The sequence below is a fragment of the Conger conger genome, chromosome 8 (assembly GCF_963514075.1).
Source record: "Conger conger chromosome 8, fConCon1.1, whole genome shotgun sequence".
NCBI lineage: Eukaryota > Metazoa > Chordata > Actinopteri > Anguilliformes > Congridae > Conger > Conger conger.
In genome coordinates, this window is record NC_083767.1 from 31,287,403 (window position 1) to 31,359,491 (window position 72,089).

Here is a 72,089-nt window from a genome sequence, read left to right on the forward strand (position 1 = left end):
ACACAGACATGTATACATATATACATGTATATATGTCTATGGGATATGGTGGCAATTTGCGGGTTTATTGCTGCAAGGTTTATTGCCCTTAATTTAACAAACTAAACTGGGTTGGGAGGCGTGTTCAAAGCAATAAACGGGGTTCATCTGACTGCTCTCATACTCAGCTAGTATCTGCTCGTTCTAGCACAGAAAATGTCCACTCGCTTAATACCTCCACAAAATAACTGCCAATCACAGAGCTGCCCTCGGCCATATGAGCTTGAAACTTCCCAGACAGAACTCGTACTCCTAGACATATATACGTTATAGTGCTTTTTATCCAGAAAGACCGCAACTTCCCCGTTTACTTGTATGTGTCTACAGGACAGTCTTGCCCGGACCAATATGGCGGACGGTTCTCGCATCGCAGCAACGGGCGGACTCGGTCGAGCGGCGTCTATGTATATTTGTCTATGGCTGAAACTGCGGCGGTGTCACAACAAATTCTATCCCCCCTGCAAGAACTCCTCCGGGGTCTGAAACCGGAAACATGAACCCGGAGGGGATAGTTTTTGCAGGGGGGATAGTATTTGTTGTGACACCGCTACCGTTTGCTGTTTTTATATTTTGCTTCAGCGTAGGGTAAGTGGGACAACATTTGTGTAATAATAATTCGTGCAATAGTTTCCCTAAATATGTCAATGAACTCAACATAAACACAGTTAGCGTTATGGAAATTGTGCAACTGTCCGGTGTATTATATAAGCCACATATAAGCGTAAGCGAAGCTAGCTAGTCTACCGAACTATCTTTACCAACTAACGGTAACTGACACTAGCTTTTCCTTGCTAGCTAGCCAACGTTGTTTTAACGTTGATATGTCGCGTTTCATTCTAGCTTGGTCGCTCTCTCTTTAGCGAGTCCACTGTTGGTTGAGATCAACACCTGATATAGCAATCTATTAAATATTACACGACTATTAATACAGAGTAGCCAGTTTACTCACTATAGTTGAAGGTAAACATTGATGGGGCTAACTAGCTAAGTTAGCCAGTCTTCAACTCTTTTAATATAGCTGACTAGTAAACTAGTAACTTAACGTTACGTGGAAACGTAAACTATTTGGGGTCTATTTACCTGACAGATTAACGCTGGCTAACGGTCTAGCTGCATGTTTTTGTAATGCGTCTGGCTAGCTGATGGTCATCAGTCAATCTATACACTGTTTGCAATGTGCGTGAATTTTCAGTCCCGTCCTCAGTCAAAGTTGTCCATTAAAATACTCTTCTCATTTAGCGCAACATTAAAATACCGAGCGACTCAACAATGGCTGAAGTGGAACCACAGGTCCAGTTTAAGGTAAGATTAAACAACACCAAGTTAGCTCACCATGTTCTGAACAGTGCAACTTTCATGACGAGTAACAAAAAATACTTACACATCAGCTTTGTTTTTTGTGCGTGTATGTCAATTCAAATTCATTCCGTTTTCATTAAAAAACGTGTTACGAGTCACATCCCACTCACTCACTCACACTCACTCACACTCACTCACTCACTCATTTCAGCATAGTGACATACATGGTTGTGGTGCTCCATGGTGTCATTGTGGTGGGGACAATGTCTTCACAACACAGGGACGTTGTGCAGTGATTTCTCGTTTTCTGTATAATTATTGGTCGAATTCCAGTGAAAGTGGTTTTGTCAATAAGCAACCATGCTCATAAACCACAAATATATCACAAGAGCCAACTACTGCAAATTAAAACGTAGCCTATAGCCTGATTTGTGCATAAGTGATCAATCCCTGCTGTCACACCACTGTCTAGCTCGCAGCTGATGTCAGAGCGGAATCCCACTCTAAATTTAGGTAGAGAAATGTCCCCACTTTCCTCCATTCTGTCTCAATGTTTTCCTTTTGCAGCTTCAACTGCGGCTCATAGAAAATGTATGGCGCTAGGTGCTGATAATGAAAAATTTCCGTATGCATGGTGGTAACAAGTCCTAGCTACACTACCGCTTTAGTTGGCTGTCATTCAGAAAAATGTTTGCATTGATTTTCCTGGCATTAATTTTGACTTTGCCTTTTTCCATCTCCATCGTGGCCAAAGAAAATAGAAGCCCAAACAAGTGCTGGGCAGCAGACAGTCCCTGGCTTTGTTAAAAACAATGAGCAATGTGTTTGTTTACTGCTGAGTAAAAAAAAAAAATTTTGTAGGTCTCTGCGCAATGCTGTCATTAGCCATCTTCATTTTTATTGGAAGGGAGAGTAGAGAAAATATTTAAACCTTGTAGCCTTCATTGAACAGTTATTGTATGAATAAATAAAATTATTTTTAGAGAGGGGGATCACTTCACTTTGATCAGCCAGCTCCACAGACCGCAATAGGTCAGTCAGTCTCAGATGTGCATCCTCAGAGGCTGCATCTCATAAGATGATGTAGGCCTATAGACATAGGCCGCACAGCTAGTAAAATCATATCTTCAGCTGAAAACTTTTAGCTCCACACACTGTTAATTGAGTTGACTGGGACATCTGTAGCCTTGTGGTTAAGGTACATGACTGGGACCTGGAAAGTTGGTGGATCAAGCCTTGGTGTAGCCACAAGATCTGCACAGCTGTTGAGCCCTTGAGCAAAGCCCTTAATCCCATATTGCTCCTGGGGGGATTTTTCCCTGGTTAGTCTAATCAACTGTAAATTTCTTTGGATTATAATTTTATTCCATGCAATGATGTGTAATGTGCAATTAGACAATCAGAAAGACAAAATGGAAGGTAGACATCCATTAATGAAACACTCTGATTCTGTACGGGCCCAGATTCAGACCAAGACCACGAGATCGAGACTCCAGCTCTGCCATAGGTAGAGCCGAAGCCGGATGCATTATAGAAACATCTACTATGATAATGAACGTCTTAACATTTTAAATAAAAATAAAAAGGGGGCGGGGGGGGGTGGCTGATTATGGAAATAGTTTTTCACTTATCACCTAGAGGCCTATAAGGCCAAACTCAGAATACACATTGGCTACACGTGACTTCCTTTATTCCATTTTGAATGAGAAGAACATGAAGGATATGATAGATGTTTAACACCTGACAAAGTCCAGACTGGTGGAAACATGGTCTTGCTCACTTTCATAAATATATTACCTGGGAACATTGACAGTAGTTCTTTCTAAAAACTCTGTGAATTTTGAAATCTAATGCAGAAAGTTTGATGTCCATGTAATGGCTGAACATAAAAATAGCAATTTTTAACATTTACATTGACATTATTTTTTAAAATCTTTTTAAACCTAGCACCTGCGCTAAATGGATTGGACGTGCGCTTGCCTCTATTACATTAACGTTACACACACAGAACAGAAAATCTATTTACTCTTGCGTTTAGCTCAGCAGGTTAGATAGCTACATTTTATCTGCATGTTGTTACTGGGAGGGTCCATAAGTGAACCCAATACGTTTGTAGAGCACCAAATATAATTTTCTGGAAAATTCAACCGCACATGCTAATTTAATAGCATAGACTATGTCTGAACGTGGCTAACTTATGTACACTTCCATCCAAAAGTATTGTAATACAATGCCAATTCCATTGTTTTTGTAATACACTGAATACATTTGGGCTTGAAGAACAAAAATGAAGACAAGACACAAGCTCAGAATTTCAGCTTTTATTTCCTGGTATTTTCACCTAGATGTGTTAAATTACTTAGAACATAGCACCTTTGGTATCACATGACCCACTATTTAGGTAAGCAAAAGTATTGGAACAGAGAGTATTTAAGTAAATGACAGTAAATAGCACGCAATATTTGGTAGCATATCCCTTGCTTGCAATCACTGCATCAAGACCGCAACCCATTGACATCACCAAACTGTTGCATTCTTCTTTTGTGATGCTTTTACTGCAGCCTTTCAGTTGTTTTTCTCCTCTTCAGGAGGTGAAATGCATGCTCAATTGGGTTAAGGTCTGGTGATTGACTTGGCTAGTCTAAAACCTTCCAGGTTTTCTCCGTAATGAAGTCCTTTGTTGTATTGGCAGAGTGTTTTGGGTCATTGTCTTGCTGCATGTTGGCCTTTCTATCACTTTGGCAGAGGCTAATCTTGGTCTCATCAGTCCATAAAACTTCATTCCAGAACTTTTGTGGCTCATGCCTGTACATCTGTAATCTTGTCTTCCGATTCTTACTACTTGCATCTTGTGGTATAGCCTCTACACTGCTGCTTTCTAAGACTGAATGGTTGATTGAGATGCCTTCACCCCTGCCCTGTGGATATTGTTTGATATCACAGACTTGTGTTTTTGGGGTATTTCACAATGTTTCTATCATCAACGGCTGTTAGACCTTAGACGACCTGTTCAAAGTCTGTTTGTATGTTCCTTCGTCTGTTACGACAGCAGTTGCATTCCTTTTCAGCACTTTCCAAGTTGTACAAGCTGTCCCCAATGCTTGTGTAAAGGCTCTGGTTGATTTACCCTCATTTCTAAGCTTCAAAATGGCTTGCTTTTCTGGTTTTCATGTTGGTTTATCTTTTATAACACACATGAAGGCAAACCCCAAAGATAAAACCAAGTGTAGACATTCAGAACTGTTTGGGCAATTCCAGCATTATGGATGTGACATTTGGACTCAAAATGACAAATCCCTCAGAAAGATGTGTCTTCTTACATGGATAAAAAAAAAATTTAAATCATATTTTCATACCACCCACTTGGCTGAGCGGAAGGACCAAAAAGATAATTTAAGAAATATTAAGCCAGAATAAAAGTGACTAATGACTTGTGTTATGGATGTGACGCAAAAAGACAGGTTTTTAGGGAGACCATACACTTTCTAAAAACTCTGTGAATTTAAAAGTCTAATGCCGAAAGTTTGATGTCCGTGTAATGTACGAGGCTAGGCTGAACATAAAAATAGCCATTTTTAACATTTATATTTTTGTGAGGGGATGCCAGCATTATGGATCACGTCTGAGATGCACATTGTTTGACAGTCTACTTCCCAAACAAATTTTGTCATAACACATTTGTTGTCATCTGAAATGGTTAGTTAGCCGCAAAAACAGGATGGCCAGGTTAGTTTGCAAAGTACAAAGAAGGGTTCTAGAAATGTTTACTTGTATCAGAGTAATGGCAAGAGCAAACAGACTAAAAGGAACTGCCCAATAGGGTTGGGCGGTTTCACTGTATTATGGTATCATGCGATAATATAAAATCTTGACTGTCTCCACGTCAATACCATTTAAAGAATTATGCCACATTTGCCGCGTGTTACGTTCAAAACTCCTGTATTTCATCATTATGTTCTAAGTAGGTATTTTTCAAAAAAGGAACAGACTAATTTTTTACAATGTAGCAAATTGTAAGTTAAATTATCTTTATCACTGCTCTGGTTCGTTCTAATGATATCACTATAGATGAGGTTAGCTAATTTGACCAGAGGTGTGTTCAAATTCAGTGAACAGCTGAAAATGTTTGCCGCAAACTTTTCTATTTTAAACCGTGGAAGTTGAGTGGTTTTAATAAAAATACTGAAATGTTTAATAGCTTGTTAGGCTATACATTTCTTCAGTGAATTCAGGAACTAACGTTACTTTACAAACACGTTTATTTGTTTATCACTTTGCTTTGTAGTAGGCTAACTGAATGGTGCGCTTATAGTTTTGATGAATTCTCACTCGCTCAAGTGATACATTGTTGATTTGCTCGATCGCACGAATTGACACATTTTGTTGATGTTGTTCGCAGGGCCTCGATCCTAACCACATACTGTTGTGGCAAATATAACTGCAAACACCCCCTTATCTTATGTGTGATAATGCATGTTTTGGATCTTGAAATGTATTCTCTTTTCTCTTCTCTAATTATCTGGCCGAACAAAATTCGATTGCAGAGGCGTCAGCCTGCATTTCTTTGGTGAACTAAGAAACTAACATTACTTTGCAAACACTCGCATTTTCACCATTATAACTAGGGATGTGACAAATCATTTAAAATTTTTTTTTTTTTTTATAAACTTTATTTCGTACAATTAAAATAAAAAACAAAACAAAAAATAAAGAACAAAGTAACAATGATAATAAGTCCGAAATGGAATAGGAAGAAGCAAAGCTTATCCAGTCCTATCCCAATCTTAACACTTAATAATTACAATTGTAGAAAAAAACAAACCAGTTTTTAGGTTTGTAAATTCATCAATTTCAGTCCTGTGGTATAATCAAACAAAAATGTTTATTGCTTTATACATTATTTGTGCGGTCTTGAATTCTACCAGATCTCTGAACTTTAAGGCATGCACTTTTAAAAACAGTATATTGGCGTGATCACGATATCCTACATTGTTAACTATCCGTATGGCTCTTTTTTGTAGTATGCATATTGATTGTGTATTGGTTTTGTAGGTGTTGCCCCATACTTCTACACAGTAATTCAGATATGGCAAAACAAGTGAACAATACAAAGTATACAATGCTCTCTCATTAAAAATGTGTCTTGCTTTTCCCAACACTCCAATGCTCCGTGCCACTTTTGCTTTCACATATTTGATATGGGGTTTCCAGCAGATTTTGTGGTCTAGAATCACACCCAGAAATTTATTTTCATACACTCGTTCTATATTTATATTATTGATCATCACTTTTACTTGTGTGTTTATTTTACGGTGTCCAAACAACATAAGTTTGGTTTTGTTCAGATTTAATGATAATTTATTCAAGTCAAACCAAGTTTTTAGTTTACTCATTTCTACTGTGACCACCTCCAAAAGCTGCTGCAGATTTTCCCCAGAACAGAAAATATTGGTGTCATCCGCAAATAATACAAATTTTAAGATTCTTGACACCTTACATATGTCATTTATGTATAATATAAATAATTTGGGACCCAATACTAACCCTGTGGCACTCCACAAATAAAAAATGTTGATTTCTTGTCGTCGATCTGTACAAATTGATGTCTGTTACCTATGTAGCTTTTCATCCAGTTGAGTACAACCCCTCTGATACCATACTTTTCCAGTTTATTGATTAATAAGGGATGATCTATTGTATCAATCAGCTAACAATTTATGCTTCTCGATGAAATTATCCAACCTGCTAGCAAAGAGTTTTTCCAATATTTTAGAGAACTGAGAGAGTAAAGCCTGTAATTAGTGAATTGATTTCTGTTTCCATCTTTGTATAGTGGAATAACTTTAGCAGTTTTCATTTTACCTGGAAACACACCTGTTTTGAAAGACAAATTACAAATATAAGTGAAGGGTTTTGCAATGGCTTCAATTACTTTCTTGATTACAGCCATATCAATGTTATTCCAGTCTGTAGACCTTTTATTCTTACATTTGCTAACAGTGTCAATAATCTCCTTTTCAGTAACAGCTTTCAAAAACATTGAGCTTGGATTGCTATCTAAGAAATCCTCAACCTTTCCCCCTCCCTCTTCTGGCTGTGGATTTTTGATTTCTTCTGCCAGTTTCGGTCCCACACTTACAAAAAAGTTGTTGAACCCTGTAGCCACATCATTCCGATCGCTTAGTCTTATCATTATCCCTAAAATATTGAGGGTAACTTATATTTGTTGATTTATTCCTAATAATATTATTTAAAACATTCCACATGCCCTTAATATTATTTTTATTACTATCTAATATTGTATTATAATAATCCTTCTTAGATATCCTCATAATATTAGTTAACTTATTTTTATATAATTTGTATTTATTTTCTGCTTCTATAGTTCTAGATTTTATGAATTCTCTATATAAGGTATTCTTTTTTTTTCCATGCATTATGTAGGCCCTTTGTCATCCATGGCCTGTCTATATATTTTTGCTTCTTGTTATATTCTTTTAAAAGACAGTGTTTATCATATAATGATTTAAACATCAGGAATGTTTCATAAGCTTTATCAGTATCATTTTCTTCATACACATTTTTCCAGTTTTGTGTTAGTAATTCATTTCTAAAATTATTTATAGATTCTTCTGTTCTTGCTCTCCTATATCTAATCATGTTATCATCACTATTTCACACCATCACAATCATACATTACAAAAACTGGCAAATGATCACTGATGTCATTCAATAGTAATCCGCTCATTATGCTATTGTCCATAATGTTTGTGAATATGTTGTCTATTAGAGTGGCGCAGTGAGATGTTATTCTGCTTGGTTTGGTGATTACTGGAACTAAACTCATACTGAACATTACATCGATAAATTCATCAGTCAGTTTGTGGTTGTTGGGATTTAAGAGATCTAAATTAAAATCTCCACAAATAAACATAATCTTCAGATTTTTCAGTTCAAACATTCTTTCCATACTATTCTTAAATATTTCAATGATAGAACCAGGTGATCTGTATACACAACTTACAATTACATTTTTCTTTTTTCCAAGCAGATTTCTACAGTAATACACCATCACATCATCAATCATCATCCAGTTTTCCACTACTTTATAATTTAATCTTCCATCAACATACAGGGCCACCCCTCCTCCTTTTTTGTTCTCCCTATTTATGTAGTTCAGTTCATATCCATTCAAGTCAAAATCCACACCTTTTTCAGCACTGATCCAGGTCTCAGATATGGCTATCACACTGAATGTTTTGTTTAGATGAGTTAAATATTCTTTGATGTTGTGAAAGTTTGCATATAAACTTCTGCTATTAAAATGAATAATTGACATTCCATGATCTGATTTTATGTTCATGTTATATTGACCTTCTGAATAATAACCACAGTTATTGTTTAGATTGTTAAAGAAATTATTTTCAGGGTGAATATCTTGTTCAAAATCATTCCACTTATGTTCAGTGAATTTAAATGTTTTAAAGTTCAAGCCATCACAATCATTTTTGTCCATCTCATTTCCAGCTGTTATCCAGTTTAAGCAATCAGTCTCTTCATGAGAATCCATAATCATTAGTTCAGACTATCACAGTTCAAAGTCAGTCACACTGAAGCCACAGTTTTTTCATTACCTTAATGCGTTTGCTCAGGAGTCACTGGTACTTTTCCAATTCCTCGATGTCTTATACTCCGCACTCTCGCCTCCTCCGGTGACCCGTTCAGCTTTATGAACACCTTGCAATTAGTCGTCCATTTATTAATTTATTAATGGATAACCCCTAGAGATGAGCCATCTCGTTTTCGAGGGGGTCCAACACAAAACAATACAATAGTACAGTACAACAAACACAGTCACGTACATCATACATACACAGAGGCTCTCATTTACCGATCCAGCCCGCGCATCGTTCCCATAAACCCGCAATACCCACACAAAATAAGTAGGAGGTAGGTACAACAGAATGTGTTGATGACAATGACAGTAGTAGTAATAATAATAATAATAATGGTAATAATGATGATAATAATAATAGTAACAAAATAACCAACAAGCAAATACAGTGATGCAATGGTAAAGGAGCAGGAAGACAGTAGCATTAGAAGCAGCAACATGACGTTTTAAGAAAGGGTAATAATGAGTTCTTAAATATACTTAGTGAGATAATTGTTCTGATGTTGACGGGTAGATTGTTCCAGTCGGAGGGAGCTTTGAATTTGAAGGCGCGTCTGCCAATTTCTTTCTTGGTTTTGGGAACAGAGAAGAAAGGTTGCTGTATATGTCTAAGAGAGTATGAGGATATGTGTGGTACTAGATAATGCTTTAGGTAAGAGGGATAGTTAAAGTGGATGCATTTGAAAATGCATTGGAGCCAATGGTAATGTCTTTGAGCATTGAGGGGTAACCAGTTCAGAGTTTCATACATAGAGCAATGATGAGTTTGCTAGGGACACCTTAGAATAAATCGACAGAGGCTATTGTAAATAACATTAAGGGGTTGAAGATGTGTTTCGAAGGTGTTCTGATAAACAATGTCAGCATAATCCAATATTGGCAAGAACAACTGTGTAATGATTATTTTTCTCATCTGAAAAGTAAAGCAATTTATGGAGCGATACAGTATGCCCAAATTGCGACTTAGTTTGTTAGTGATAGTCTCAATATGTTGTTTAAAAGAAAGCACTGGGTCGATCCAAAGTCCAAGGTATTTATAAGAAGTCACATGTTCAAGAGTTGATCCATCATTAAAAGAAATAGTCAGGTCTGAGGCATCACTCAGACCGTGTCTGGTACCAAGCAACATACTACATGACTTCCTTTTGTTGAGCAGTAGTTTGTTGAGTGAGAACCACTTCTGAACAGAGGCAAACTCACGTTGCAAGGATCTCTCAATTGCAGATCTGTTAGTGCTAGATTACATTATTGGCATTTGGCAGACGCTCTTATCCAGAGCGACGTACAACAAAGTGCATACCCATAACCAGGGATAAGTTCGCTGAAAGACCCTAGAGGGAAGTACAATTTCAACTGCTACCTGTACAACAAAGATAAGGACGAGGGCCAATATTTTATTTATTTATGTATTTTTTTGAGAACAAACAAACTAACAAACAGAGCAAAAGTGACCAAAGTTAATTATCCAAACACTGCTTACCTAGCCAACTAAAAATACCAATACACAAAGCAAGTCACAGAGACAACAATTAAGGTTCACAGGGAGGTAGGGAGGGATGGGGGGAGGTGCTGCTTGAAGAGGTGTGTCTTCAGCTTGCGCTTGAAGGTGGGGAGAGATTCTACAGTTCTGACCTCAACGGGGAGTTCGTTCCACCACCGTGGAGCCAGAACAGACGGTAGTCGTGAGCGTGAGGTGGAGGTTCGGAGAGGGGGAGGTGCCAAGTGGCCTGGTGAGGCTGAACGAAGAGGTCTGGCAGGGGTGTAGGGTCTGATGATTTTTTGTAGATAAGCTTGGGAAGACCCTTTAACTGCTTGGAAGGCTAGCACCAATGTTTTGAATTTGATGCGAGCCATGACAGGCGGCCACTGGAGGGAAGTAAGCAGGGGGGTGACGTGTGAGTATTTGGGAAGGTTGAAGACCAGACGAGCTGCTGCATTCTGGATGAGTTGGAGGGGTCTGATGGTGGACGGTGGGAGGCCAGCCAAGAGGGAATTGCAGTAGTCCAGGGGGGACAGAACCATCGCTTGGACCAGGAGCTGGGTCGAGTAGGGGGTGAGAAAGGGGCGGATTCTCCGTATGTTGTATAGGAAGAACCTGCAAGACCGGGTCACCGCTGCAATGTTCTCGGAGAGGGACAGTCTGGTGTCCATCACCACGCCGAGGTTCCTTGCACTGGGTGACGGCGTGAGTGTGGTATCCCCGAGGGAAATGGAGAGATCCAGATGGGGAGAGGTTTTAGCAGGGATGAATATCGTTTCAGTCTTGCCTGGGTTGAGCTTTAGATGGTGGTTGTCCATCCAGCTCTGGATGTCCCTCAGGCAAGCAGAGATACGGGCTGAAACCTGCTTATCAGACGGCGGGAACGAGACGAAGAGTTGGGTATCGTCCGCCTAGCAGTGGTAGGATAGCCCATGTGCAGTGAAAACAGGGCCAAGGGAGCGAGTGTAACGAGAAAAAAGAAGCGGGCCTAGGACTGAGCCCTGGGGAACTCCTGTGGCCGAGGTGTCGATACCGAACCAGCCCAGGCAACCTGGAAGGAGCGACCAGAGAGGTAGGACTCAATCCAGTCCAGGGCTGTGCCTCAAATGCCTGTTGCTGACAGGGCGGACAGGAGGATGGAGTGATCCACAGTGTCGAAGGCAGCAGAGAGTTCTAGAAGAATGAGGACAGAGGAGAGGGAGGCTGCTCGTGCGGCATGGAGCGACTCACTGACGGAGAGGAGCGCAGTCTCTGTCGAGTGGCCCGATCTGAAGCCAGACTGATGGGGGTCTAGCAGGTTGTTGTTAGAAAAGAAGGAAGAAAGTTGAGTAGAAGCGGCTCGTTCTATAGTTTTAGAAAGGAAAGGAAGAAGAGATACCGGGCGGTAGTTCTGGATGATGGAGGGATTCAGGGTAGGCTTTTTTAGCAGCGGAGTGATGTGGGCCCTCTTGGAGGATGCCGGAAAACAGCCGGAAGACAGGGAGGAGTTGACAAGGGAGGTGACAAATGGGAGAATGTCAGGTGTGATAGTTTGGAGAAGAGAAGAGGGGATAGGGTCAAGGGCACAGGTTGTAGGGCGGTGGCAGAGCAGGAGTTAAGAAACATCAGAGTCTGTAAGGGGGGAGAAAGTGGAAAAGGAAGGGATGGGCCTAGAGGGGGGGAAGGGCACAGTGAGGGGGGCGGTGGTTGTAAAGGATCTGCGGATGACTGACCTTCTCATCGAAGAAATCAGCAAAGTCATCAGCAGCGAAGGAGGACTGAGGAGGAGGAGGCGGTGCGTTGAGGAGAGAGGAGAAAATGGAGAACAGTTTCCGGGGGTTAGAAGCGGAGTTCTGAATTTGTGTTTGATAGTATTTTGCTTTGGCGGCAGTGACATCGGAAGAGAATGCCGCCAGGAGAGACTGGTAAGTCGTGAGGTCTGAAGCGTCTCTGGATTTCCCCCACTTCCTCTCAGCTGCGCGGAGGCTGGCCGTGGAGGTACGGAGGGTGTCAGATATCCAAGGACTGGGAGGGGATGTGCGAGGCGGCTTTGAGACAGGGGGACAGAGAGAGTCAAAGGCGGAGGAGAGAGATGAAAGGAGGGTGGCAGATGCAGAGTCAGCGGGGAGTTTGGAGAAGGATTCGAGAGGGGGGAGTGAGGCGGTGACGGTGCTGGCAAAGGAAGAGGGTGAGAGGGAGCGGAGGTTACGGCGGGCTGAGGAAGTGTGGGTGGGAGGAGGGGGAGGAGGATGGGGAGGAAGAGGGAGGGAGAATGAGATGAAGTGGTGATCAGATGTATGCAGAGGGGTAACCGTGAAATCGGAGCATGAGCAGTTCCTCACAAAGACAAGATCTAGGACATTGCCCACCTTGTGGGTTGGAGGAGAGTGTTGCAGGGAGAGGTGGAAGGGGTGGATTAGCGGTAGGAAGGCAGCAGCCTGGGAGGCTTCTAGGTGGATGTTGAAGTCTCCAAGGAGAATCAGTGGGGTGCCATCCTCAGGGAAGGAGCTGAGAAGGGTGTCTAGCTCATCAAGGAAGTTTCCCAGGGGCCCTGGAGGATGGTAGATAACTGCAATGAAAAGGTTAGTAGGGTAGGATACTGCAACAGAATGGAATTCAAAAGTGGATATGGACAGTTCAGAGAGGGGGAGAACAGAGAATTTCCACGAGGGGGAAATTAAAAGACCAGTACCACTGCCATGGCCGGAAGGCCGGGGAGTGTGCGAGAAGGAGGATGAGAGGGCAGCGGGAGTGGCGGTGTTGTCAGGTGTGATCCAGGTCTCTGTGAGGGCAAGGAATTGTAGGGACTGGAGGGAGGCATACGCAGGGAGTCTAATATGCGCTAGCGTCGCTCTGACACGCCTATTTAAATCGCCTACAATTGCTCACAAGCAATATCAAATCAAAGCTAATCTACTGATAAATTCCACAGCTATTTAAGCTATTTAAGACAAACGTTCAATCACTCTACAGGTATGCAACTAGTAGAAGTGATTAACAAGTAATATACAAACAAACTGGCTCAAGCCCTAACCCTTGCTGTTCAAATGAGCAATTTAAAAATCAACGTTACCGCGTCTAGAGGAAAGTCCGCAGCGATACTAAACACCTGGTCAGAATGATGCACTTACTAACTAAGGACAACTTTCGCGAGTCTAATATACGCTAGCGTCGCTCTGACACGCCTATTTAAATCGCCTACAATTGCTCACAAGCAATATCAAATCAATGCTAATCTACTGATAAATTCCACAGCTATTTAAGCTATTTAAGACAAATGTTCAATCACTCTACAGGTATGCAACCAGTAGAAGTGATTAACAGGTAATATACAAACAAACTGGCTCAAGCCCTAACCCTTGCTGTTCAAATGAGCAATTTAAAAATCAACGTTACTGCGTCTAGAGGAAAGTCCGCAGCGATACTAAACACCTGGTCAGAATGATGCACTTACTAACTAAGGACAACTTTCGCGAGTCTAATATACGCTAGCGTCGCTCTGACACGCCTATTTAAATCGCCTACAATTGCTCACAAGCAATATCAAATCAATGCTAATCTACTGATAAATTCCACAGCTATTTAATTTTATTTTATTTACTGTGTAAATTGCAGTGTAAATGTGTATGTGTAAATTGCAGTGTCGTCGGCATATAGTTGTACTTGACAGTCAGAGCAGATTTTAGGAAGGAAAAGGAGTGGACCTAATGATGAGCCTTGTGGTACTCCCTTCTCGACAATTAAGTAATCGGATTGACTTCCACTGAGAGTGACACACTGGCGTCTATTGTGAAGATATGAGTTAAACCATAGTAGAGGAGTCTGGGAGACACCAATGGAATACAGTTCATGAAGTGGAGTAACTATGGCACATTTCCAGGTGGAAGGGAGGGCATAGGTTGATAATGAGAGGTTAAATAAGTCACAGAGTGGATAGTCTCAATACCATCTGGTCCAGTTCCACAGTCATCTTTTAGTGCATTGATTGCACATTGGACTTCGACAGGTAGAATCTTTCGAAAGGAAAATGAACTTGTACAGGTAGAGCTACTAGAAGAATCACATGCCATGGGTGGATCAAATACACAAGAGCTACCTATAGAGGAAAAATGCTGATTAAAAACATTTGAGATAGTGGAGGGATCGTGGATAATGTTGTTGTTGAACCGAATCTGGGTGCTGGTATTTTTGTTTGATTTATTGAGAATATTGTTCATAGTTTTCCAGAACCGTTTAGGGTTATGCATATCATCATCATTTTGTAGAAGTCTGATTTAGCATTGTGTGTTTTTGTTGTACATATGTTCCTTAGAGATCTATATTTGTCCCAGTCAGCAGGATCCTTGGTTTCTCTGGAGATCCTCCAAGCTTTATCCCGCTGTTTAAAGAGACTAATCAGGTCAGAGCTGATCCAGGGTAAGTGTTTACCCTTGACCCTGATTTCCCTCCAGGGGGCATGTTTATCAATGACTCTAGCGAGTTCAGAATGTAAATAATTCCAGGCATCTTCAACATAAGGTATAAGTGAAAACCTGTCCCAGTTTATTGAAATCAAATCATGTGTGAAATTATCGAAGTGAATGTTTTTGCATTGCCTAACTCTAATGCATTTTGGAGGAAGACTGAGAGATTTAATCTTCCATACACAGAAGATAGCTGAGTGATCACTAAAGCAGTCAGATAAAACACCAGAGTTTTTAATTCTGTCAGGATGCGTAACAAGGATCCAGTCTAATAAAGACTTAGATCTGGTGTGGACTCTGGTAGGCTCATTGATCAACTGGGTCAGGTTTACACTTTTGAACAGGGTTTTATCATTTGATGAAGAGCGGTCAAGCCAGTTGCTGTTGAAGTCGCCCATGATAATCGTTTCACCTGGATGTTCAAGTGAGGTGAGGGTAGATAATATACATTTAGTTGAGTTGGGTTGGACAGGTGGAGGTCTATAGATGCTACCAATGGTGAGATGTTTATTTTCATGGAGTTTTAACTTAACAAAAAGACATTCAAAAAATGACGGGATTACTTGGAATGGTAAGTTCAGATACAAAGTGCAGGGAAACATATATAGTCACACCTCCTCCTCTTGTACCCCTGTCTGTTCTAAATAACATATAATTATCAAGTTTGATCTCATTGTCACATATCTTGCTGTGCAACCATATTTCTGAAAAAGTAAGTACATCAGGTTTGTGCTGAGCAACCCAGACTCGAATTAAGGCTCCTTATATTCAAGTGCATGATTTTTAGACCTTTAGCTGTATCAATTATCGATCAAGGGGGTTGAGTGATAGCGGATGGGGGAAGGGAAGGGTCTGGGAGAGGAAGGCAGAAGGGCCATAGCACGCACCACATACACACACACACACACACACAGGACAAAAAAGGACAGAACAAATCAAGTGGCAACATAAGAACAAACAGCTCAGTCTGCATAGCTCATGAACAAAAAGGGTCCAAGACCTTTGAGAGATAATATAGGCCAAAGGAAATAGATAAATTATGAATTAAATAAGATAATAATAATAATAATAATAATAATAGAACATGGCCTGTGCATCCATCATCCAGAACATTCCAGGATAAACTTCGGATGCCTTCATATTTTTATATTATTCTGACAAGTTTTAATATTTGAGTCTTCATAACTAAGATAAATTAACAGCTACTCATTATTTTTCTTTACATTTACATTTTAGTCATTTGGCAGACGCTTTTAATCCAAAGCGACTTACAAGTGCATAGGTTCTACCATAAGTCCAAGCATCACATCCAGAAACTAGCAAAATACACATGAAATGCTGTTCTAAACATAGTTGTCATCATAAGTGCATTTTTTTTTTTTTTTTTTTTTGGGGGGGTTAGACAAGGATAGGGATATCAGAAAGGAGGGGCAGGGGAAATCAGGAGGGAGGACTAAGGTAGAGTTTGAAAAGGTGGGTTTTGAGTCTGCGTCGAAATAGGGGGAGGGATTCTGCTGTTCTGACAGTGGTAGGCAAGTCATTCCACCACTGAGGAACCAGAACGGAAAACAAGCGTGAACGTGCAGCTCGACCGCCAGGTGCACGTAGAGAGGGAACCGTAAGGCGACCAGAGCTGGCAGACCGGAGTGGTCTAGCTGGGGAGTAGGGAGTGATCAGGGATTGTATGTAAGGTGGGGCAGTCCCCTTAGCAGCCTGAAATGCCAACACTAGGGCCATGAAACGGATGCGTGCGGCAATAGGAAGGCCACTGGCTTCTTCACTTCCCCATTTGTTTTTACTTCAGTCCTTTTACATTAAGCCTACGTTTTGCGGCAGCTGCAACTGCTTTATGGCAAACAAACAGGCTCCATGTGCAGGCTCGGTATAGTAGCTATGGCAGCAAAAGTTAACCGGCCTGTGATCAACAACATGCAACATAGACTATTACAAGTTGTTTGTAGTTCTTGGCATTACAAGGAGGAGCAGTCGAAATTTCAGTCAATCCAAAAAGTACAAATGAGACGAGAGAAGACAAGGGTAGGAAGAGAAAAGAGAGAGAGAGAGAGAGAGAAAAAATAATATTGTCAGTATCGGTAGGCTATAGCACTACATGGATATTATGGAGAATCAACGGAGAACTCGGCTAGAAAAACCTCAACCTCTTCAGGGGAGCGAAACAGTTTGGTCTTACCGTCGCGGACCACTTTCAGCGTGCAGGGAAAGATCATTGCGTAAGTACAATCCAGGGGCCTCATTTATAAAACTGTGCTTAGGATTCACGTCAAAAAGTTGCGTAAGCATGAAACCTAGGACGTGCGTACGCAAAAAAATATTCTGATTTATAAAACAGTGCATACGCACGTCCCACGCCAGTTTTCCTTTATAAATCACAATCAACTCTAAATTATTATTATTAATAATAATAATAATAATAATAATAATACACGTTATTTGTCTAGCACCATTGAAAACACAGTTACAAAATTAAGAGATAAAACGAACAAAAATTTATAACAATAAACGCATTATAAAACATAATATATGAATATGATAACAATATATGAAACTGCTCGTATCTGCCCGACAGACGCATTGTAAACGGCATCAGTGCAGCGCAATTTGTCCGACTGTTCACCATATTATTTATGAGAATACATTTAATAACATGAAGTATTGTTTAACAATTCGTCTACATATTTGAGGGATTATATATTATATATCTCCGTTTATATTTATCATCCTAAATCATATTTTTTGGGCACTCCAGGGAGCATCAATCAAACAGCTGTTTGTTTATTCGTTGTAAGAGAGGCTTTTGTCCGTTTTTGCAAATTAACTCTTCGTATATGATACGTGAGAGATAATATTTCATTACATTGCATTACATTACATTACATTGCATGGCATTTAGCAGACGCTCTTATCCAGAGCGACGTACAAAGTGCAAATTAAACACAAGAACAAGTGCAAAGAGGACCTGAGAGGACAGTATAGTTCCGAGTCCTAGTGTAAACATGCAGAAAATTAGAACCCTTTAAGAGTACAATCAACAACAATCAATTTCGATTTATTTTACACAGTGGTATCTGTTCTGTATCATTTTCGACTTCTCTCGTCGCCAAACGTTGTGTTGCACTTAGGAAGGGAGAGAACCCGTATAGCGAGATTCAACAATACAACACTTTAATAAGTATAACAGGGACGACGCACATCCTTACAGCAGCCATACCCAGCCACAACTCCCGGCAAATCTTTATACCTTTTTACATCCTGTTTCACTTCCCGTTTTCCTGGTCTTACGTCATGAGCATTAAAGGCACGGTTTCTCATTTCTCCAGTTAATGTGCGTACGCATGGGTCAGAGTTTCCGTGGAGGACCGCACATTTTTCCGTCAAGTTCGTTTTTTATAAATGCCAAAGTTTGCTTAGAAAGTGGCGTACGCATTCTTTTGTGCCTACGCAACGTTTATAAATGAGGCCCCAGGTATCGTAGCCTCTTAAGTGGGTCAAACTGTCGGCGTTTCTGGACTAGTCCTGCGCTGAAGTCCAGGTAGATGTGGACTCGTGTTCCGTTGTACACAAGCTCCTTCTTTTCCCGGGAGAGCTTCATGATCTTCAACTTCTCCTGGAAATGGAGAAACTTCACCAGAATTGGTGTTGGTCCGGCTTTGTAGTTTTGCTTGAGGAAGGTTGGAGAACGATGGCAACGCTCAATGACCGGAGGAGTAGGGAAATTCACCTCGCCCAGGAGCTGCGGGATCAGACGCTTCATGAAGCCGAGGGTATCCTTACCCTCGGACTTCTCGGGGACAGAGATAAAGTGTAGGTTGGAGGCCCGGCTTCTGTTCTCAGCGTCCTCGGCTCGTTCTTTCAGGTGAGCATTGTCTTTTTCAAGCTGTTTAATGCGTTGCGTCAGGTCCTGTAGATTATCCTCATAAGAACCAACTCTCTGCTCAAGTTCATCGACATGCTCACCCAGTGTGGCAAGAGAACCCTCAATTTTATTGAGGCTGGCCTTGATGGTATCGTGTTTTAAGTCCATATGGGAAATCATTTCGATTTTCATTTGGTGCATCCCATTTCAGCTTTTATTTCCTGGTATTTTCACCTAGATGTGTTAAATTACTTAGAACATAGCACCTTTGGTATCACATGACCCACTATTTAGGTAAGCAAAAGTATTGGAACAGAGAGTATTTAAGTAAATGACAGTAAATAGCACGCAATATTTGGTAGCATATCCCTTGCTTGCAATCACTGCATCAAGACCGCAACCCATTGACATCACCAAACTGTTGCATTCTTCTTTTGTGATGCTTTTACTGCAGCCTTTCAGTTGTTTTTCTCCTCTTCAGGAGGTGAAATGCATGCTCAATTGGGTTAAGGTCTGGTGATTGACTTGGCTAGTCTAAAACCTTCCAGGTTTTCTCCGTAATGAAGTCCTTTGTTGTATTGGCAGAGTGTTTTGGGTCATTGTCTTGCTGCATGTTGGCCTTTCTATCACTTTGGCAGAGGCTAATCTTGGTCTCATCAGTCCATAAAACTTCATTCCAGAACTTTTGTGGCTCATGCCTGTACATCTGTAATCTTGTCTTCCGATTCTTACTACTTGCATCTTGTGGTATAGCCTCTACACTGCTGCTTTCTAAGACTGAATGGTTGATTGAGATGCCTTCACCCCTGCCCTGTGGATATTGTTTGATATCACAGACTTGTGTTTTTGGGGTATTTCACAATGTTTCTATCATCAACGGCTGTTAGACCTTAGACGACCTGTTCAAAGTCTGTTTGTATGTTCCTTCGTCTGTTACGACAGCAGTTGCATTCCTTTTCAGCACTTTCCAAGTTGTACAAGCTGTCCCCAATGCTTGTGTAAAGGCTCTGGTTGATTTACCCTCATTTCTAAGCTTCAAAATGGCTTGCTTTTCTGGTTTTCATGTTGGTTTATCTTTTATAACACACATGAAGGCAAACCCCAAAGATAAAACCAAGTGTAGACATTCAGAACTGTTTGGGCAATTCCAGCATTATGGATGTGACATTTGGACTCAAAATGACAAATCCCTCAGAAAGATGTGTCTTCTTACATGGATAAAAAAAAAATTTAAATCATATTTTCATACCACCCACTTGGCTGAGCGGAAGGACCAAAAAGATAATTTAAGAAATATTAAGCCAGAATAAAAGTGACTAATGACTTGTGTTATGGATGTGACGCAAAAAGACAGGTTTTTAGGGAGACCATACACTTTCTAAAAACTCTGTGAATTTAAAAGTCTAATGCCGAAAGTTTGATGTCCGTGTAATGTACGAGGCTAGGCTGAACATAAAAATAGCCATTTTTAACATTTATATTTTTGTGAGGGGATGCCAGCATTATGGATCACGTCTGAGATGCACATTGTTTGACAGTCTACTTCCCAAACAAATTTTGTCATAACACATTTGTTGTCATCTGAAATGGTTAGTTAGCCGCAAAAACAGGATGGCCAGGTTAGTTTGCAAAGTACAAAGAAGGGTTCTAGAAATGTTTACTTGTATCAGAGTAATGGCAAGAGCAAACAGACTAAAAGGAACTGCCCAATAGGGTTGGGCGGTTTCACTGTATTATGGTATCATGCGATAATATAAAATCTTGACTGTCTCCACGTCAATACCATTTAAAGAATTATGCCACATTTGCCGCGTGTTACGTTCAAAACTCCTGTATTTCATCATTATGTTCTAAGTAGGTATTTTTCAAAAAAGGAACAGACTAATTTTTTACAATGTAGCAAATTGTAAGTTAAATTATCTTTATCACTGCTCTGGTTCGTTCTAATGATATCACTATAGATGAGGTTAGCTAATTTGACCAGAGGTGTGTTCAAATTCAGTGAACAGCTGAAAATGTTTGCCGCAAACTTTTCTATTTTAAACCGTGGAAGTTGAGTGGTTTTAATAAAAATACTGAAATGTTTAATAGCTTGTTAGGCTATACATTTCTTCAGTGAATTCAGGAACTAACGTTACTTTACAAACACGTTTATTTGTTTATCACTTTGCTTTGTAGTAGGCTAACTGAATGGTGCGCTTATAGTTTTGATGAATTCTCACTCGCTCAAGTGATACATTGTTGATTTGCTCGATCGCACGAATTGACACATTTTGTTGATGTTGTTCGCAGGGCCTCGATCCTAACCACATACTGTTGTGGCAAATATAACTGCAAACACCCCCTTATCTTATGTGTGATAATGCATGTTTTGGATCTTGAAATGTATTCTCTTTTCTCTTCTCTAATTATCTGGCCGAACAAAATTCGATTGCAGAGGCGTCAGCCTGCATTTCTTTGGTGAACTAAGAAACTAACATTACTTTGCAAACACTCGCATTTTCACCATTATAACTAGGGATGTGACAAATCATTTAAAATTTTTTTTTTTTTTTATAAACTTTATTTCGTACAATTAAAATAAAAAACAAAACAAAAAATAAAGAACAAAGTAACAATGATAATAAGTCCGAAATGGAATAGGAAGAAGCAAAGCTTATCCAGTCCTATCCCAATCTTAACACTTAATAATTACAATTGTAGAAAAAAACAAACCAGTTTTTAGGTTTGTAAATTCATCAATTTCAGTCCTGTGGTATAATCAAACAAAAATGTTTATTGCTTTATACATTATTTGTGCGGTCTTGAATTCTACCAGATCTCTGAACTTTAAGGCATGCACTTTTAAAAACAGTATATTGGCGTGATCACGATATCCTACATTGTTAACTATCCGTATGGCTCTTTTTTGTAGTATGCATATTGATTGTGTATTGGTTTTGTAGGTGTTGCCCCATACTTCTACACAGTAATTCAGATATGGCAAAACAAGTGAACAATACAAAGTATACAATGCTCTCTCATTAAAAATGTGTCTTGCTTTTCCCAACACTCCAATGCTCCGTGCCACTTTTGCTTTCACATATTTGATATGGGGTTTCCAGCAGATTTTGTGGTCTAGAATCACACCCAGAAATTTATTTTCATACACTCGTTCTATATTTATATTATTGATCATCACTTTTACTTGTGTGTTTATTTTACGGTGTCCAAACAACATAAGTTTGGTTTTGTTCAGATTTAATGATAATTTATTCAAGTCAAACCAAGTTTTTAGTTTACTCATTTCTACTGTGACCACCTCCAAAAGCTGCTGCAGATTTTCCCCAGAACAGAAAATATTGGTGTCATCCGCAAATAATACAAATTTTAAGATTCTTGACACCTTACATATGTCATTTATGTATAATATAAATAATTTGGGACCCAATACTAACCCTGTGGCACTCCACAAATAAAAAATGTTGATTTCTTGTCGTCGATCTGTACAAATTGATGTCTGTTACCTATGTAGCTTTTCATCCAGTTGAGTACAACCCCTCTGATACCATACTTTTCCAGTTTATTGATTAATAAGGGATGATCTATTGTATCAATCAGCTAACAATTTATGCTTCTCGATGAAATTATCCAACCTGCTAGCAAAGAGTTTTTCCAATATTTTAGAGAACTGAGAGAGTAAAGCCTGTAATTAGTGAATTGATTTCTGTTTCCATCTTTGTATAGTGGAATAACTTTAGCAGTTTTCATTTTACCTGGAAACACACCTGTTTTGAAAGACAAATTACAAATATAAGTGAAGGGTTTTGCAATGGCTTCAATTACTTTCTTGATTACAGCCATATCAATGTTATTCCAGTCTGTAGACCTTTTATTCTTACATTTGCTAACAGTGTCAATAATCTCCTTTTCAGTAACAGCTTTCAAAAACATTGAGCTTGGATTGCTATCTAAGAAATCCTCAACCTTTCCCCCTCCCTCTTCTGGCTGTGGATTTTTGATTTCTTCTGCCAGTTTCGGTCCCACACTTACAAAAAAGTTGTTGAACCCTGTAGCCACATCATTCCGATCGCTTAGTCTTATCATTATCCCTAAAATATTGAGGGTAACTTATATTTGTTGATTTATTCCTAATAATATTATTTAAAACATTCCACATGCCCTTAATATTATTTTTATTACTATCTAATATTGTATTATAATAATCCTTCTTAGATATCCTCATAATATTAGTTAACTTATTTTTATATAATTTGTATTTATTTTCTGCTTCTATAGTTCTAGATTTTATGAATTCTCTATATAAGGTATTCTTTTTTTTTCCATGCATTATGTAGGCCCTTTGTCATCCATGGCCTGTCTATATATTTTTGCTTCTTGTTATATTCTTTTAAAAGACAGTGTTTATCATATAATGATTTAAACATCAGGAATGTTTCATAAGCTTTATCAGTATCATTTTCTTCATACACATTTTTCCAGTTTTGTGTTAGTAATTCATTTCTAAAATTATTTATAGATTCTTCTGTTCTTGCTCTCCTATATCTAATCATGTTATCATCACTATTTCACACCATCACAATCATACATTACAAAAACTGGCAAATGATCACTGATGTCATTCAATAGTAATCCGCTCATTATGCTATTGTCCATAATGTTTGTGAATATGTTGTCTATTAGAGTGGCGCAGTGAGATGTTATTCTGCTTGGTTTGGTGATTACTGGAACTAAACTCATACTGAACATTACATCGATAAATTCATCAGTCAGTTTGTGGTTGTTGGGATTTAAGAGATCTAAATTAAAATCTCCACAAATAAACATAATCTTCAGATTTTTCAGTTCAAACATTCTTTCCATACTATTCTTAAATATTTCAATGATAGAACCAGGTGATCTGTATACACAACTTACAATTACATTTTTCTTTTTTCCAAGCAGATTTCTACAGTAATACACCATCACATCATCAATCATCATCCAGTTTTCCACTACTTTATAATTTAATCTTCCATCAACATACAGGGCCACCCCTCCTCCTTTTTTGTTCTCCCTATTTATGTAGTTCAGTTCATATCCATTCAAGTCAAAATCCACACCTTTTTCAGCACTGATCCAGGTCTCAGATATGGCTATCACACTGAATGTTTTGTTTAGATGAGTTAAATATTCTTTGATGTTGTGAAAGTTTGCATATAAACTTCTGCTATTAAAATGAATAATTGACATTCCATGATCTGATTTTATGTTCATGTTATATTGACCTTCTGAATAATAACCACAGTTATTGTTTAGATTGTTAAAGAAATTATTTTCAGGGTGAATATCTTGTTCAAAATCATTCCACTTATGTTCAGTGAATTTAAATGTTTTAAAGTTCAAGCCATCACAATCATTTTTGTCCATCTCATTTCCAGCTGTTATCCAGTTTAAGCAATCAGTCTCTTCATGAGAATCCATAATCATTAGTTCAGACTATCACAGTTCAAAGTCAGTCACACTGAAGCCACAGTTTTTTCATTACCTTAATGCGTTTGCTCAGGAGTCACTGGTACTTTTCCAATTCCTCGATGTCTTATACTCCGCACTCTCGCCTCCTCCGGTGACCCGTTCAGCTTTATGAACACCTTGCAATTAGTCGTCCATTTATTAATTTATTAATGGATAACCCCTAGAGATGAGCCATCTCGTTTTCGAGGGGGTCCAACACAAAACAATACAATAGTACAGTACAACAAACACAGTCACGTACATCATACATACACAGAGGCTCTCATTTACCGATCCAGCCCGCGCATCGTTCCCATAAACCCGCAATACCCACACAAAATAAGTAGGAGGTAGGTACAACAGAATGTGTTGATGACAATGACAGTAGTAGTAATAATAATAATAATAATGGTAATAATGATGATAATAATAATAGTAACAAAATAACCAACAAGCAAATACAGTGATGCAATGGTAAAGGAGCAGGAAGACAGTAGCATTAGAAGCAGCAACATGACGTTTTAAGAAAGGGTAATAATGAGTTCTTAAATATACTTAGTGAGATAATTGTTCTGATGTTGACGGGTAGATTGTTCCAGTCGGAGGGAGCTTTGAATTTGAAGGCGCGTCTGCCAATTTCTTTCTTGGTTTTGGGAACAGAGAAGAAAGGTTGCTGTATATGTCTAAGAGAGTATGAGGATATGTGTGGTACTAGATAATGCTTTAGGTAAGAGGGATAGTTAAAGTGGATGCATTTGAAAATGCATTGGAGCCAATGGTAATGTCTTTGAGCATTGAGGGGTAACCAGTTCAGAGTTTCATACATAGAGCAATGATGAGTTTGCTAGGGACACCTTAGAATAAATCGACAGAGGCTATTGTAAATAACATTAAGGGGTTGAAGATGTGTTTCGAAGGTGTTCTGATAAACAATGTCAGCATAATCCAATATTGGCAAGAACAACTGTGTAATGATTATTTTTCTCATCTGAAAAGTAAAGCAATTTATGGAGCGATACAGTATGCCCAAATTGCGACTTAGTTTGTTAGTGATAGTCTCAATATGTTGTTTAAAAGAAAGCACTGGGTCGATCCAAAGTCCAAGGTATTTATAAGAAGTCACATGTTCAAGAGTTGATCCATCATTAAAAGAAATAGTCAGGTCTGAGGCATCACTCAGACCGTGTCTGGTACCAAGCAACATACTACATGACTTCCTTTTGTTGAGCAGTAGTTTGTTGAGTGAGAACCACTTCTGAACAGAGGCAAACTCACGTTGCAAGGATCTCTCAATTGCAGATCTGTTAGTGCTAGATTACATTATTGGCATTTGGCAGACGCTCTTATCCAGAGCGACGTACAACAAAGTGCATACCCATAACCAGGGATAAGTTCGCTGAAAGACCCTAGAGGGAAGTACAATTTCAACTGCTACCTGTACAACAAAGATAAGGACGAGGGCCAATATTTTATTTATTTATGTATTTTTTTGAGAACAAACAAACTAACAAACAGAGCAAAAGTGACCAAAGTTAATTATCCAAACACTGCTTACCTAGCCAACTAAAAATACCAATACACAAAGCAAGTCACAGAGACAACAATTAAGGTTCACAGGGAGGTAGGGAGGGATGGGGGGAGGTGCTGCTTGAAGAGGTGTGTCTTCAGCTTGCGCTTGAAGGTGGGGAGAGATTCTACAGTTCTGACCTCAACGGGGAGTTCGTTCCACCACCGTGGAGCCAGAACAGACGGTAGTCGTGAGCGTGAGGTGGAGGTTCGGAGAGGGGGAGGTGCCAAGTGGCCTGGTGAGGCTGAACGAAGAGGTCTGGCAGGGGTGTAGGGTCTGATGATTTTTTGTAGATAAGCTTGGGAAGACCCTTTAACTGCTTGGAAGGCTAGCACCAATGTTTTGAATTTGATGCGAGCCATGACAGGCGGCCACTGGAGGGAAGTAAGCAGGGGGGTGACGTGTGAGTATTTGGGAAGGTTGAAGACCAGACGAGCTGCTGCATTCTGGATGAGTTGGAGGGGTCTGATGGTGGACGGTGGGAGGCCAGCCAAGAGGGAATTGCAGTAGTCCAGGGGGGACAGAACCATCGCTTGGACCAGGAGCTGGGTCGAGTAGGGGGTGAGAAAGGGGCGGATTCTCCGTATGTTGTATAGGAAGAACCTGCAAGACCGGGTCACCGCTGCAATGTTCTCGGAGAGGGACAGTCTGGTGTCCATCACCACGCCGAGGTTCCTTGCACTGGGTGACGGCGTGAGTGTGGTATCCCCGAGGGAAATGGAGAGATCCAGATGGGGAGAGGTTTTAGCAGGGATGAATATCGTTTCAGTCTTGCCTGGGTTGAGCTTTAGATGGTGGTTGTCCATCCAGCTCTGGATGTCCCTCAGGCAAGCAGAGATACGGGCTGAAACCTGCTTATCAGACGGCGGGAACGAGACGAAGAGTTGGGTATCGTCCGCCTAGCAGTGGTAGGATAGCCCATGTGCAGTGAAAACAGGGCCAAGGGAGCGAGTGTAACGAGAAAAAAGAAGCGGGCCTAGGACTGAGCCCTGGGGAACTCCTGTGGCCGAGGTGTCGATACCGAACCAGCCCAGGCAACCTGGAAGGAGCGACCAGAGAGGTAGGACTCAATCCAGTCCAGGGCTGTGCCTCAAATGCCTGTTGCTGACAGGGCGGACAGGAGGATGGAGTGATCCACAGTGTCGAAGGCAGCAGAGAGTTCTAGAAGAATGAGGACAGAGGAGAGGGAGGCTGCTCGTGCGGCATGGAGCGACTCACTGACGGAGAGGAGCGCAGTCTCTGTCGAGTGGCCCGATCTGAAGCCAGACTGATGGGGGTCTAGCAGGTTGTTGTTAGAAAAGAAGGAAGAAAGTTGAGTAGAAGCGGCTCGTTCTATAGTTTTAGAAAGGAAAGGAAGAAGAGATACCGGGCGGTAGTTCTGGATGATGGAGGGATTCAGGGTAGGCTTTTTTAGCAGCGGAGTGATGTGGGCCCTCTTGGAGGATGCCGGAAAACAGCCGGAAGACAGGGAGGAGTTGACAAGGGAGGTGACAAATGGGAGAATGTCAGGTGTGATAGTTTGGAGAAGAGAAGAGGGGATAGGGTCAAGGGCACAGGTTGTAGGGCGGTGGCAGAGCAGGAGTTAAGAAACATCAGAGTCTGTAAGGGGGGAGAAAGTGGAAAAGGAAGGGATGGGCCTAGAGGGGGGGAAGGGCACAGTGAGGGGGGCGGTGGTTGTAAAGGATCTGCGGATGACTGACCTTCTCATCGAAGAAATCAGCAAAGTCATCAGCAGCGAAGGAGGACTGAGGAGGAGGAGGCGGTGCGTTGAGGAGAGAGGAGAAAATGGAGAACAGTTTCCGGGGGTTAGAAGCGGAGTTCTGAATTTGTGTTTGATAGTATTTTGCTTTGGCGGCAGTGACATCGGAAGAGAATGCCGCCAGGAGAGACTGGTAAGTCGTGAGGTCTGAAGCGTCTCTGGATTTCCCCCACTTCCTCTCAGCTGCGCGGAGGCTGGCCGTGGAGGTACGGAGGGTGTCAGATATCCAAGGACTGGGAGGGGATGTGCGAGGCGGCTTTGAGACAGGGGGACAGAGAGAGTCAAAGGCGGAGGAGAGAGATGAAAGGAGGGTGGCAGATGCAGAGTCAGCGGGGAGTTTGGAGAAGGATTCGAGAGGGGGGAGTGAGGCGGTGACGGTGCTGGCAAAGGAAGAGGGTGAGAGGGAGCGGAGGTTACGGCGGGCTGAGGAAGTGTGGGTGGGAGGAGGGGGAGGAGGATGGGGAGGAAGAGGGAGGGAGAATGAGATGAAGTGGTGATCAGATGTATGCAGAGGGGTAACCGTGAAATCGGAGCATGAGCAGTTCCTCACAAAGACAAGATCTAGGACATTGCCCACCTTGTGGGTTGGAGGAGAGTGTTGCAGGGAGAGGTGGAAGGGGTGGATTAGCGGTAGGAAGGCAGCAGCCTGGGAGGCTTCTAGGTGGATGTTGAAGTCTCCAAGGAGAATCAGTGGGGTGCCATCCTCAGGGAAGGAGCTGAGAAGGGTGTCTAGCTCATCAAGGAAGTTTCCCAGGGGCCCTGGAGGATGGTAGATAACTGCAATGAAAAGGTTAGTAGGGTAGGATACTGCAACAGAATGGAATTCAAAAGTGGATATGGACAGTTCAGAGAGGGGGAGAACAGAGAATTTCCACGAGGGGGAAATTAAAAGACCAGTACCACTGCCATGGCCGGAAGGCCGGGGAGTGTGCGAGAAGGAGGATGAGAGGGCAGCGGGAGTGGCGGTGTTGTCAGGTGTGATCCAGGTCTCTGTGAGGGCAAGGAATTGTAGGGACTGGAGGGAGGCATACGCAGGGAGTCTAATATGCGCTAGCGTCGCTCTGACACGCCTATTTAAATCGCCTACAATTGCTCACAAGCAATATCAAATCAAAGCTAATCTACTGATAAATTCCACAGCTATTTAAGCTATTTAAGACAAACGTTCAATCACTCTACAGGTATGCAACTAGTAGAAGTGATTAACAAGTAATATACAAACAAACTGGCTCAAGCCCTAACCCTTGCTGTTCAAATGAGCAATTTAAAAATCAACGTTACCGCGTCTAGAGGAAAGTCCGCAGCGATACTAAACACCTGGTCAGAATGATGCACTTACTAACTAAGGACAACTTTCGCGAGTCTAATATACGCTAGCGTCGCTCTGACACGCCTATTTAAATCGCCTACAATTGCTCACAAGCAATATCAAATCAATGCTAATCTACTGATAAATTCCACAGCTATTTAAGCTATTTAAGACAAATGTTCAATCACTCTACAGGTATGCAACCAGTAGAAGTGATTAACAGGTAATATACAAACAAACTGGCTCAAGCCCTAACCCTTGCTGTTCAAATGAGCAATTTAAAAATCAACGTTACTGCGTCTAGAGGAAAGTCCGCAGCGATACTAAACACCTGGTCAGAATGATGCACTTACTAACTAAGGACAACTTTCGCGAGTCTAATATACGCTAGCGTCGCTCTGACACGCCTATTTAAATCGCCTACAATTGCTCACAAGCAATATCAAATCAATGCTAATCTACTGATAAATTCCACAGCTATTTAATTTTATTTTATTTACTGTGTAAATTGCAGTGTAAATGTGTATGTGTAAATTGCAGTGTCGTCGGCATATAGTTGTACTTGACAGTCAGAGCAGATTTTAGGAAGGAAAAGGAGTGGACCTAATGATGAGCCTTGTGGTACTCCCTTCTCGACAATTAAGTAATCGGATTGACTTCCACTGAGAGTGACACACTGGCGTCTATTGTGAAGATATGAGTTAAACCATAGTAGAGGAGTCTGGGAGACACCAATGGAATACAGTTCATGAAGTGGAGTAACTATGGCACATTTCCAGGTGGAAGGGAGGGCATAGGTTGATAATGAGAGGTTAAATAAGTCACAGAGTGGATAGTCTCAATACCATCTGGTCCAGTTCCACAGTCATCTTTTAGTGCATTGATTGCACATTGGACTTCGACAGGTAGAATCTTTCGAAAGGAAAATGAACTTGTACAGGTAGAGCTACTAGAAGAATCACATGCCATGGGTGGATCAAATACACAAGAGCTACCTATAGAGGAAAAATGCTGATTAAAAACATTTGAGATAGTGGAGGGATCGTGGATAATGTTGTTGTTGAACCGAATCTGGGTGCTGGTATTTTTGTTTGATTTATTGAGAATATTGTTCATAGTTTTCCAGAACCGTTTAGGGTTATGCATATCATCATCATTTTGTAGAAGTCTGATTTAGCATTGTGTGTTTTTGTTGTACATATGTTCCTTAGAGATCTATATTTGTCCCAGTCAGCAGGATCCTTGGTTTCTCTGGAGATCCTCCAAGCTTTATCCCGCTGTTTAAAGAGACTAATCAGGTCAGAGCTGATCCAGGGTAAGTGTTTACCCTTGACCCTGATTTCCCTCCAGGGGGCATGTTTATCAATGACTCTAGCGAGTTCAGAATGTAAATAATTCCAGGCATCTTCAACATAAGGTATAAGTGAAAACCTGTCCCAGTTTATTGAAATCAAATCATGTGTGAAATTATCGAAGTGAATGTTTTTGCATTGCCTAACTCTAATGCATTTTGGAGGAAGACTGAGAGATTTAATCTTCCATACACAGAAGATAGCTGAGTGATCACTAAAGCAGTCAGATAAAACACCAGAGTTTTTAATTCTGTCAGGATGCGTAACAAGGATCCAGTCTAATAAAGACTTAGATCTGGTGTGGACTCTGGTAGGCTCATTGATCAACTGGGTCAGGTTTACACTTTTGAACAGGGTTTTATCATTTGATGAAGAGCGGTCAAGCCAGTTGCTGTTGAAGTCGCCCATGATAATCGTTTCACCTGGATGTTCAAGTGAGGTGAGGGTAGATAATATACATTTAGTTGAGTTGGGTTGGACAGGTGGAGGTCTATAGATGCTACCAATGGTGAGATGTTTATTTTCATGGAGTTTTAACTTAACAAAAAGACATTCAAAAAATGACGGGATTACTTGGAATGGTAAGTTCAGATACAAAGTGCAGGGAAACATATATAGTCACACCTCCTCCTCTTGTACCCCTGTCTGTTCTAAATAACATATAATTATCAAGTTTGATCTCATTGTCACATATCTTGCTGTGCAACCATATTTCTGAAAAAGTAAGTACATCAGGTTTGTGCTGAGCAACCCAGACTCGAATTAAGGCTCCTTATATTCAAGTGCATGATTTTTAGACCTTTAGCTGTATCAATTATCGATCAAGGGGGTTGAGTGATAGCGGATGGGGGAAGGGAAGGGTCTGGGAGAGGAAGGCAGAAGGGCCATAGCACGCACCACATACACACACACACACACACACAGGACAAAAAAGGACAGAACAAATCAAGTGGCAACATAAGAACAAACAGCTCAGTCTGCATAGCTCATGAACAAAAAGGGTCCAAGACCTTTGAGAGATAATATAGGCCAAAGGAAATAGATAAATTATGAATTAAATAAGATAATAATAATAATAATAATAATAATAGAACATGGCCTGTGCATCCATCATCCAGAACATTCCAGGATAAACTTCGGATGCCTTCATATTTTTATATTATTCTGACAAGTTTTAATATTTGAGTCTTCATAACTAAGATAAATTAACAGCTACTCATTATTTTTCTTTACATTTACATTTTAGTCATTTGGCAGACGCTTTTAATCCAAAGCGACTTACAAGTGCATAGGTTCTACCATAAGTCCAAGCATCACATCCAGAAACTAGCAAAATACACATGAAATGCTGTTCTAAACATAGTTGTCATCATAAGTGCATTTTTTTTTTTTTTTTTTTTTGGGGGGGTTAGACAAGGATAGGGATATCAGAAAGGAGGGGCAGGGGAAATCAGGAGGGAGGACTAAGGTAGAGTTTGAAAAGGTGGGTTTTGAGTCTGCGTCGAAATAGGGGGAGGGATTCTGCTGTTCTGACAGTGGTAGGCAAGTCATTCCACCACTGAGGAACCAGAACGGAAAACAAGCGTGAACGTGCAGCTCGACCGCCAGGTGCACGTAGAGAGGGAACCGTAAGGCGACCAGAGCTGGCAGACCGGAGTGGTCTAGCTGGGGAGTAGGGAGTGATCAGGGATTGTATGTAAGGTGGGGCAGTCCCCTTAGCAGCCTGAAATGCCAACACTAGGGCCATGAAACGGATGCGTGCGGCAATAGGAAGGCCACTGGCTTCTTCACTTCCCCATTTGTTTTTACTTCAGTCCTTTTACATTAAGCCTACGTTTTGCGGCAGCTGCAACTGCTTTATGGCAAACAAACAGGCTCCATGTGCAGGCTCGGTATAGTAGCTATGGCAGCAAAAGTTAACCGGCCTGTGATCAACAACATGCAACATAGACTATTACAAGTTGTTTGTAGTTCTTGGCATTACAAGGAGGAGCAGTCGAAATTTCAGTCAATCCAAAAAGTACAAATGAGACGAGAGAAGACAAGGGTAGGAAGAGAAAAGAGAGAGAGAGAGAGAGAGAAAAAATAATATTGTCAGTATCGGTAGGCTATAGCACTACATGGATATTATGGAGAATCAACGGAGAACTCGGCTAGAAAAACCTCAACCTCTTCAGGGGAGCGAAACAGTTTGGTCTTACCGTCGCGGACCACTTTCAGCGTGCAGGGAAAGATCATTGCGTAAGTACAATCCAGGGGCCTCATTTATAAAACTGTGCTTAGGATTCACGTCAAAAAGTTGCGTAAGCATGAAACCTAGGACGTGCGTACGCAAAAAAATATTCTGATTTATAAAACAGTGCATACGCACGTCCCACGCCAGTTTTCCTTTATAAATCACAATCAACTCTAAATTATTATTATTAATAATAATAATAATAATAATAATAATACACGTTATTTGTCTAGCACCATTGAAAACACAGTTACAAAATTAAGAGATAAAACGAACAAAAATTTATAACAATAAACGCATTATAAAACATAATATATGAATATGATAACAATATATGAAACTGCTCGTATCTGCCCGACAGACGCATTGTAAACGGCATCAGTGCAGCGCAATTTGTCCGACTGTTCACCATATTATTTATGAGAATACATTTAATAACATGAAGTATTGTTTAACAATTCGTCTACATATTTGAGGGATTATATATTATATATCTCCGTTTATATTTATCATCCTAAATCATATTTTTTGGGCACTCCAGGGAGCATCAATCAAACAGCTGTTTGTTTATTCGTTGTAAGAGAGGCTTTTGTCCGTTTTTGCAAATTAACTCTTCGTATATGATACGTGAGAGATAATATTTCATTACATTGCATTACATTACATTACATTGCATGGCATTTAGCAGACGCTCTTATCCAGAGCGACGTACAAAGTGCAAATTAAACACAAGAACAAGTGCAAAGAGGACCTGAGAGGACAGTATAGTTCCGAGTCCTAGTGTAAACATGCAGAAAATTAGAACCCTTTAAGAGTACAATCAACAACAATCAATTTCGATTTATTTTACACAGTGGTATCTGTTCTGTATCATTTTCGACTTCTCTCGTCGCCAAACGTTGTGTTGCACTTAGGAAGGGAGAGAACCCGTATAGCGAGATTCAACAATACAACACTTTAATAAGTATAACAGGGACGACGCACATCCTTACAGCAGCCATACCCAGCCACAACTCCCGGCAAATCTTTATACCTTTTTACATCCTGTTTCACTTCCCGTTTTCCTGGTCTTACGTCATGAGCATTAAAGGCACGGTTTCTCATTTCTCCAGTTAATGTGCGTACGCATGGGTCAGAGTTTCCGTGGAGGACCGCACATTTTTCCGTCAAGTTCGTTTTTTATAAATGCCAAAGTTTGCTTAGAAAGTGGCGTACGCATTCTTTTGTGCCTACGCAACGTTTATAAATGAGGCCCCAGGTATCGTAGCCTCTTAAGTGGGTCAAACTGTCGGCGTTTCTGGACTAGTCCTGCGCTGAAGTCCAGGTAGATGTGGACTCGTGTTCCGTTGTACACAAGCTCCTTCTTTTCCCGGGAGAGCTTCATGATCTTCAACTTCTCCTGGAAATGGAGAAACTTCACCAGAATTGGTGTTGGTCCGGCTTTGTAGTTTTGCTTGAGGAAGGTTGGAGAACGATGGCAACGCTCAATGACCGGAGGAGTAGGGAAATTCACCTCGCCCAGGAGCTGCGGGATCAGACGCTTCATGAAGCCGAGGGTATCCTTACCCTCGGACTTCTCGGGGACAGAGATAAAGTGTAGGTTGGAGGCCCGGCTTCTGTTCTCAGCGTCCTCGGCTCGTTCTTTCAGGTGAGCATTGTCTTTTTCAAGCTGTTTAATGCGTTGCGTCAGGTCCTGTAGATTATCCTCATAAGAACCAACTCTCTGCTCAAGTTCATCGACATGCTCACCCAGTGTGGCAAGAGAACCCTCAATTTTATTGAGGCTGGCCTTGATGGTATCGTGTTTTAAGTCCATATGGGAAATCATTTCGATTTTCATTTGGTGCATCCCCTCCAGAATGGTTTGGAGGGAGATTGGGTTTTGATCCATTTGATCCATTTGTAAGCCTACCGGGTTGTTCTTGTTAAAAGACGAATATTTTGAGCCAGCAGACTGGAGCTTGTTGCAGGACTCACACCACAGCGACCATCTTGCAATCCATAAAACCACAAAGGTAATTGCTTATGTTACGGTAAACTGACATTTTATATGGCAATGCATTTTATGTGGCGTGGGACAATCGTGGTGGTGAGATTAATATGTAAATTTTTCGCTGAAAGCAGGGAATTTCTGCTTTCAATATCCGATGGATAAATAGCCCAATGATACTATATTGCTTTATTTTTATGTAGATACAGAATTCGTGTGTCAATGAATAAACACGGATGAATAAACGCCATAGAAAAAGTGAACTAACAGCTACAGATTTAAAACACACAGAAATTATTTGACAACTATATTACTGAAGCATTCAATTCCATGTAGTGATTGCATTCTTAACCCTCTGAAATGGCCACAGATTGCTTGCTTGTACGACTGTAGCTTGTAGATTGAATGTAAACAGCGTATTGTAATATTTTGTGCAACAGTGATGTATTGCTTTGTTCATTTTTATGTGGATACAGCATAGTAGAAACTACGTTCAGTTTACCGGTAGTTTCACGTGACAACGAATAAACACGGATCTTCTGTGAACCTTAAGAAATGACATAATGTTACAATAAGCCATAAGTTAACTAACAGCTTCTGAAATCATTTGACAGCTGTAATAATCGATTCCCTATGGTGTTTGTATTTTAAGCCCCTTGAAATGGCCAGATTGCTTGCTCGAACTACTGAAGCTAGTCAATCACTTGTTTAGAACCGCAATAATACGTGATGAACGTACATTTATTTTAAACTGAGCTTGCAATTTCACCTTCAGAAAGAAAATATCGGTTATCAATTTTTTGTAACCGGTTACAAATCAGTTTCGGTTAACCGTTTAACCGTTCACACCCCTAATTATTAACTATTTGAAATGTATGAGTCTATTCTTCGATTTTGTTGAATAGGCCTAATAATAAAAGTGCTGTACAATTTGATGTTCTCATTCACCCATTCAAACACACACTCGCACACCAACCGAAGTCATATTTTTTTTGTTAGCTCTGTACTCTACAATTATAGAATTGTAATCAAATGGTGCACATGTCCTTGACGTGCAGATTCCGAGAGAGGGTATTTTTATCATTTTGGTTTCACCTTCGAGAAATGTCAGCACTCTTTATACATGCAGTGAGCTCGCTGTGATAAAATCCCAATATACCACTGCCTGTCATGAGTTATTGCTTAAAGGTCCCTTTCCAGTGTTTTATTTTAGGTACTTATTTACATAAGAAGGTATTTGTGTGGTTTTAAGTTGATATCAGTGAACCTCTGTTCTGATTGGCTGGTTAGCTCCAATGAAGTGAAAGGCATCTCTGCTGAGGACTTGGATTTGTTCTGGCTACAAGGGGGCCGTGATGAAGCAAAAAACACAAACAAAAAAACCCTAACATTTTCTTTATATGGATTGTGTGGTTCCATTAAGTTCTTCCAGCCCTCCAGAGATGGGCTAAACTACTGGATATTCCACCTCACGCCATGCGCAGGCCAACAAAGTCACGTGAGACATGGGGTGACCTGGGCTGTGTAACGTCTCCCTATTTAAAGCCCAGGACGCCCCACCACCTGCCCTTTTTCATTACTCGTGGTTTCCACTTGCAGGTCATGGACAAGGGCTGCCACTAGAATTACGTTGAATAACTTCGCCTGAAGCTTCATGAATGCTGTCAGAGCTGCCTTTTCTTCTCCCTCCGGAGGCTGTGAGCCCCTGCCCTTGTCCATTCTCCCGCTAATGGTTGTTCTGGACAACGAAGCGGAGATGGGCTTACGCCCTAGCTTGCTCCGGCTAGCACAAGCAGGTAAGTATATACCTTTTAGCTAGCCGGTTGCCTTGCTTACTACTTACATTAGGTTGAGAATCGTCTCCGGGTTATCTCCCTCTTCAATATTCTGGCTCGGTTCGATTCTTCTGACGAGTGTTGTTAGCAGGGTTACTCCTCTAGGCTATATGTTAGTTAGCTATTAGCTGACTAGTTTTGAAGCCAAGTGCTCCGCAGCTTAAAGTGTTTTTCGCTTTATCCTACTGCGATCGGAATTCTACTGTTGATATTATGTTACATACACATCATTGTAATTGACAAACTGTTCCCAGTTTCGTTATCCTTCCTGGTCCAAGTCCTTGTTCACGGTCAAGAGTGTTCGCTCTATCAGCCCACGGTGTAATTATGCTATTGATAATTACCCTCATTGGAATCTACTCGATATTCTAGCTTGGTTCCAGAAATCTTCCGACAAATGTCGTTCGCAGTGTTTCTGCTCTAGGCTATATGTTTGTTAGCTAGTAGCTGACTAGTTTTCAAGCAAAGTGCTCTGGGCTAAGTGTTATCAGCCTGTGGCCAAATTCTGCTTTTGATATTAGTTACCATCGTTGTAATTAACGGACTGCCCCTAGTTTCATTATGTTTCCCGCTTTCATTCTCTCAATTTCAAGACCTTGCTATCGTTGTTTCACGGCCATGAGTGTCAGGCCATGGTAGAATCTGGTTATTGATAATCACTTATTGTTTAAAAACGGAATTGTTTGCGATTTCGTTTGCTCAGTTGAAGGCCATGCTATTTAGCTTGCTTTACTGTTCACACGTCCCAGGAGTGCCTCCGCTCTGTAAACCTGTGGTTTGACAGATCATTTTTCTGATAATTGTATTACTGTGAGTGTAACCACTCTTCCTACTCATGGCCTAGGAGTGCTTCCACTCTGCCGGTGCGCTATGTTGTAACATTGATATTACCAGTGGCTGTGAAACTATCCATTCCCTGCTTTTTGGTCTCGAAGAGTGTTCTCACTCAGTCATCAAGCAGAAATATCTAATGAATTCTGACTGGAGTGCAGATGTTCCTCACCTCTTCAGTCTGGTTACAGTCATTGCAGCTACGTAGCTACCTACCAGCACCTGTGTTTTGGTCGGTTCAGTCTGCATACAGCCTCTACTGCTGCCTAGCCTGACGCCGACCGTGTAGAAAGCTAGCTTTCTAATTTGTTTCTTGCGCCTGTTTGTGGCCTAGCTGTGCTTTCGCTCTGTGAGCCCACGTTCGTATAGTGCTACTTGCCAACTACCATTAGTTCAAGTGGTTTGTTACTATAGCACTCTTGCTATAACCTGTTTGTGGCCCAGGAGGGCTTTCGCCCTGCCAGCCCACGTGTGTATTCTACCACTTGCTCACTGCCATTAGTGAAATCGCTTCCAGCTCTGTCAAGGGGTTCGCTGCTGTTAGCGCTCTTGCTATAAGCGCTCTTGTTATAACTTGTTCATGGCCTGGGAGGGCTTTCACCTGCCAGCCTGCGTCTTTATTGTACCACTTGAAAAATACAATTTCACAGTCTCCTAGTGGTTTGTCCCAGGAAATATGGCAATCCTGGATCTAAGAAGGCTGAACCTTTTCCTTAAAAGTTCTCTCTTTCCTCCTATTGAATACAGCAATTTTTCTCCAGGCCATTTAAGAAAAGGAATGATCCATGTTGTACGTAGATTTCACATCCCAGTGGTGAGAGCGCACCGGCTGTTCCTACATTCGCCCTCAGGGTCTCACCTCTCGGTTCACGCTACTGCCATTCCGGCACACCCAAGCTCCCTGGGTGTCCACCAGGTACATGGGAACAGCCCTGTCCTCATTACAAGGTGCTTGAAGTCCTCCCATATTTGGACGATTGGCTAGTCTGCGCCCCCACACGGGACCATACAATAGATGAAGTTCACTCCCAGTAAAAAGTAATATTGGTGGTATTCATCTGATTCCCTGCGGGATCCCTTCTCTTTAGCAGGTAAAGAGCAGGGCTCACTGGCACATATGTTACCAGAAACCATCTATGCATTCCCACCAAGCCCATTAATAGTAGCAACACAAGGAGTATTTGCCAGTGGCTTTGAGCTGGCCAGGAAGGCCACGATGAGATGCCATGGCAGCTCCCTTGCAAGTGTGGTACCTATATCCTTGCTGCGTACAGCTGCAGTCATGGCCCTTGGAGAGCCAGACACCCTCTGGAGTGACTGTGACAGGTCTGTTGCCCAAACTAAATTAACGCGAGAGCTCCCAACTAGGTTGCTCTATGTTTGTTGATAGAGACTGTTCTCTGAATGGTGCCTTCATCAGAAATGGTCTCTTCTTTATCACTGCTCACTCCCAGTGTTGCTGCGCTTCCTCCAGACCTTGCTAGATGGGGTGTGGTAAGCTTCGACCTGGCACATTAAGGCACATAAAGGTGCATAACCCCACAAGCCGAATTCTAAAAGGTTCCCAACAAGAGCAGGATTTACTTCTGGTACTTCATTTTCTGTCTACCGCTGGGCCCTGTCAATGATGGATCTCAAATTGTTATCACCCAGGTTTGATTTTCCCCCTGCTATTACCACTACTAAACGTGTCGCCAAACCCCATGCCTTATCGGGGAACCCAATGTGGTTAGGTGGATTCCAGTGGGTTCAGGAGTGACACTCTGGCCCCACCCAGCATTCCTTCCTGAGGTTTTATCGGCTAGCCATGTCAATCAGGTTATTGAGATAGCAACTCGCTACCCTCCTCCTTTATATAGCACAAAGGATTCAATGGTTTATCATGCCAATTAAGCACTCGTGTTGCATCAATACAACTTTTGGCCTACAGAATGCTGACCAGCCCTCCCTCTGCTATGGTGGATATGGATAGGGCCTCCAAATAGACTTTTCCATTGAAAAATGGATGTGATCTCTCAAATGTATAAGAGCAAGGGTTGTGAAGGATCACTCCATAGGAGTATTTGAACATCCTGGGCCATCTCCAAAGGGGCTCCACTGGGTGACACGACTTGACTACCTGGCCGCCGTGCATGTTCCCCAGATGCTATAAGGTCTAAAAACACTGCTGCTCCACATGCTGTGGGGGCTGCAATTCTGCCAGCCTTATCTCTGGACTTCTGAAGGCTTGTGCTGCTTCCTTGGTTCTATGAATTCTGGATGGCTGCCAGAGTTCTGTCGCTCGAAATCTTCGGAGAGAAGAATCTATAGGGCAGAAGCCGGGGGCATTCTGGGCTTTTAATAGAGCATGTTACACAGTCGACGTCAATCGTGACTTTGTTGGTATACGTCAATCGACTTGCGCATGGCATGTGGTGGAATATCCAGTGGTTTAGACTGCTTCTGTCAGTCATCCAGAATTCATAGAACCATTGTTACATCCTTAACTTGTGATTTATTTGGACACTGTGTGTTTTGATACATATTTTTATAGCACCTTCAACTTCACCACATAGCAAGGGAAATGCCATTTGAAACAACTCTTTAGTAATGTGCATTTGCTATGGGGACTGTGATGCAGTTAGAACATTCCATTCGCACCTGCTTGCAGCAGCCTAAGCATATTATTCACGGTGTATGAAATATGAAAAGACACTAACTGTGAAGAAAAGTGAACAGGCTTAATAATAAAACATTATAGGGGATGGCCTCTGAGCTTTACAATAGCATCTGTTCACCTGTTACACTCTGAACTCTCTCCTCAGCTGGTATTGGTGGGTGATGGAGGCACAGGGAAAACCACCTTTGTGAAGAGGCACTTAACAGGAGAGTTTGAGAAGAAATATGTTGGTGAGTGGCCATATCTTCCTGACCCTCTTCATGCTTATGAATCTTATATCCAGTGTAGTGTAGTGTAATGGTTATGGAACTGGGCTTTTAACTTTAGTTGTTCTTCACTGCAAACATTTGCTGTACATGAACTATATACTTTATTTTGTCTTGCTGTTTGTGTTGTCTGTTTTAGGGGAGAACAGGTAGCCAAATGTATTTATCTAAAAATATTATTAAATATTCATCTGTATTACATTTGAAATGAAAGTAAATGCATCCCCTCAATAAGTAAATAAATGCTGTATTTGAATCAGAATCTTACCGTAAATATCAAAGCAAAAGTTTGGTAGGAAATGACTTTATTAGGGATCTCATCAATTAGACAAGGGTTTTGTTGTTGAGAGAACAATGATGAAGCCAGTGAGAACTGAGATCCTCAGAGACACTGGGGCTGATCATTCTGTAGCGCAATGTAACCACTGCTTGCTGTCGGTAGTGTTTTCTCAAATGTGGGTAGGCATATGTGCATGTGTGTGTATGTATGTGTGAGCTCCCTGTCTGGCCAATCTTGGCCTTTTTAACTCCCCTTGCCCCTCCTGAGTCAGCCACCCTGGGTGTGGAAGTACATCCCCTGCTCTTTCACACAAACCGAGGGGCCATCAAGTTCAACGTGTGGGACACAGCTGGCCAGGAGAAATTTGGAGGGTTGAGAGATGGCTACTACATACAGGGTCAGTGAATCAATCATTCAGTCAGTTGTTTTGTTGTGCAGTGAAACACGTGTGGTTATTGCATAATGATCTGCAACTCTCTCCTCTCCTCTCTCTGCCACTAGCTCAGTGTGCAATCATCATGTTCGATGTCACCTCAAGGGTAACATACAAGAACGTACCCAACTGGCATCGTGACCTGGTGCGCGTGTGTGAGAATATTCCCATTGTGCTCTGTGGCAACAAGGTGGACATCAAGGACCGTAAGGTCAAGGCTAAGAGCATTGTCTTCCACCGCAAGAAGAACCTGCAGGTGACCCACACACATGCATGCACATAGATGTGCTACACACACATACACACATGTGCACACATCAGGGTTCTCTCCAGAATATTTCAAGAATGGTCGGTTTTTGGGGTTATGGAGGACAATGGAGCTTTTGCACCTTAAAAGTAATTTCCTGCATTCTGGGGTATTAAAACCACCAACAATAAGGGTTAAGCACCAGAAATAATTTAGGCCAGTAATGAAGGGAATCTTACATTTTATTTCATCTGAACAGACAGACTAATAAAAAAGGAAATATGTCTGAAAATTAACTCTCAAAGAAAATAAATATTAAAAGGGAAAGATTAATCTCTTACTTCAAGGTTTTTAAGTCTTTTTTTTTTTTTTGTCTTTAAAATAAAATAAATTTAAAAATACATAAAAATAAATCAAAATACAGTATGAAATGTGTGAAAAATCCAGACTGGGCTTAATTGACGATGGTTTTGTCTTTCATTTGGCGCTTCTCTGCCTCCTGAGATCTGCCAGGCAGCGAGAGATTTGTTGTTTTTTACCACAGTAATTCCACAGTTGGCACAACCACCACCAGGTGGCATTTGTTATCGTACTAATCCACAGTGATCAGACATGCTTGCGGGTTCCAACAGTAGGGGGACTGCAGTGCCCTTTTCAGAAGCTTGCATTCCATTGAACTACATTATCATGAAAGAGCTAAAGAGCACCAAAAACGGCTCCATGACAAGTGTTCCATATATGGTCCTCACACCTCGTCGCCACAGTGCTCCTCAAGAATGTGGGGAAATACACAGAATCGCTAAGCACATATGTTTGGACAGACCTGGTTTACATGTATCCACAATTTTACATAATATGCACAATTTGATGATGCAAATAAAAATAATTGTATTACTTGGTTAATAGTGTAATTTATGAGAACTGGATATATCTGATATTGAGTATTTTGGCAATTCATTGCTTTCCTGTTAATCAAGGAAAGTTTTTGTCTACCTTAATTTTCAGCTCAGCAGCTACTACTGCATTAAAATGTGATTATGTCAAAACATACAGAACAGGCCAAAGGTATTAGGCTATCTGTGGTTTGAAAGAAAACCAAAGGTAGGTAAGACTAAAGCAAATTTAACCACCCCTCCACTGCCATCCCACCCTTTTACCTACCACTTTATATAATTAAGCCCATTTCTGCAAACTCTATGACCAAATAAATGTGCATCTGAACAAATATAAGGTTACCTCCTCCTTGAACTCACTGCCCTGGTGGTGAGGATAATTTCACGCAAACCATGTTTGAAGAAAATGTCAAGGCCTGTGTGGTGCCAAAATGATAATACTTCTGTGACTTTTCTTACGGATCATATTAGCAAAGTGACATACCAAGCCTCCTTCACATTGGCTGTCTTTCTGAAGGTCCTGGCTTGATCCACTTGGTGAAGTAGTCTGTCAGGGTAAGGCGGTACCTGTTGCTCTTGGGGGACTTTGCCACTGCTCAAACCTAGCAGAGGTCCACACCTAGAATCTAAAGTTCTCACTAGAAATGGCGTGTGTGTGCGTGTGTGTGCGTGTGCGTGCGTGTGCGTGCGTGTGCGTGCGTGTGCGTGCGTGTGCGTGCGTGTGCGTGCGTGTGCGTGCGTGTGTGTGCGTGTGTGTGTGTGCGCGCGTGTGTATATTTATGGGTTTATGGGTGTTTGTGTGTGTGTGGATGTATGGATGGATGTTAGGGCTGCATGGTATATTGTATATTTATTGTCATTGAGATATAAACATGTAAGAAACTCATCACAAAAATCTGCTTCAACTGTGATGAATCATATTCACTTAAATTGATGTTCTCTTATATTTATTGGCTGTTCATGTGCAACTTGTTCTATGGAAGCATGTTGGAAATATTGTACTTAAAGGTACAATAGGTAATTTCGGACTTCTAACGGTCAAGAGAGGAATAGCAGCAACAAACACCTTCAAACCACAACACTGTTTTTCCTTCCCCCTTGTCTGTAAACGCGCTGATGTTGAAACGCCATAGGCGATGGCAATTAGAACAAATTTTCAACCAATGAGCTTGAATTATTGTACAGTAATACAATGTTTTGGTACAGAATGTCAGGCTGTCAACTGTATATTTTGAAACACAAATTTAAGGACTATAAACACAGGCAGTGAGTCAACATGTCAGTGAGCCTTTTTCAATGACAATGGTCTTGTTAGAATGTTTTAACACAAAAATCTTACCTATTGTACCTGTAATAAAAAATTAATAAAATCAATTCAGTTGGCATATCCTTTTTTCTCGGGTCTATGTTAGCAGTGTACCTAAGCAGAAAGACATTAGAACTGCACACTTCAATATTTGTTTATTTATCGCTAGTCATATCGTCATTGCAATGTTCAACAATGTTATTTCATATTGCATGTTTTCCTCACATCGTGCAGCCCTTGTGTGTGTGTGTGTGTGTGCGTGCGTGCGTGCGTGCGTGCGTGCGTGCGTGCGTGCGTGCAAATGTGAGGGATTCATCAATGATTTCACTCACTGACCATGTACCATTCTGAAACATGCGTCATGGACTTCAGCTCTGGTGCCTCATTCTTCACCTTCTTGAAGCGATGGCAGTCAAGGACATGTGCACCCTAAAACTTGACAATAAAGTAAAAGAGAATGCATTTGAGTTCCACAATCCTCTTTCCTGTCTCTGTCCGCTGAGAAAGATGAAGGAAAATGTAATTCAGTGACACCATGATTTTTAGTCTGACATTATGACAACAGTCTGTTATGGAAGTGAAATTAATCCGTCAACAATAACTTGCCTATATATTACATTAAATATCAAGTTAGCTAGTGAACAATGTCATTCGATCAGTCAGTTATCCAATCAAACAATAGTCAGTCTATAGCTACCGTTTGTTATTATTATCCGTCTGTCTGTCCAGCTATCTCATTAGCTAGCTACCTATAACAGTAAAGCAAGTGATTAACGTTGTGTTATTTAGCAATAACTACAGACACTTTGGCTAATTACATCTATAAATAAATGTCAAGAAAATTGGGCTTTCCTAAAGCTGATGTGCTTCTTCCGCCTCATAACAACCAACAGAGAAAGACTGGCAACCACGCTGTCGATTTGAAGCTAACATACGCTAACGTAACCCTGGAAGTGAATGGGGGGGATAGTATTTGTAGAGCGGATTCTGAAACCGTCAGAATTCTGAAAGATGGCCAGGTCAGTATTTTCGCTGGACACTCACATTTCCCGCATTATAAGTCCAAAGTCCCAGCTGATTTGTGAATACTTTAAATGGATTTTGATAATAGACAAGTCAGGCTGAACTACAAGTTGTATCTGGTCAGAGAAGATTGCCAATATGCATTGTGCTGTATGTACTAGCATGAATAAACTTTGTCCTTCGTATGACAATGAATGTAACTTTTATGAAAAGCAGCTTAAACGGTGATACGGTCGAATAATGAAGTTGAGTGCTGCATTTAACTGTTATTTAGCGGGGTCATCACAGTGCAATTTTGATGGCATCCCCTCCCATTCATTTTGCTGGAACCTTTCTCTCTTTTAAGCTCTTTGGGTGTACTATGAAAAAAGTTGGCGAGCTAACCTAAGCGCTAACCCTGTGTTTTCTGAGCCCTATTTCATACACGTCGCGAACTTGGTTAGCTTGATTAGATTGTTGATGTTTTGGAAAAGTCAGGACGTTCGGGATTCATAAGAGGGATTTCAGAATTTAGATGGGCTTGTTGCTGGGACAACAGTGTCTTAAGCACAAAGCTGCACAACACCAGGTTTAAAGACAACAGAATTTAGCTCAGCTGTTGTAAGTGAGCTTCTTGTTGATGAACAAGCCGTCTTTGTAAGAAGGGCATTGAGAAGGGAACGTGTCATCACTTCCAGTTCAGTGCTGCAAGATAATTTCCTGAATTTATTGTCACATTGGGAATTAAACAAACTGTGATGATAAGGATCCTGTCTTCAGTACAATTACGATTGATATCACATTCTACGATAACAAACTACAATTCAATGCGCTTGGTTATTGTTTCTTCATAGACCTACATTACATTTATTTTTGCAGTGTTAACGAATACACATTGTTTGGAGAATAAGGTTGTTTAATTGTTTGCTCAAAGGGACGTGTCGGGTAGAAAAATGGTTTGCAATCACAGAATTGTAAACAAGCTCTTTATTTCTCTGGTTTAGATGATTGGAAAGGGAGTAGATATCAACTATGCTATGAGAGCCAAGTCTTATGCTGATTAACAAGTCTCGTGTTTACGAAGTTTTGAAATTCAGTCTCTCAAAACTTACCAGGTAGATCAGGACTCCCGCTTGGCCTGGCCTCTGTTGCAGTGGCTGCTCCTCGAGGGTAGGGGCTGTGTCTGCCAGGCATGCGCTTCCTCCAGGTTCTCAGGCATTCCTCTAGGAAACCGAGAGCAGGACGATGCTGATGACTTAGAAATAAAAGGAACCTCTGAGATTAGGCAATTTTCACTGGGGTACCTTCTTCGGTTACTGTTATGTAATGGGTTAGTCTAAAAAAAGCTTCTTAAAAATAAACAACTGATAATCAATGCATGGTTGATAATTCTGTGAAAGACAAAGCATAGCCTTGTCCCCTCTCATCTTTGAGGCACGGGAACTGCTCAGTGATGGAGGCTCCTAGCTGAGTTTCAGTACGAGATGTTGGACTGAAATGAACATAAAAGACATTACTTAAATGTAAGATGTTAACATTTTGTTGTTGTTCCGTCATTATTCTGACAAGGTAAGAACAGAAACGTGTTTTTTATTTTTTTATTTTTTTTTAACTAAAAATTTTTTTTTTCTAAATTTATCTGTATCTACTCTTGTGTGATGCGCTTGCCAGTCATTCCAGAACCATAGTGGACCTGATCCTTGAGTTGTATTGCAGACAAAGCAGCTTTTGGCTGAGTTTATTAAAGGTAGAATAGGTAAGATTTTTGTGTTAAAACATTGTTAAAAGACCATTGTTGCATTACATTACATTAATGGCTTTTGGCAGACGCTCTAATCCAGAGCAACGTACAACAAAGTACAAAGTGCATACCCATAACCAAGGATAAGTGCGCTGAAAGACCCTAGAGGGAAGTACAATTTCAACTGCTACCTGCACAACAAAGATAAGGACCAGGGCCTATTTGATCATCCAATTTTTTTTTTTAATTTTTTTTTTTTTTCTTATTTCTTAAATCGTAATACATGCAAATTTGTATGCAAATGCAAGTGTTTGGGAAGGTTGAAGACCAGACGAGCTGCTGCATTCTGGATAAGTTGGAGGGGTCTGATGGCGGATGCTGGGAAGCCAGCCAGCAGTGAGTTGCAGTAGTCCAGGCAGGACAAAACTGTCGCTTGGACCAGGAGTTGGGTCGAGTAGTGGGGTGAGAAAGGTGCAGATTCTCCAGATGTTGTATAGGAAGAACCCGCATGACCGGGTCACCGCTGCAATGTTCTCGTAGAAGGACAGTCTGCTGTCCATCACCACGCCAAGGTTCCTTGCACAGGGTGATGGCATCAGTGAGGTATCCCCTAGGGAAATGGAGAGATCCAGATGGGGAGAGGTAAGATCATTTCAGTCTTACCTGGGTTGGGCTTTAGATGGTGGTTGTCCATCCAGCTCTGGATGTCACTCAGGCAAGCAGAGATGTGGGCTGAAACCTGTGTGTCAGATGGTGGGAATGAGATGAAGAGTTGGGTTTCATCAGCGTAGCAGTGATAGGATAGACCATGAGCAGTGATAACAGGACCAAGGGAACGAGTGTAAAGGGAGGAAAGAAGCAGGTTTAGGACTGAGCCCTAGGGAAGGGGCTGAGGTATCAATACTGTACCAGCCCAGGCAACCTGGAAGGAGCGTCCAGAGAGGTAGGACTCAATCCAGTTCAGGGCTGTGCCGCAGATCCCCGTTGCTGACAGGGAGGACAGGAGGATGGAGTGATCCACAGTGTCGAAGGCAGCAGAGAGATCTAGGAGAATGAGGACAGAGGCGAGGGAGGTTGCGCGTGCGGCCTGGAGTGATTCACTGATGGAGAGGAGTGCTGTCTCTGTCGAGTGCCCAGGTCTGAAGCCAGACTGATAGGGGCAGCTCGTTCGATTGTTTTAGATAGAAAAGGAAGAAGAGATACCGGGATGATAGAGGGGTCCAGGGTAGGCTTTTTTAGCAGCAGGGTGATGGAAAACAGCCAGAAGACAGGAGTTCACGAGGGAGGTGACAACTGGGAGGATGTCAGGTGTGATTGTCTGGAGGAGAGAAGAGGGGATAGGGTCGAGGGCACAGGTTGTCCAAAGGGAAGCACCCGGGAGGCATCCTGATCAGATGCCCGAACCACCTCAATTGGCTCCTTTCGACACGAAGGAGCAGCGGCTCTACTCCGAGCTCCCTCCAGATGTCCAAGCTCCACACCCTATCTCTAAGGCTGAGCCCAGCCACCCTACGGAGGAAGCTCATTTCGGCCGCTTGTATCCGCGATCTCGTTCTTTCGGTCACTACCCAAAGCTTGTGACCATAGGTGAGGGTTGGGACGTTGATCGACCGGTAAATTGAGAGCTTTGCTTCCAGCTCAGCTCCGTCTTCACCACGACGGTCCGGTGCAACACCCGCATTACTGCTGAAGCTGCACCGATCCCCCTGTCAATATCACGCTCCCTTCTACCCTCACTCGTGAACAAGACCCCAAGATAGTTGAACTCCTTCACTTGGGGCAGTGGCTCATTCCTGGAAGGGAGCAATCCACCGTTTTTCGGCAGAGAACCATGGCCTCGGACTTGGAGGTGCTGACTCTCATCCCGGCCGCTTCACACTTGGCTGCAAGCCGCGTGCTGAAGGTCACAGTCTGATGAATCCAGCAGAACCACGTTGACCGCAAAAAGAGACGCAATTCTGAGGTCACCAAACCGGACACTCTCCTCACCTCGGCTGCGCCTTGAGAATCCTGTCCATGAATATCACAAACAGGACCGGTGACAAGGGGCAACCTTGGCGGAGTCCAACACCCACTGGAAACGTGCTTGACCTCCACGCGACACTGAAGAGGCGGATCAGCCAAAACAGCCCAACAATGTCAAGAGCCTTCAGCATCTCAGGGTGAATCTCATCCACACCCAGCGACTTGCCAGTGAGAAGCTTTTTGACTACCTCAGCAACTTCCGCCAGGGATATAGGTGCAGATTCCCCCGAGTCTTTGGGCTCTGCCTCTTCCACAGAGGACGTGTTGTTTGGGTTCAGGAGCTCCTCGAAGTGCTCTTTCCACCGCCCAACAACATCCCCAGTCCGGGTCAGTGGTTCTCCTCCCCTGCTGAAAACAGCCTGAGACAAGCCCTGCTTTCCCTTTCTAAGTCGTCATCCCTTCTCAGTAAGGGATGGTAAGAAGACCAGCTCCACTATTGAGAGTAACAGGAGTAGTGTTACTCCCAGTGGGAGATGCCCTCTAGGATGTCGCTGAACATTAGTGGGAGATACTTCCACAGACACCACATCTGTGAGGCACTGGTTACTGAAGCTCTTCTTTGGTGATCTTTCAGGGTGCATTGTGGGAATCTGCAAATCCATAGTCAAAGCTTGTGAGGCGGTCATTTAGTATGTCTGCTGTTATCAACTTCTCTTCAATTGGAGACTGCAGGACAAGTTTAGCCTCATATACCCTGTATATGAAACTACAGCGGCCTCTAGCATAGTGGTTAAGATACATGACTGGGACCCACAAGGTCGGCAGCTCGATCCCCGGTGTAGCCACAATAAGATCCACACAGCCGTTGGGCCCTTGAGCAAGGTCCTTAACCCTTCATTGCTCCAGGGGGGATTGTCTCCTGCTTAGTCTAATCAATCTAATCAACTGTTTGTAGCTCTGGATGAGAGCGTCTGCCAAATGCCATTAATGTTATACCCCCCCAACCCAACCCCTGGAGAATGTCATGCATGATATCAGGTACCATGTGTTCAACCACATGATAACTGTGAAGCTGGTTGAGGAAACTATTTTCAGGCCAGTCTCATAGGAGAGTTCCCTAGTTCCATGTCATGCTTGTTCTCAGTGCTTCACAAGAGTGCTGTGTCATCTTGGGTCTGTTCCCACAAGGCCTATTTGTGGATGCGGTACCGTCAACATACATTGTTCACTGAGAAGCTCTCGTTATAGCCGAGGAAGCATGGAAGCCCAGGTTGTCGCCGACCACCTGTGCCACCCCAATTCTGACTCTCGCCTTGAACACGGCAATGTCCTTCAATTCAGCAACAATTGATTTGAGAATTAAGTCTATTCCGTACGTTTTGGCATCGTCAGGTTTATAGACTGCTGCCAGAAATAGAGTTCAGTTCAAATGGATATCCCCACAACAAACAAAATCTCTGAGGTAGAATATACATTCATTTCATCTGTATTTCAGTGAATATGAAGAGAGAGCTGGTACTGGTTATGACTTAGCCCACCGTCTTTCCGAAAGTCTTATTAAATTGTAAGTGTGTGGTGCAAGATGGAGCTGGTGCAGACTGCAAAGTCAGCAATACATTGTAGTATTATAAACGTGGGTGTTGTTACCGTTAGCTCGAACAAACATTAACTTTAACATTCAGTAAACAAATGTTTGTCATTGCTCATGGTTTAACTTTCTGCAGTACTTTTATACTTGAGCAACCAGTCAACCAAATTGCTCATATTATGAACACGGGGTAATGCTGTCAATTGAGTTGAGTTGACGGGGCAGCCTGTAGTCTTGTGGTTAAGGTACATGACTGGGACCCAGAAGGTTGGTGGCTCAAACTCTCGTGTAGCCACAAGATCTGCACAGCTGTTGAGTCCTTGAGCAAAGCCCTTAACCCCATGTTGCTCCAGCCATCAGCCATGGGTGATATTTTGCCCCGTGTGGTCTTTAAGAAAATCTGTATCGATATAACGAACTTTGAGGCTAATGTAATGCCTGAATTACACTGGATGCATCATGTATGCATAGCAAAAGCAAAATGACAAATCACAGGCATTCTGTCACACTAGAAGCATTCTTCTACGTGAAATCCACCAGTGTATTCTCTGACAGATCCGAAACAGTCTTTAGAGAAATGGTTTGCTGTCCCATGTACATAAATGTTAATGAATCTTTTATTAATATCACAATTACCGTTTGAAGTCTGCTTGCATCTTCGATACAATTTAAAGTGGGCTACTTTACTCCCATTTCCTATAGTTTCATGTTTTTTCCAAGGTGATGTATCATTAGATTAGCCTTTTGACACATTCAAATTTTGGCTTTGTTACGAGGCTGTCTGACAAGCTGTATTTACTCCGTGATCAAGGATAAAAACATAGAGTAGCTATGTAAACAGCAATGTCTGTATTGGCAAATTATTAGACTACCTATTTTGTTTTAATTTAGCTTTCTAAAATATTACTTAAATGGGCTAGGCCTACATCATGCAATATCTGCTGTAGTAGGCTGCAACTTAACCACAAGCCATTTCTTTTTTTACAGCAGGCTGGAGGTAATAGTTTGCAACTCTTGGTGCTTTTTAATCTCGACAATTAACTTTCTATATTCTATCTTTCTCAAGATTCTTTATTTACACTGTGTGACATGTTAACGTGTTTACTTTGAATTCTGACTGCCGATTGGTTTTTGTGAAGCCAAGAGAACGATACCATCCCTGTATTTGGGCTATGCATTTAAATTGACGCCAGCTCTTTGGAGACTCTCCACTCAAAATGCTACACATACCACAATGTTTGAGCTGTGGGGGAGCGGCCAAGCGCACCACTGCAAAGGAAAGGGGTGTTTTGGATTTACAGCATAAGACAAAACGAGAACATTACTGAACGGAATGGCATACAATAATTGCCAGTCAACTTGCTGTTGATCCCTTATTCACTATATACCTAGCAGGGGAAAAAAAGCATTCCAATCGCACTGTGGAGCCATGGGTGAAATGAAAAGGTGTCGGTCAAGTAGCAAGATAGCAACTACCTGTATGAGCCCCAGCAACGTCCGTGGTGCAAAAATGCGAGATTTGATTTTTGGTTTAACATAAGTTGAAAGGAAGACTGTTGCAATAAAGACACCCTGCATTTTTATTTTCTTTAACATTTAATGTTAATTTAAACATTGCAGGGTTCGACATTAATGCTTCCCCTACTGCCGGGGCAAGTAAAAAAAAAAAAAAAAAAAATTGTGGGCAAGTAAAACCAGTCTGACTGCCCTGGCCGGGCAAGTACCAATTCAGCGCAATTTTCTTTATCATGAGCAGGCTACCGCTGTCTGCCTTGGCTGAACCTCTCTGCCTGTTGGTAATGACGTTGCTGACATAATTTGGCGTAGCTACCATAATTTTAGTTTGTTCAATCGAAACATGGCGGAAGGTGCACAGCGCAAGTCAGCAAATCTAGATTATGAAAAAATAAGAGATGCAGAACATTTCTTCCTTCATGGAAAGAAACATCAATGGGTGAAGAACGATGGCACATTACCACCTATGTATTGCACCGTCTGCAGACAATTCCCAAGCAAAGCTGATATAAATGTAGAATTTTTCTGTGGCAATGACAGCTACACAAAACAAAGTTTGGAGAGCCATGCCAAATCCATTCCACGCATGATTTGCAAAAAAACGTATGACTGTTCCTGGACCGATGAACCATTGTGTCCAGAGGCTACACGAAAAACAACCCCAACCGGCTAAAAAGAATAATTACCACAGCTTATAATATCTCAAAGACTGAGCCTTTTGTGGATAAACAATTTACATAAGTTAGGTGAAGCATGGATGGCACAGAGGAAGTAATTAGCCCTGTCTGACTCTGAAATGGCTCATCATACTCTAAAATGGCTCATCATTTCACTGATCTGAAATGACTACTGATTGATTAGTTCAGTTTATGCCATATTGCTTTCACCTGTGTCGTGTCTAGGAAACGACAGAGTCCAAATCTTCAATTTGTCGAAAAACATCTTCGCGAGGGAAAAGACGACACCAGGCAGCAAGATCTTCAGGAAAATCAGACTTTATTAGCACACGTGCATAAAGCCGGATCAGCTCTCCAGAACTGAACCCCGACTGGCATTTGTACACCCATTTTATACACAGTTACTCCACCTACAACTCCTCCTCAAACCTCATTCTGGCAAATCACCCACACTCTTCTTATCGTAACTCCTCCCAACGCTCCTCCGACAACGTCATTGTGGCAAATTGCCAACGGTCCTTATGCTCTGCCAACTCTGTACAAAGTTCAGGGCATTCTGCCAACTACGTGTCTCACTTCACCCCGCACCTGCTCTTGGCAAACTACCAGACCTCATAAAGTTCTGGATGCCCTCCCTCTAACACGTCATCCATACACGTCACTCTATCTTTCGCTTTTATAAGACGAACTAAGCAGCAGTAATCATTGAAAATATACAGACAAACTAAACATTTCATTAATATTCACTTCTAATATACTTTTCTAATATACAGACATACTAAACATTTGATTAATTATTCTTTGCTCTCATTTCAACAGTTTTCACTGTGGTTTCTTGCGTTTTCATAAGCTCAGCTATAATTAATGTTCAAGGTCAAATAGATACACTTCTGGCATAAAACATTGAGAGTCCCGGAGAAATCAGCTGTACAGTCATATCTTGCTCTGCCCGTGTCCTTGACAGTTTGGTCTACACAGTTCAAGACGGCCCCCCCCCCCTGCCAGCTGGCTGGGCTCACTGTGTAATCCTAGCACAATTTAGCAGTTAATCAGTTTGGAACTATACAGGGTACATATCATACTTTAATACAGATATATTGATAAACTTTTAGCACACATCGTCGAGAGTTTTGGAGGAACCAGCCTGCTCACTAAGGTGGAGATTTTGACTTGTGATTGGTTATCATGCTTTTAGGAGGGAGATCTTTCGTTCTGTGAATTTTCCCCTACACCTGTCCATGCTACAAATAAGTTGATGGTTGGAACCAATTCTCATCTACAGTGAAATGTAATGATTGATGTAATACTACTACTAATAATAATCATTCTGATAAATAGTTTTTTGAAGAAACTTGTGTTCTGTAGTGTTTACACATAATCAATAGCCAATGGATTTTAGTATGTTGACAGAAATCTATGCGCCACACAGTGTCTTCCGTCTATTGGAGATTATGATTTTATTTGTACAGTGGAGAACGGATGTACTAAAGGGAGAGAACTCAGAAAAACGGTGACTTCACTCTGTCCTGGGGGTAGAGTCCTGTGCTCAGTTTATTGCCAAGGCAACCAGGTATTTCAGTTAGGAACTGTCTTTCCTCTGCTCTGCCCTTTCAGTACTATGACATCTCTGCTAAGAGCAACTACAACTTTGAGAAACCTTTCCTGTGGTTGGCACGGAAACTGATAGGAGACCCCAACCTGGAGTTTGTTGCCATGCCTGCCCTTGCCCCTCCAGAGGTCGCCATGGACCCCTCCCTTGCTGCACAGTACGAGCATGACCTCAAAGTGAGTCTCGACACTGCTGTTAGCACAGTGCTGCACACAACTCCTAATGCTACACTTCTCATTAGTTAACGTTGTGGTCCCAGTGTTTCCCCTAGATGTTTTTTTTAAGTCAAAATCACCTCTTGCTTGAGAAATTTTAAGTTGGACCATGCAAGACAGTTTGACAGTATTATGACTAAACCAGTGCTCTTTTATTTGAGTCGCTTCGACCCAGAAACACATTTTTATTTTCATTACATTTTATAAATGTTAAATGTTAACTTAAAAAAAAAAAAAGTCCATTTAGCTATTTCAGTCCATTTTCAAAGGTATCAGTGTTGTGACTGCATATTACAGCAAAACACATAAATCATCAGTTTGGTCATTAAAAATAGATGAATTTCTGGTGTGCACTTCATTTTTTTATTTGTTGATTTTCTTATTTATCTCCATCATATAGGCTACTATTGGCTGTGGATATTCTGTTTGGCCATCACTATAGAACTCTACTAACTGAAAATTTTCAGTGTTACAGTACAGTTAGACGTTGTTACGGAATGTGTTTATGGGTACAGTCGCGTAGTAGGCTATGTATACTGCTTTGGTATAGCTCCAATATCGTTCATTTCATGAGTACAGGTGCATCTCAAAAAATTTGAATTTGAGACTACTGGGTTCTGCTTTCAAACGTGCTTATAACCTAAAACCTGTCTGTAGGCGCAAGGGATAATGGTCAATGTAGTTACTGCAATGCATATTTCTGTTCAAACTGCATTGAGTAGCTTTTAAACAAGATGAGCAATGAGCTCAGAAAACTGCCATCTTTGCGAAGAGGCGGAAACTGTAATTACACACTTCTGCATTGCCATTGCAAAAAAGGTAGTGGAAACACTGGGTACACACAAACCCTACTGCATCACAGTTGACACTCTTCTATCCATAAACACTACTGCAACTCAGCTAATTAACACTACTATACACAAACCCTAGCGCAACAGTTGGTTAATGCTGAGCTACAGATGTGCACTAGTGCATCACAACTAATTAACACTACTACACACACCCTAATGCAAGACCGCTAATTAACACTTCTGCACAAAAATCCTAATGCAGCGCTACTCAACTCCACGTCCTGCGGGCCACAATGTCTGCAGGCATTTGCTTCAACCATGCGATCCACCACAGGATTTCATCAGTTAGCCTCCTGCAACTCAGCTAATTAACACTGTGCTGCACAAAAAACCGTACTGAAACACAGCTAAACATTGTTAGACACACAAACCCTACTGCAGGACTGCTACTGCAGGTTTTACTCCAACCCTAACAAAGTACACTTCATTCGACAGTTCGAGATCTCATTGAGCTGGTAATTGGTACAATCAGGTGTGCCAAATTAGGTTTGAAAACCTACAGGACTCTAGATCTTAAGGAACAGGTTTGGGCAGCCCTGCCCTACTGCATGTAGTTGGCTGCTAGGTCACTTTTAAACAAAGATTCTATTTCTCACTTGGACTGGCTAAAAATAAAGGTTAAATAAAATATAAGTGATACAATATGGGCCATTGTTTACAGATGGCGTCAGAAACTGCACTGCCAGATGAAGATGATGACCTCTAACCTGTGGCCCTGTGACCTCTCCCAGCAGTGTCTGTGGTTGGCCTGTAACCTTTTACTGTAAAATCCCATTGCAGATTAATTTTATTTTGAAAATTACTTTGTTCTTTTTCTTTTTTCTGTTTCTGGTATTGACGCGTTTCAGTATATATGAAGATACTGCACAGTGCAACAGTGGGACTGCAGGTTGCAATACAACATCAGTCCTTCAACAAACAGTATTGTACATTACTGTCACAGAAATGCAACTGAAAATAGAACGACTATGAGACAAACTTTGAATAAAAACTGACTGAATTCAAAAGCTTAGTCTTTGTTGACCCTTTTTAAGGAATACGATGCTTAACAAAATTGTGTTTTTGTATGTATAAGTTCAGTGCATCTTAGTGCTTGCATCGGTGTGTACACCATTGAGAGAATAAATAAAAATACTAAATACTAAAAATACTAAAATGTAATCCTTTGCCCACTCCCAATTTCTCCTGCCTGAGGATGCTGATGGTGATGTGTAGCTAGCAGATGTCATATTTGTAGTATAGGTAATGGGAATTGGGTTTTGTTCTTTTAGTCATAAAGCATGATGTTGTATTATAGGGGCCTCTGTGTCGAAGGCCCCAGAAGACATGGTGCAATTGTATAGAATTATTCTCTTAATAAAAATAATGATAAAGATCCTCATAAAAAGCACTTCAAAATGAAAACAAGTTTTTAACATAAGTGTCGGACCCACACTACTTCCTTGATCATCTTCAGGTCTGCTGCATTTCTTCTTTGTTTTATATAATGGACTTGCTCAGTTCACCATTGAAACAAACTCAGTTCAGTGGGCTAAGCAAGTTTGTTGACCAGGTTATCAAGATGCCAGTGCAAGACGCTACAAATTATGACATCCATCGATGTACTTTGTTCCAGTCCATGTAATTTTTGTTGAAAAGCAACTGAATGTTCAGTGGAAATTACTAATGGAAAGTTATAAAAGTAATACCGCACACTGCTGTTAATGATCCCTGGTGTAATATTAATTAAAGTGAGCAAGATGGTCAACATTTCGATCAGTTTGGTCTTTATCAGTTAAGTGTGGTCATGTCAGTACACCACCTGCATAAATAGACAAAAGTGACACGTCAGTAGCGCCTCCTAAATCTGTTAATGATTATGTAATGATACACGTAGGACACAAGATCTTCACTGTTAAGGAATAGATGCGCACTAGAGATTCTATGTCTAGGGGATGTTCTATGAAGCGAGATTACAGGGTTAAGACCTAATCCTGGGTCTCCCGAAGCGGAGTTGCTCTAAACTGGGGTGTATCACTGGGGCAACTTGTGCTGCATGGCTATTGGCTAACCTGGTCCAGGGCAGGTTATGTTCAGGCTATCAGCTTGAAACATAAAAGCACTGCCCTTTGACCAATCAAATGCTTTGGAAATGGACGTTTCTCCAGGACATACCCATAGAGCTTGAGGGTGTTTTCGGGGAACAAATGAAGCTTGATTTATACTTGCCGCATCCGCAAGGGTCTGCACGGGCAAGATGATGTCACATCAGTGCAGACACCCCAGCACAAGGGTCTGCATGTCTGTCTCACCGTTCCATGCGCGGCCAAAATTTTCTAACTACGCGGAAAAAATAATATTGGTTTGCTGTGTACATTTGCACATTTGGCACACTTGTAAAAGAGGGCACCTGCTCGCAATTTGTCTGAGTTTAAATAAAGGGAAATTTAATTAATGTTGTGGAGACACGACTGCAAAAAGAGAATAAATGCTCCAATCGCAGGGTCGTTGCGATTTCACGTCATCAAAATAACGTGCGTCCATCTTAATAGCTTTAAAAGTTCACACAAAGTAATACAATTAAATACAATTTGATGGTATAGGATACCAACACATTCTTTGATGTATTTAATTTATGTTTTTATAGCCTACCGACAGTCACCAAGCATTTTATTCGTAACATTTTTACTTTATTACACCTACTTATTCGTGGGATTAAATGAGGCAATTGTGTGGCAGCAGTGCAATGCATGCAATCATGTAGACACGGGTCAGGAGCTTCAGTTAATGTTCATATGAACCATCAGAATGGGGAGAAAATGTGATTCAAGTGACTGACCGTGGAACGATTATTGGTGGCAGACAGGGTGGTCAGAGTATCTCAGAAACTGCTGATCACCTGGGATTTTCCTGCACACTAGTCTCTAGAGTTTGCAAAGAATGGTGCAAAAAACAAAAAAGAACCCAGTGAGCAGCAGTTCTGCAGACAGAAACGCCTTGTTAATGAGAGATGTCAGAGGAGAATGGCCAGACTGGTTAAAACTGACAGGAAGGTGACTATCGCAATTAACAACACAATACAACAGTGGTATGCAGAAGAGCATTTCTGAACACACAATGCATCATAACTATTACATGGATAGGCTACAGCAGTACATATCTAAAAAATAAGTAATAAATGCCTAATAAAGTGCTCTGCGCTTATATCAGTGAAAAGCTATGTACATTAAGACTACAAGACTGTAGCCCTATTATTATCTCTGTTGATGTCACCACATAAAGATAGGTTAAGCTATGTTTCATTGATTTTAAATCTAGGTAAATGTGCGGCTATTTATGAAGATCAGGTCTGACTTGAACAGATCCAATCTAATGGTATTGTCTATTGATAGTAGGCTGTTCATTTTTATTTCTTTTTCTTTCCCCGACTTAAGCCTATCAAAGGACACTGGGTAGTTCCTTATTTCTCATTTGTGTGAACAAAGATGACTGTTGCTTGTTTGAGCTATCTATTCTGCATTGTAGTTATGTGTTTGTTGCATGGTTGGTGATTGGATACCCCGTGTAGCCACAATAAGATCCGCACTGCTCCAGTGGGGATTGTCTCCTGTTTGGTCTAATCTGTGAGTCACTTTGGATAAAGGTTTCAGCCAAATAACATGTAATGTTATAGCCTATTTGGATGCTTAATAAACAACAGATTTGGGAAACCATTGAATGCTAATTTATTATGTTACGGCCGAACCTCTCCCATGGAGCATGGGGGCAAATTTGGACTGCAATCTTAAAAAAAACAAAAAAAACAAAAAAAAAAACAAAAAAAACAAAGGAATCAAAAACAGAAAAACTGCAAACAAAACATCACAAAACCACTCAGCTATAAAAACTCCTGAAAAAGGTGCCTTCAAAACTAATTGACTCACTAAGCCTCTTCAAAAGTTCAATCTCTTAACAGTGGCAACTCCCACCTTTTATCCTTTGTGTGCAGCTGAACATAATCGAGTAATTGATTGGCAATTAACTGGCTGTACTTGAAGGAGCCAGCCATACGCATGTGGGGGATGTAACAATTAAGCTTAAACTGCACAATGCAAATAAATAAAACCGTATAAAACGGTTTAAAATATGCAATGTAAGTTGTTCTACATCATCTGCTGCAGGCTCACGGTCAGTAATTGTTCCTATGGCTATTTATTCACCTTGTATAGTTTCAGCCTAATAAATCTAGGTCCTTCAGCATTAAATTGTTTTTACTATTCTTTATTGTATTGGATGTCCTGTTCAGGAAATCTTTGCTTTACCCCATTTTCATATGTGTAGCCTTAAGAAATGTCATAATTGAGTCTATTACATTCTAACTTACACCTGTTGTCATTGATGGTATACGTAGCAACACATTGAAAATGTGAAAATGCAAACACATGAAAAGTCCATGTTACATTTTGTCCTGATTTAGATTTTGCCCCGCTCTTCCATATTGTAGATTTATTTGTTAAGAGTGGTATGATAGCCTAAATAAGTTTATAAACTAACAAATTTATACCCTTGTCCCTGGCATTGTTAGCAAAATCAGTGTTACAGCATTGGGCTTCAGCCGGGAATATTTTTTGACTAGCCCAGAATCTTTTTGAGTGTTCTCGCTGTGTGCAGTTGTTATTTGTTTGCTAACTTCCTGACTAACTGTTCCAAACACAAGCACCGATTTTGTCCACACTCCTGTGATTGACATTGTGGACAGCCAATGAGTGTAACTGTGGACAGGCTGTCTGAAACTTCTCCAGCCTGGAGAAGATAACTTTCAGAGATTGTTTGCCCTAACCAGCTAACTAATTAACTAGTTGTTAAAACATTTGCATTATGTAGACTTCCCAAAGTATTTCCCCTCCTTAAAATTTTCATCTGGCAAAAACAAAGCTATCATTCTTTAACTTAGAAATATTCCTTAAATTCTTACAAGCAACACAATTTATGTTTTGTGAATGTGAGAAAAGTGTAAAAGGAACAATTACATGTTATTATTTCATGTATGCATAGATCACATGAGTTAAAAGTATATATGACTTTTGGAGTTGGTAACATAATTTGGAGAAAAGTGAGTTGAACAAAATATCTATTGCTTAAATGGTTATACAAATAAGTCTTTCAATCCAATCTCTTTTTTCTTATTTATACATACAGACTGATAGACATGGCAGCCTGTAGCGTAGTGGTTAAGGTACATGACTGGGACCCGCAAGGTCGGTGGTTCGATCCCCAGTGTAGCCACTATAAGATCCGCATTGGGCCCTTGAGCAAGGCCCTTAACCCTGCATTGCTCCAGGGGAGGATTGTCTCCTGCTTAGTCTATTTAACTGTACGTCGCTCTGGATAAGAGTGTCTGCCAAATGTCATTAATGTAATGTAATGCATGGAACACTCCTTCCCAGCACAGCCCCAAATGTATTCAAACCTTGGTGACACCCCTGTGCTGGAACCCTATGTTTTCACTCTAATTGTTATTATTAGGGGTCTGAGCAACAAAGCTGCCAAACCTATTATGGCTGATGGCCTTAATAAAGAGTTTCACCTATTGGCCAGTTGGTAGTGCTATAGCGTTATGTCACCCGTTAAAGTGTGTCTGGTTAGATTTTTTGCTATTCTTAATTTTCTGAAAAACACTTCATTTTCAGAAACTTGGACTAATATGTTCAGAGCTAACTTCTCTTTAAAAGTTCTATAAAGAATGTTTCCATATCAAAAATTCTGCCTGTTGTGGTAAAGGATGGAAAGATATCTCAAAAAACATGGCTGCAATCAGCCAGTCAGCAATCAGTTGCCATTTGACAGGCTTAAAAAAGGCAAGATCATGAAAGTTGGTGGGTATATTGTACTCTAGGAATCTGTAAAATTTGGAATCAGTCATCCAATAGGGGGCGTTCTAGCAAATATGCAAGTTTGAAAGAGTGTATCATTGGCTGTGATAAATGGAAAATTATATTCCATACTTGTTTGAAAAACCTATTTTCATAAATTAGTCTCTTGGTTTTTGATGCACCTTGGCCAAAGGAATCTTTATAGTCTGATATGCAATAATAATGAAACAGATTTTTCATTACAAAATGGTCACCATGCATCAATAAATCTATGTGGGTGTGGCCAATTTTACTAAAACAGGTAAAACTTTTTTTTTTGCATAAAGTTTTGTAACTTATATAATCTTGTCATTCATGTTGATATGAATGAAACAACATTTCAATGGGGTCGATCAGGTAGGAAATGTAGAAACTATTACAATAACAAATTTTGTTGTTTGCTGTGCATAAATTATGAAAATTGCCTTAATTCTTGCTTTCATTGTTGGGCATGTTGTTCTAAGTAAACTAAAGTTTTATGATTAAAGAAGACCATGATAGGAAAGGTTTCTAAGGCACCATGCAGACGGTACGAATGAATAATACAAATAAATAACAGAAAATAATACATTATAAATAAAAATGAATAACGTTAAATAAAGCAATGTTTTAAACGTGTGAATCGAATAGAGAGTTTTAAAAGGCAGTTTTACAAAAGTCAAGGAATAAGTTTAGCAAAATTTTATGAATAAAACATACAATGCTGTACAGTTTCAATAATGTAAATGTTAAAACAGGCAAGCAAGCAGGCAATGATTTAAATGTTAATTAAAACAAGCAAAAAGACTGTAAAAGTGATATTAAGTTGATTAAAAGCAAAGCGTTTAAGTTTGTGAAGGTTAACAAGCAAATAGACATGTTTTAAACGAGACTATGAAATAAATAAGCATGCATAAGTGAAATAAGAGAATTGGCACGTGGTAAGTTTTAGAAGTTTTAAGTAAGACTACTTAATCGTTCCAAAAGCATGTGCAGGTCATATAGACAGGCCCAATACATCCGACCACTATAGCTTCAAGTTAGAAAATAGCTGATTCAAAGCTACAGGCAAGGCGTGGCTGAGTGGAGGAGACAACCCACAAACAGGCACCCCCCCAAAAAATTGTACCATTCTGAATGGCTAGTATGGAAAAGTATGGAATTTGATTTTAGTAATTTCTAGGTCTGGATAAGTATGGAAAAAAAGAAAAGAGTATGGAAAAATGTTTGTGTTTCCAGACTATTGACACTAATCTGTTTTCTAAAATATAAACTTCAGAATTTCAACAACAAAAAAGACAGTACAAGCAGTTTTTTCATGGCATTTGGAACAAGCAGCCAGCGCAGCCAAAATGTTTGAGAGCGCGGGCCACAACTACGCGTTGCGATTCAGGGGAACCGTGGTGATCCACGTTACTGCAGATATGTTCGACAGTGGAACGAGTGTGGACTGAACGGCCACAATGGGACAGTGCAAATTTTCAGATAGCTGGCTCGATAATCCTAAATACAAAGCGTGGTTGTCGAAGGATGCCACATTTGAAAAAAAAGCTAAATGCAAATTATGCGCAAAATTCTTTGACATCTCCAATATGGGGGAGGCGGCAATAGTCTCCCATATGCAGGGTCAGAAGCACTGCCGTCTTGTCACAGCGTCGTCTACATCCAGACTCGCATCGTTTTTGTCCCAGCCAAAGGAGAGACCAAGACCGACGAGAAGTGATGAACCTGCCAATGCAGCTAATAATGAACGGTGAGAATTGGAGCTAGTCAGTCTAGCCTTCAAATTACTTGCTAACATTAGCTGGCGAACTGAAGCTAACTTCAGATAGCTGATCTGAGGTGATTAGCTAGCTGACGTTAGCTTTAGTTCGCCAGTAACGTTAGCTAGTGTCAATGTCAGTGATCATGATTTGAATGCATGGGTCTGTTAGCTAGTGCCAGTGAAATATAACCAGAGTATAGGGTTAACTAATGTATGTGGGACCAACCTGGAAGCTATACTGTTTGACTGCAGAAACAATGTGATTCCTTTCTGACAGGGATAGCAATGGGCTTTCCTTCTCTAAATACCTTAAATTCTGTTTATTTAACATGGCGTAATGTAGAAAATGAATGTTCAAACAAACCTATGTTAAACAACCACGGTTTTGAAACTGAAAGTGACGGACACTTTCGTCCGTCTACCACTTCAGTTTCTGGCCACTACGCATTTAGGCGCTGTTGCGGCTTATAATTAAGGGTTGCCAACTCCCTGAAATGGAAATAAGGGACCCCTAGTCGGCCGAGCGACTTTTTTTTGGCTAAACGATTTTTCACACTATTTGAAGGCGGGTTGTAATAAGTCCTATCCATACCATAATCATAAGGAAATGCAATGGCTTCAACCGTTTACCAGACACTCAAACCTGAATTTGATCAGCTTCATATTTTTGAGCAATAGGAATGCATGGGAAACAAATTATCATTTAAGAATTTATTTAGTCAGTGCAAAACAGCTGTTCAACATGTTGAACTTAATCTTTCTGAAACAGAACTCTCTCCTCTCCTACTCCACTTAAAACAGTTTTTAAAACAATATAAAACGTAGAAAACATGTAACATTTCAGTAGTGCAAATATTTTTGGCCTGTACTTTTTTGTGAACTTTCAGTGCAGAACAGAAATGTTTACTTGTTCTTTGGAATAAGTCCGTGCAAAAACTGTAAACAAAAAGGCCATGACTACACTTGTGTAGCCTACCAACAATACTTTTAGGCATCTTCTGAACAAGAAGAAGAAGAAGACAGACACACAAACCATGTATTTAACTGTAGAATGTACAAGGTTGCTAACCCCTGAAAGTGCACAGAAAATACATACTGAGAACAAGACCCTTAGTGTCCTTAACAGAGTGGACATGAAGATCAATGCTACATCAAAAGCCTGTATAGAGACAGACTAAGTTTCAGATATACTGTACCACATTACCATTAGGATTATTGACAGTCTGCCCACTCTGTGACTGTCGCTGCTCATTTGGATTCATTTGCCAACTAGAAATAAGCAGCTCTGAATTTGGAGTATGCCTACTTTTTCCACTTGTATTTTTTTTTGCTCTCTTGCTGCAGTAAGTAGTCGTTTGTCCTCCAGTGCTGCAGTGTAAAACTCTGAGCAAGACATTTCATAATTCAGAGAGACAATCAGCTCACTCTTAATTAGTGCAACAGAACATTTGTTCCGCACATCCGTCCATTTGTTATTCATTGAAGAGAAAATCCTCTCCACAAACCCAGTAGAGGATGGGATGCTGAGGACAAAGGATACCACAGCCAGGATGTTGGGGAGGTCAGCTGCCTGGAGAACTTCCATCCACCTCTCTGCTGTTCCCTTGGACTCCCACTTCTCCTTCTCCTTAGTGAGGTGCTCCAGAAGGCTGTTTGCAGTCACACACTCATCATAGAGCTCATCCATAGAGATGTGAAGCCTGCCAATAGAGATGAAAAACAATATAAAACAAGACTAGGTCAAAACCTAATATATGGCTGGCCCCATTTTATTTAACACTGGATACACATCTGGTTACTCCTGTGGGAACTTATAAAAGATTGTTAACAGAAATCTTGGACTGCTGCAGTCTTTCTAGCCGAAGACTAAGGCCAGACTTATATACACCAGCATTCAATTCATCAATATATTTCACAACTACACTGGTAATCATTTCATCCTTACCTGCCAACTAGGTGAAGCCGTTCAGCAATCTTCTCCATGTTGTCATAGGAGATCTTCCCAGATCCTAGAGAGAGGGGCTGCAGGTGAAAGAGCCAATTTTCCTCTGAGAAGTCAAACCACTTCTGGACATAACTGATGGCGGTGTTTAAGAAGGCTGTAAACTCCTGCCTGGCAACATCAGCATCAGATGGCGAGAGACGCTTGAGCTTTTGTCTTGTTAGGAACCCGTAGAACCCATCATCTCTTCTCTGAGTTAATCTTCTCAGAAAAGAGTCCATGATGGAATAGAGGTCGACTGATATGGTTGCATTCTTCTCCAGCTTTTTAACCACCTTCAAAGAGGGACAGGACATTATTACAGAAGAGGAGGTACACTTCCACAAGGCCTGCCTCTTCCTCAACCCCAGCATCTTCTGTCAACCTCAGCAATGCTTGCAGGTGCCGTGGACATTCCTCACCGATGCTTATAAAGTATGACTTCAGCGGAGCCCAGCTCTGCAGCAGGCGGGTGATTGCAGGGTTGAGTGACAACCATCTCGTCACCACATGGCGCAGGATTTCATGGAACTCGACATCACAAAACTCACAGAACTCCTTCAGGGACTTTTTGGCAGAGATGGAAAAGAAACTGTAGATCTTGAGGACAACATTTTCCACATCAACTGAGAGCTTATCCAGGGCATGTTTCACAGTGTTATGGACAATATGGGCATGACAGTTGCCATGAAGGATCTCACTGTTGGACTCTTGCAATTTTGTGAAGACTGAATTGTGGATGCCATAGTTGACATTTGCGTTGTCTGCACTGAATGCAGAAACATGATCCAAGGTTAGGCCCATGTTTTCAAGAGAGCCTCGGATGGTATGGACTATTCCTTCAGCAGACTCATCCGGATTTTCAACAAAATCTATCACTTTGTTGATGATCCCGTTCTCTGGAGTGAAAAACTGCACGGCCAAGGGAAACATCTTGCGATTGCCCTTATTAGATGCATCGGTTTGTAGAGAGAAGGGAAGTGGATTCTCACCACTTTTTAATTTGTTGAGGACCTCCTCTACTGCCTTTGGAGACAGGACATCTGTGACTACTGCCTCAGCTTTCGTCCTCCCACAGGACATCTTCTTGGCGATGCTGGAGTCATTCAGTGTTCGGAGAGTCAGCTTGAGTGCACAGTCAGCTGAGTTGTAGCTCAAATTGTGCTTCACAGTGTGGTAGATATGTGCTACCTCAGCAGCAGTCACCTGTAAAGAAAAAAAATAAATCTCACTGTATATATGTATAGTTTTTGTATAGTATATTAACTACCTGTATGATAGTAAAATTATGTATATTTATTTATTTATCTAGTATATGAACTGTTTGAACTTGTAAGATGTATGTAAAAGGTTGTATATATGTGTATACTGTATAGTATATTTATGATTATGTATTTATTTGTATATATTATTTATCTATCAATTGTATTTATTTGTTTATTAAATTAAATAAAAAATAATATTGTATTATTTTCAGCCATAAAATGCTGACATTCCTTGCACTTTCCCTGAAGAGTAAGTTATCATGGTAACATTAGCTTAACTTCTTCCAGTGTGAAGTAGTTGATTGGTAATTTGCAAAGCAGTTCCAAGGTAATATTAGCGTCCATAATACTGCTAGCCTATCTATTAACCAGATTTGGGTTAAAAAACAAAATCAACATTCTTATTTTATATACCATATCCGTCTCTGGAGTCGCTTGGCGAACAACAAACTGGTCAAGCGTTCCCCTAGTTTTCCGCTGCTTCGTGCTCCTCTTATGGCGTTCACCCAATGAATGTTGCTTCACATCAGTCAATCCACCATGAGCGATAGAGAAACATCGGCGGCAGACGGTGCAGTTCGCCTTATAAACGTTGCCACCCATTATCTTTTTCCCAGTCGGTCCTGTATTTTTGAAGCCTTTTTATCTTTTTTCTCGGCGGAGAACACACGTTAGTGGTAGGAGGACTGTCCGAGTCCAAGACCTCCAAGTCTAAACCGGTATCAGCATCTGCCATTTTTGTTGTCAGCACGCTCAGGACCCAACACGTGACCGCCGCGCTCAGGACCCAACCAATAGGTCTCCACTGATGTGAGAATGCGCTCCGCTCATTGGTCAAGCAGCGGGAGAGGGGTAGGGCAGCAGCGCAGCAAGATTACCATAAATTCTCATATAAATCACTCTATCATTCATTGATTCACAAAAATAAGGGACAAAACGCGTCTCTTATCGGTTCAATACGGGACGTGTCATTTAGTTTCCAAATACGGGACGATTCCGTATTTCAAGGGACGGTTGGCAACCCTACTTACCATAGAGAAGGAATCATGGGAAAACACAGATGAACGAGTATTCTTTAATGATGCACAGTGTTGACAAGTGGTGGCTAGTCGACTAATCGACTATTCTGTGAAACCCCTAGGCTTCACCACAGTACACTGACATATTATCATATGACATATATTCTCTATGTGTCAATTCAGTGAGTAGGCTATTCTGTATTCATAACTGTTGTATGTGAAGCTATTATGTACTTAAGTCTTTTTTTAATGTTTATACTCCACCAAATGAACCTCATTTGGTCTTATTTTTTAGTGTCACAGCTACAGCTACATCCAGTAGCTCAATGAAGACATTTGTGAGTGGTCCAGAGGTTCTATCTGCGGAAGTGTACTGGGCCCTCGATGTATCAAACTGATAAGCCCATGCTACCCTTCCTGGCAGACGATCTTTTCACCACACTGAAGCATCTTCTCCAGAGATTTGTTACAGATGATACACTTAAGAGGGTGAAGACTCCAGCGAAGCTCTTCTCAGAAGACTTCAAAGATAAAGCAAATCACAAAGATGCCTCCCTTATCAACATAGGATTTGTTGCAGACAAGCTACTTTCAGAGTTGAGGGTGAGCAAGAAGGTTTCTGAGCGAGATGTCCTCACGGTTAGAAAAGAGACCAAGGAGTTCCTTGTCACAGCTGTGACAAAGCTGCTGGAGAAGTGCCCCCTGAGGTACACACTGGTGAGAAACTTGGCATGGCTGGATCCACAGAAAATAAAGGAGAAGCCAGACCTTTGTGAGAAACAACTGAGGGTGTGTCTGCAGATCATCTCCAGTGCTGGACAGATCAGAGAGAACAAGTGTGACACAATCCTCAACCAGTTCAGGGACTTCACTGTGATCTGCAAAACGAGTGAGGATGCCTCACAGTGGCCCACTGGTGCCCACTCCAGACTGGACACCTTCTTCCATGCACAGCTGGCCAAAGAGCATCCATTCAAAGATCTGTGGCAAATCGTCGAAAAGGTTCTCCTGCTGTCCCATGGCCAGGCTTCTGTGGAAAGAGGGTTCTCTGTTAATAAGAACATCACTGTAGCAAACATGAAGGAGAGAACCTTGATTGCCCAGCAGGTAATAGTAGACCACTTGCAACACGTGGGTGGGGTAGCTAATGTAGGGCTGACCAAGGAACTGCTGCAGTCTGCTGCCTGTGCAAGACAGAGATACCATGTGTACCTTGATGAGGAAAAGAAGAAGAGGGAGCACACCCAACACAGAAACGGAAGGTAGTACAGTATGAGGTGGACCAACTCAAGATGAAGAGAAGAAAGCTGCAGACCAACATAAATGCACTTCTGACATCTGCAGATGAACTTGCAGTTGAAGCAGAAGCCACTGACAAGATCTCTGTGCTTGCAAAATCAAATGCTCTCAGGAAAGCTGCAAAAGATAAAGAGAAAGAGCTAATGAAATATGACAAAGATATTGAAAATGAAATAAAGAAACTTTGAAGGTATAGCCTAGCCATGGCAGTACAGGTCAGACCTGTGTGTGCGTGCGTGCGTGTGTTTGTGAAGAGGGACAGTCAGTCCCACAGTGGTTCACACAGCACTGTATTTTTAGAGAGCAATACGATATGATATAAGTGGGGTTTGAGGGTAAAAACACGTCAGTGGGAGAGTGTTCTTAATGACTGATGATTTTACATTTTGTTCTTATGTTAAGGTCTCAAAAGGCATTCTTTATTATTACTAATTATTATTTGACTATTTATTTGTTAAACAGTGTTCACAAGTATGTTTTATGTTTTACTCCATCTTAACAGCCAATGAAGCAATGTCAATGTACTGTAGTTATCTTCTAGTTCCCTGGTGAATTGTACCTGAACATCCCTTCTGTTACTGTAGGGGTTGAAGTTATACAGTTGTTTATTGCACTGTTTTGCATTGCAGCTTGAATAAAATGCTGTGCGTTGAACTTCTCTGGGCTTGGTGTTAATTGATTTGTATGAGCTATAGTACCTAGCTACAATCTTATGGCAATTATTTGGCAACATTATAATAGCATAGGCTACTTAGTCAGATTTTAACATGCATGTTAACAGTTGGATTTAAAACCATTTATTTACATAATAAGCACCTAGCTATTTGTACTCGAATGTCAAATATGGTCTGAAAAATCTACCGAGAAGTCTGGAAATTTGAGTCTGGAAAAGTATGGAATTTTGAAATGGAAAATGTGTAGGAACCCTGGTTTTAACATAAACTCTTGTACAATACTACTAGGTTACACATATGTTTTAAATGGTTTTGAAACTGTACACCCTAGAACAGATTGGTTATCTAAGCTGTAGAGGGCAGTGACTTTTACAACTGTATTGATTCATTCCAAAGGGTTGTGAAAATAACATTTTAAAACTGGTTTAACACATAAAACTACTTAACCTCTCGGAGGATGTAAGTATTTGTTATTAAGGATTTGGGATTGTGTGAAATATGGCAATACTTACACCCCTACCACAATGAATATTCTTGTTATTCAAATGTTCATATATTCATAATACATACTCTAGGATTGACTTATACTTATATACTTATATACTTATTGCACAGACACTTATAGATACATCACGACTGCAATTGTCATTTATTTAAATAATCACTGCCACTTTTTCAGATCATGACCCTCTGAAAATTACTTGGGACCTATACTCAGAAAAAATCTGTGAGGTTCTTCCTGTACAACATCCAGAGAATCCGACCCTTTCTCACCACCTACTCCACTCAGCTCCTTGTTCAAGCAATGGTCCTGTCCCGCCTGGACTATTGCAATTCTCTGCTGGCTGGCCTTCCAGCATCTGCCATCAGACCCCTACAACTGATCCAGAATGCTGCAGCCCGTCTGGTATTCAATGTTCCCAGACATTCACATGTCACCCCCCAGCTCAGCAACCTCCACTGGTCAACCTCGCATCAAATTTAAAACTTTGGTGCTCGCATACCAGGCAGTTAAAGGATCAGCCCCTGTGTATATTCAATCCCTTATCAAGACCTATACACCAACAAGGCGCCTCCCCCTCGCCACACCTGCACTTCATGCTCACGACTGCTGTCTGTCCTGGTCCCACGGTGGTGGAATGACCTCCCAGTGAATGTCAGAACGGCAGAGTCTCTGACCTCCTTCAAGCGCAGACTGAAGACCCATCTCTTCAGGCTACAAATTTCCCTCCCCAACTCACAATCACTGTGATTAGCCTTAGAACGTAATGGCACTTATGTATAGATATCGTTACTTGTATAGGTATTGTTGTTTTTATTGGCTGTTGTTGTATTCTAGCTGCCAACAGTGGTATGCTAGTTTGAAAGTTGATTGTACTCTTCAAGAGTTCTGAATTTCTGTATGTTTACACTAGGACTCGGAACTGTACTGTCCTCTCAGGTCTACTTTTGCACTTGTTCTTGTGATTGATTTGCACTTTGTTGTACGTCGCTCTGGATAAGAGCGTCTGCTAAATGCCATGTAATGTAATACCTTAAAGCATACTTAAGAGAAGAAATCATATTATACGACACTAATGAATTAAAAGAACCAAGATACAAACTAAAGCCGCTACAAGCAGACATGAGAATACTAGAAAATCAACACGCTAATGGTAAGAAATAAATACTTAACACTTTGAAAAAGAAACTCATTGAATATGATAACCTATGTGTATTAAATTCAGAGGCAAGATCCAGGTATCATTATTATGAGCTTGGAAACAAAACTAGTAAGCTTCTTGCATGGCAAATTAGGAAAGAATAAGCTGAAAAATACATAATTGATGTCAAAGGACACGATGGACCAATACTCAGAAGAACAAGCAATATTCATGACTGCTTCAAAGTATTTTATGAATCATTATACACAGCTGAACTGGATGTAGTAAATTCAAAAGCTGAAGATTTTAAAAAATAAATTACCTCTCCCTGGAGTACAAGTTGAAGATAATGAGCAGACATAACTGTGGAAGAGGTCTTCAAGTCCATTAATCTTCTTGAAAATAACAAAACCCCTGGATGTGATGGCTTCTCCATTGAATTAAAGGTACAATAAGTAAAGTTTTCTGTTAAAGACATTGTTACAAGAAAAAGGCTCACTGACATGTTGACTCACCCTCTGCCTGTGTTTATAGGCAAGCCGCGGGTAGTTTGAAACCTGGAAATAAAATGAAATAAAAGAATCAGTGTAACAGCTACTCACAAGACACGTGACCAATTAGCTACTGCCAGAAGAAGAAGATCTAACGGGAAAAATAAGTGTGACAGTGATCGTAAAGTTTACGATCATGCCTGAGAGTCACCAGCTGTCCGTGCCTCAGAGCACAAAATACAGGAGATGGGGAAAGCGCCGGTGGATCAGGATGACAGATCAGCCACACACCAGTGGCTTATAATGCATGTATCACGTTTAAATGAGTGTGTGTTCTAACATACAGTTCAGATATGTTCAGCAGTGTAATAGGCCATTGGGGAATGTGATTGAATGTGTTATTGTTACTATAAACAGTGATTACTATAAGAATTCACAATATTTATCCTTAACAGCCATTTTCTCATTACATTACATTACATTATTGCCATTTGGCAGACGCTCTTATCCAGAGCGATGTACAACAAAGTGCATACCCATAACCAGGAATAAGTTCGCTGAAAGACCCTAGAGGGAAGTACAATTTCAACTGCAATTTTAACTTCTCAAAATAAGTTGTTTTCAAATCTCAACTTGTAGAGCACTTACATGAACTAAACTCTGCATATTCATTCTTAGCACTATTCTGGAAATTATTACAGAAGGACTTGTTCATATGTTGCTAATTGTCTGATTTTTAATACATTTTGTTCTTAAAAACATACCCAAAACACATTTTTTGTACCTGTACATAGTATTTTCAGATTTATAAAATGAAAAAAGGATGTATCCAAAATCTGTTCTGTAAAAACTAATATCTCTAATATGTTGTCAAAATGAAATAAAGATTTTAAGTCTGGCTTTATCCAATATCAAGATTTTTGGTATATTCAAATGTATGCATAATTAATTAGATATTGCCTCATTTGCATATTTAAACATAACATTTCAGAAAACTTGCAATACAAAAAATAATTGTCTTAATGTAAGTAATCAACTGGGGAAGTTTCATGGTGATATCTATTATTTATTTTTACCCTATTCACCTGCCATGTCTCACCTTAATTGGAACTATCATTAAAATTGACCCATATTGCTTCAGGTAATCATAAAGTTCCTCATCCACCTTGGTCAAAACCCAATTGTAAATTTAAAAAAAGACATTCTACGATTCACAATTCTGACCCGTAGCTGGCGCTTTATATGACATTCATGTATGGCAGTAGTCTAATCACAAGGCTCCTGGCTGGCTCACCAAGTTTTACCGTGTAACCCACTCCTGGGTAAGTAGACCTCGCCTCTAGGTTTGTAGGGAGCCAAGGGATAGACAGCAAGAACCAGAAATGAGTGTTCACTGACAACACCGGTAAGTTTCAATGAAACTATATTTTGCCTGACTATTGACTGGAAACAGTGGTCTCTTCTTCTGAAATGGCTTTTCAGGTTCTCACTCATTTCAAGTTTTTTGTTTTGTTTTCTTCTATGGTTTTTCTTCTTTCTGCTAATCAGTGATGAAAGGGATTCATTTAACATTCTTAACCCTTTGCCTCTAACTAAACTACTTGAAATGAAAGGGGATTCTATTAAAGAAACTATTTGTAGTGATATTTTATCACGTCCATAACAGAATGCTGTC

General features: G+C 41.0%; 1 protein-coding gene across 1 annotated transcript; it reads left to right on the plus strand.

Moving 5' to 3' along the window:
* Nucleotides 1-528: 528 nt before the first annotated feature.
* ran (RAN, member RAS oncogene family) lies at nt 529-55,435 on the plus strand. The gene is made up of 7 exons (XM_061252066.1): nt 529-624; nt 1,279-1,341; nt 39,986-40,070; nt 40,658-40,783; nt 40,888-41,075; nt 53,368-53,538; nt 55,090-55,435. Exons 2-7 carry the CDS (start codon nt 1,309-1,311, stop codon nt 55,132-55,134), a joined length of 648 nt encoding a protein of 215 aa, XP_061108050.1. The 5' UTR covers nt 529-624; nt 1,279-1,308; the 3' UTR covers nt 55,135-55,435.
* The last annotated feature ends 16,654 nt before the right edge of the window (nt 55,436-72,089 follow it).

What these genes read in the sequence shown, in the direction of transcription:
- ran (XM_061252066.1), top strand. Translation starts at nt 1,309, where the DNA reads ATGGCTGAAGTGGAACCACAGGTCCAGTTTAAG. An exon ending in ACCGCAAGAAGAACCTGCAG is followed by an intron (nt 41,076 to 53,367) that starts GTGACCCACACA and finishes CTGCCCTTTCAG; the next exon opens with TACTATGACATCTCTGCTAA. An exon ending in AGTACGAGCATGACCTCAAA is followed by an intron (nt 53,539 to 55,089) that starts GTGAGTCTCGAC and finishes CATTGTTTACAG; the next exon opens with ATGGCGTCAGAAACTGCACT.